Source organism: Rhipicephalus microplus, chromosome 3 (genome assembly GCF_043290135.1).
Source record: "Rhipicephalus microplus isolate Deutch F79 chromosome 3, USDA_Rmic, whole genome shotgun sequence".
Classification (NCBI taxonomy): Eukaryota; Metazoa; Arthropoda; class Arachnida; order Ixodida; family Ixodidae; genus Rhipicephalus; species Rhipicephalus microplus.
Window position 1 is genome coordinate 182,787,885 of NC_134702.1, and position 72,089 is coordinate 182,859,973.

The 72,089-nt window shown below is 45.4% G+C and overlaps 1 protein-coding gene across 1 annotated transcript; it reads right to left on the bottom strand.

Annotated features, from left to right (window-relative positions):
* Positions 1–4,125: 4,125 nt before the first annotated feature.
* Positions 4,126–51,054, bottom strand: LOC142804072 (uncharacterized). Its single transcript, XM_075890621.1, has 3 exons — positions 50,816–51,054; positions 10,451–10,606; positions 4,126–4,935 (listed from the first exon to the last, which is right to left on the bottom strand). The coding sequence occupies exons 1-3, from the start codon at positions 50,840–50,842 to the stop codon at positions 4,651–4,653; spliced, it is 468 nt and encodes a 155-aa protein (XP_075746736.1). The 5' UTR covers positions 50,843–51,054; the 3' UTR covers positions 4,126–4,650.
* Positions 51,055–72,089: the final 21,035 nt, after the last annotated feature.

The window sequence follows — 72,089 nt, forward strand, 5'->3', positions numbered from 1 at the left end:
AATTTATGAGACACTTCTTGTCACTTTCCAACGTAGTGCGTGACAGCACTTTTAGAACATACATGGCTCTGATGCACTTGTTTTTAGATACTTAATGTGTGGTACGATGGTTAGCTTGGTGTCCGGAATTAAGCCTAAGAATTTGTATTCGGCATTAACAGACAGGCGTTGACCATGCAATTTAATGTCAGGGTCGGGGTGAGTGCCTCTCTTTCTAGAGAACAAGACACACGTGCTTTTTTGGAGGGTTTAATCGGAATCCGTTTTCCTCCGCCCATTGGGAGACCTTGTTCAAGTCAAGCTAAACCTGCCATCGCAAACTGCTAGGTTACAAGACTTAAATTAAAGCTGGGCGTCATTGACATATGTACAGTAAAACATATTTTGTGGGATGGAATGACGCAAAGAATTCACTTTTACAATAGAGTACAGCTAAGTACACCACCTTGCGGCACTCCTGTTTCTTGGACAAATGTTCGGGAAAGAACGCTGCCGACTCTGACACAGAATATACGATTGTACAAGTAGCTGTCGATAATAGTAAACATCCTGCCACGCACACCAAGATTGGACAAGTCTCTTAATATTCTGAATCTCCATGTCGTATTGTAGGCTTTTGCAATGTCGAGGAACACAGAAAAAATACGTGCGAGGTGGTCGGTGGTGGATCTACCCTCTCAAAACCCGCATTGGAATGGGTCGAGCAGATTGTTCGTTTCAAAGTAATGTACAAGTCTAAGTCTGCGGTTTATCATTTTTTCAAAAAGTTTACACATGCAACTTGTAGGTGCTATTGGCCTGTAACTACTAACGGAAGATGAATGTTTGCTTTGCTTTAAAATCGGAACAATAATGGCTTCTTTCCAGGCAGAGGGGATTTCATCAGAAAACCAGATAGAGCGGTACTGGGAAAGCAGGCTTTTTTTGTGTTTCAGAAGGCAGTTCTTTTAATATTTCGTGTACTATACGGTCCGAACCTGGAGCTGATTTATTGCAAACATGTAGTGACGCTTGTAACTCGACCAAACTGAAAGGGTTGTTGTACGACTCATGTTTAGAAAATTTTCGCTGTAGTTTCTCTTTTTCCATGTTTCTTTTGTGTCTCTGAAAGCTGCAGTGTAATGCGACGAACTGGACACCTCTTCGAAGTGGGCACCAAGGAAGTTCGCCTGGTCTTCCAAGGTGTCCTCTTGTGTGTCTACGAGAGGTAGTGAAGGTGCGTGTCGTCCTTCTACTTTGCGAACCATGTTTCAGACTTTAGTTTCTTGTGTATATGAAGTGATGCCTGATAGAAACTTATGCCAGCTTTCTCCTCTGGCCTGCCGGCGCGTTCTCCTGCCTTGGACCTCGATTTTCTTAAAACTTTCGATTCTCTGCTGTCGGCGAGTCCCGTAGCAATCTCCACGCTTCGTTTTGTTGTTTGCGTGCATTGCGACACTCAGTGTTCCACCATAGGACACGTCGCCTGCCAGGCAGTCCTGAAGTTTGTGGGAAGCATTTCATCGCAGCGTCGGTCAGAAAAGCAGTAAAGTATTGTACAGCTGCATCTATGTTTAAACCAGATAGGTCAGTCCAACCCAAGTGAGTAATCTGCGAGAACTGTTCCCAATCAGCTTTGTGAGTGATCCATTTGGGGACCTGTGGGTGATATTCATTTGATACGGGTGTGCTTAGCGTTACGGGAAAGTGGTCACTTCCATAAGAATGATTGATGACATTTCATATCAGTAAAGGAAGGAGGGATGGTGAGACAATAATGAGTTCTATTGACGAGTAGGTATTGCTGGCGAGGCAGTATTATGTGGGCTCTTTCCGACTTAAAGGCACGCTACAGAAGTGCAACGAAACTGTTCAATCAGGCGACCTCCAGCATCGCCACGAGAGTCACCCCATAGATTACTATGTGCATTGAAATCTCAAAGGAGGATATAAGGTTCTGAAAGTTTATCTATTAGGGACTGGAATTCACGTTCTTCGAAATAGTATGGTGGAGGTATGTAGACAGAGCAGATGGTGACGAGTTTGTTCAGGAGAACTACACGAATAACCACTGCTTCAAGAGATGTTTCGAGTGGTAGATGAGTACACGCAATCCCTTGATTGACTATAATGGCCACACCACCAGATGACGTGACGGCTTCATTCCTGTCCTTTCGAAAAATGATATACTGGTGTAGAAAATTAGTGATCTTGGGCTTTAGGTGCGTTTCTTGTACACACAGCACTTTTGATGACTGTTTATGTAAAAGTTCTTGAACATCGTCAAGGTTTCTCAGGAGTCCTCTGACATTCCACTGTAAAATTTGTGTCTTCATTTTTAATGTAGTTAAGTGCTGTGTGTAAAAAAACGTTGCCTTAAATTACAGGGCCTGTTGTGGGCTCTGTAATACGGGGTTTCTCTTTCTTGCTTCGCTCCAAAGAGCTGCGCGTTTCTTTCAGCGTGTGGGGCGCCGGAAGTGTATGGCTTGTGTCCATCACCTCTTCTGAGGTGACGGATGGTGCCTGCTTGGCAGGCACGTTTATGGCAGTTTCAGACCTGACTGCACTTGCAGTAGTCCGTGGTCCAGCAGACTCTGAAGTCTGCTGGCCCTTTTGAACAGGGGCGGAGCAGTACAGGATGCTTCAGCTGGAGGCACGTCTGGCACAACCGCAGTCACATTTGGTGTGAATCTCGCGGATGCCGAAAGACGTGGCACGGCGCCTCGACGCGCCACGTCAGCGAAGGAAGGTTCAGAATGATTGTGTGTAGAAAAACGTTGACGTGCCTCTTGAAATGACAGATTAAACTTGACCTTAAGTTCTAATACTTGTTTCTCTTTTTTCCATGCGAGGCATGATCGGGAGTACGCAGCATGATCTTCACAGTTAGAGCAACAGGCTTCTGAAGTGCAGTTTTCGGATACATGTTCACAAGATGCACACTTCGCGCACCTTGCGCACCCTCTGCACGTTTGGGATCCGTGTCCGAAGCGCTGACACAAATATCGGCGAGGATTCGGTATACAAGATTTGACACGAAGCTTGCAGTAACCAGTTTCAATGGAGTCGGGAAGGTTGCTTGTACCGAAGGCAACTATGATGTGCTTTGTTTGGGTCTGTTTATCATCTTGCCTGACTGTTATTCTTTGTACTTTCACTGCATTTTCTTCTTGCCAGCCTTTGAGCAATTCGCTTTCAGACAGCTTGAGGAGGTCATCATCAGATATGACGCCACGCACTGTGTTCATCGACCTATGTGGGCCTACTGATACTGGGATGTTATCAAATGCTAAGAGTTTTGTGAGCTTGTCGTACTGAGCCTTGTCGCGAACTTCTAGAAAGAGATCGCCATTCCCCATCTTTGTTACTTTATAGCCAGGGCCAATTGCATCTGTGAGCGTTTTCGAGACAATAACTGGTGAAATAAATCGAACTGTTTTATTTTCATTTTGGCTGTGGATTACATGGTACATGGGGAAGGTCTGTTTAGGCTGTGCAGTAAAGAAGCTGTCATCGGTGCACCAGCTTTTCAGGCGGCGATCAGGGAGTGCGGGAAAAGTGTTTTCCATATGAAGCATTTTCAATTCGGCGGCGATGGTGGCCACCCATCACCAAGCCCGACAAGGGGACGCTACAAGGTTGAATAGTGAACACTTGGAGACGCCAGCCATGCGTCACCGCTATAACCGAATATAACTACCCAAGGTTGGGTAACTACACAGGGTTAATCCTCGCCGCCAGAAAATTTGGAAGTAAACGGAAAAGAGAAGACGACAGGACAGATAAAAAGTGAGCGATAAAGACGAAGATGTAGGTAGAGAGAGATAGGAAAAGGCGACTGCCGATTACCGCTGGGGTGGGTCAGCCCAGCGGTGCCGTCTACGTGAAGCTGGGACCAAATGGGTGTGTTGCCTCCGCCGGGGGGCCTTAAAGGTCCAATCATCCGGCGTCGGCTCAACCCCCGAGGATCCCCTTTTCTCCGGACACGGCAAAGCCACGCACGGCTAGGCGTGGGAAGGAGTCAAAACTCCCCCGTTAGCTCGGGTCCGTGGTGTCGCTACACACCAAACGCCTATTTGCGCAGGCACCCCTGTGGGGGCGTTCACATGAGTAGTAGCGCCATATTTGTGCAGTGTACTGAATGGGTTTGAAGAAAAAAAATAGACAGGCAGATATATCATGGTCATGTCAAAATAGCCTGACAGAAATCATCACTGACCGCAGTACTAGATGTGACATGCGTCTCAAGACCCAGTACCCACTTTCAAATTTATTACGTCTTCCATGGAGTTGTACGCAGCTGCTTCGTAAATTTTATTATTCGCTTCTCTGGGTACGCCGCAGGCAATGTAGAGTACTGGTACAGGGTTCAAACACACGAGCCTTCTGGAATACTTGCGCAGTCCACGGAGAAACCCGCACCAGTGTGTTGCCGAGATGAATGCAGCTTCTGAGAATAAAACAGCACCGAGAGGAAGATCGTCACACTCCACTGCACAATACAGCAACTGGCATTCAAGCTTCCATGTCTCTGCTGACCAGTTTTTGGAGTCACTCGAACACGGATTGCAATGACAAGAAAATTGGCAAAACTGCCCTAGAAAAATAATTTAGCACCCTAAATTTCAAAACAATGTTTTGGCAGAGAACCAATGCTAAGTAGTGTTCCGTCTAATCCCGTCTGTTCTGGCGGGCACCGCCACTGAAGATGAGCGCACCGAGCAGACCGGCGCCCAATGCCACGGCACCGACTATGGTTGCAGGCTGTATGTAGTTGGTCACAACAGTACGGGCGTCGACCTCATCAGAGGGCATTTCAATGTCCAGTTCATGCAGGAGGTCTCGGGCCCATTTCTGGCAGTTGTTCTGTGTGTAATGGTACTGGCCGGAGTCACACATCTTCCTCAGTAGCTGGTCAATGCGTTCTTTCGGAATGTTCCGCTTCGCGAGATATCTCTGCAAAAACAAAGAAGCCAGTGAGGGTGTGCTGGGCTCGAGCACTCAATATAGGTGACAAAGTAACTGGAGTACAAGTACATGCAAATGTGGTGCAACAGAACGGCAGCAAATAGTACGTATTAAGTTTAGCTATAGGATTCGACAGCGGGCGCCACTGCACAGTTAATTGCACACAATTGTTAAATATAAAAAAGTATTCACAAAAGAGATAAAACACCATCGTTACAGTACACACTCACTTCAACACTTTGATACCAACACTTCAATACTACAGGCACGAATTCACAACTCTATTATGGTCTGCATTGTAGCTTTTAAGTTTACCGCACAAGTAGCACAATAGATGAGTCTGAGTCCAAAGTTTTGCGTAAGGATGCGCATGTTTTACAGTGCGTTAGGAATTAATTGCATTTTCAGACTGTATGCATAGAAAGGCATGCACATGATTGAACAGTTTCAGCTTACAGTGATAGGATACAATAATTAAAATATATTTGTGGGACTCCAAAAATTACACTGCGCAGTGCATAATAGCAACGACACAACATAGACTGCTGTGCGTTTTATTTTCCTCTTTTCTATAGCCTCTTCAATGACAAGCGCGTACAAAACTGTCGTGTTATGTACACAAAGTTGCCTAATAAGTGATATTATGCATGTGTCATCATTCAGGTCTGTCCGAACGATGAAGGTAGTTCGATGGCTTTGCAGCAAAAGAAAAATTTAATGGCGCAGATTGACTAGCGTTTTATTACCATTTGGAATGAACATACAAGAGCGACGCCCATTGATGACAACGTCAGCGTTGTGGGGAAAATGCCATGTATCTGTACAAATTTGTCAGAACACGCTTGCTCCGAAGTCCACAATCTTCACAGTCTATGCAAAAAAGACTGGATACAGCAGACACTCATGTAATATATACTTGGCGACAACTTTATTCGGCAGCCGGGTAAAAGCTAAGCAACAAGAGGGCATGCCTGGTAGCGCGCAATTTTTTTCATTCACCTTGCTGTAGTAAGTGCTGCCTTATCTATAGTATAACTCAAAATCCAGCTGCACGAAGTCGTAGGTAAAATACAATATTGTCCAGTTTGTAAAAATACCCTCTCTTCTTCTCTGTTCTTAAACAACAACACCTTTTCAGCTAGCTGGTTTCACAAAGTAAACCAGATTTACGTGGTGAGTAAGTGTGCAGCCGCATACGCGCTTTTAGATCTCCAAGCAAAATGTACTCGCAATGTGACCCTAAGATGTACACTGAACAATCTTGAGACATTTTCCTGTGCACATTTTTTTTCTGTATGCAATTTCCGAAAGGTGTTAATGATGACAGTAAGCCAATCTGATATCATCCATAAACAACCGTAATACTTGCGGAGCAATGCGTATATGCGGAAGCCTTCGCTCCAATGTCAATATAGTTGGCACCGAGTATATACGACTATATGGCTCCTGAGCCTTTATAGTGTTTGGCGTAGAGGAATGTCATTATGTCGTGGTGATGTGAATGGCTGCCGTGTTAAAGCAAACAGTAAAGAAATAAGTTCAAAATGGCTGCCTATAATGGATAATTGTGTTACATATACACTCTTTGAGGCCGTCGAGTACAAGAAGCTAAGCTGTCCGAGATTCAATTTGGAATGTAGATTTTGAATAAGTGCGCGGAAAATTCGTCAGGGCTCAAGGATTCCTTCCTACAGGTTCTAAGTTTGCACCCTGCTATTTGAACGTCTTCAACATTTTAACTTACGTTCCAGTTTACCTGACACAGATTTACTGAGCTGACGTCATAAAGCACTTGTGTGGATGACTCACACATGCAGCACGGTAGTACTCCCTTCGAGAGCCATCTGTGCTACCCTAACATTGAGCTTGGAATGTGCAAGAACACGCCAGCATTGTAAATTATTTTGTGCATGACGAGAACCGGAAACTATAGAGCTGTTTAGTGTTTGCGGAACCTTTTCAGAGGCAACTACGTTTGCTCTAATAATTTGTTAAACACTTATCGACAGGTAACCGCACATAACAGACAGTTAACAACAGATAATAGTTCAAGAGTGTAGGAGTTCGAGCTTGTTGGTAAGGCTTTGTTGATACGAAACAACGCGAAAAACGAGGACACGAAAAGAAGCAAATGTGAACGAGCGCCGACTAATAAATAATACGTTTATTTTTGGCAAGCACAAATAAACAGGCTTCTACACATGACAGGAGAGGGCAAGGGGATGGAAAAAGGGCGTGTGCCTCACTTATACATGGCATACACTTGACGGTGCAGATATCTTACAGCTTGTTTCTGTTTGTTTGTTTCGGTGCGCTTGTTTTTCACACTGTTTCGCAATAATGAAGATAATAGTTGATTCCTTGCGAGTAAAGCAACAGGAAACCTGAAAAACGTACACCTCATTTCACAAACTCATACTAGAGTTGAATATCTGGCGAAGTGTTGAAATATGGGATGTTTCTTTAGAGTGTATAAAGCCCCGCCGCCGTGTTCTAGTGGCTATGGTACTCGACTGCTGACCCGCAGGTTGCGAGATCGAATCCCAGCTGTGGCGGCTGCATTTTCAATTGAGGCGGAAATGCTGTAGGCTCGTGTGCTCAGATTTGGGTGCACGTTAAAGAACCCCAGGTGGTAGAAACTTCCAAAGGCCTCCACTACGGCATCTTTCATAGTTACATGGTGGTTTTGGGATGTTAAACCCCAAGTATCAATCAGTTAGATAGTATAATAAAATCCCACTGTATAGAACATGAAGCACTGACAGGTTTTTGACCGAATCCAGAGAATAACACATTAAGCACGCAATGCCTCCTTAAAGAACGTGACTGAAAAAAAAAGTACCATGTCATGCGTAGCGCAATTGCACGAACCCTATAGCTTCGAAAACTGCACGAACAAGGCATTCGAAAACTGTGTACGGTTGAAAACTTCCTTTTGGAGAGAGACCTGTAAAAACATATTTTTAAGTATGTTACATATCAGCGCCTTGTTTTTTTTTTCAGTCTTTGAAGACCGAAGAATGAGGGTACTGTCATATTTGAGGGCCATTTCTAATTCCAGATATTCCTTAAATTTACTTTTAGTAACTAATTGAACATAGAAAAAAAGCTTCATCTGTAATCATTCTACTGAAATGTACGATTGAAAAAATAATATTGACGCTGAACACAAAGCCGACCTGAATATGGATGTGCTCGTAATCAGAAAGAAAGCTGGGCTAATTGGTAGATATATACAGTAAACAGACAGGGCGTGTTTGTAAGCATGGACTTACCAAAGAACTTCATAGACACCTCACACGTCGATGAACAACAGGAAAGGCACACGACGGTATAAAAGAAAGAGGCGCGAAGCCCTATCTGCGCATGCTCATACCATAGGTGAACCACTCAATTCGACCCGCGTAGGGGTCTATGTGAAAGATAACTATTAAGACAGTTTGTTTCGATTTTTAAGCAGGGTAATCAATAGTGAGCTCACGCATGCGCTATCACAGCTATCGGTACGCCTGGCTTCGAACAATAAACGCGTTTCTTCGTTCTCATGCTGGTGAAAATCACGCGTTCATCGAATTTTGGCGTGCAATAATACTCTCGACTATTCGCAAATGGATTAGATAGTGAGCCTCCGGTTAGCGATATCTTATATTTCTTTACACTCACTCTCACTTGCGTCTCTGTTTTCAGCACGATCTGCCTTTATTATACCATCAATATGGGCACATCATTGCACAGCGCCGCCTCTATTCTGGGCGAATATTTTGGCAAAATTCACAAAGAGGCGTCGGCGTTTGCTTTGACTGCTACATGTTTAGTACTTTTGTATTCCTAGAAATAATCTGACAACTATAAGCGCGCACGTCTTAAAAAGGCACGCATCTCTACAAAGTGCATGATGACAAGTGCGCGAAGCTATAGGATTTATAAGGTCCATAACGTCTACGTCAGAGTCGTGTACTAGTATAAAGGACGGACACATGGACGGGTGCACGAATGCATGGACGGATGGACAAACGGACGGCGCAGGTAATCATGTATTGTAGTGTCATATATTCATTGATTTACAGATCAAGTAGGCTTTTTTTTCTTTACATAGATGTTTTCTCCGATGGAGGCGGCAATGTTGTAGGCCCGTGTACTCAGATTTGGGCGCACGTCAAAGAACCCCCGGTTGTCGCAATTTCCAGAGCCCTCCACTTGGCGTCTCTCATATTCATATGGTGGTTTTGGGACTATAAACTCCCCAAATTATTCAATATTCAATTATTTACATAGATGTTTTCGTTCTTCATTGTGCAGGTGTTCAGTTTTGGTTTTGTGGAGCGCGACGCACGCCAACAAGACTCAGCCCTCATGAGCTCCACCTTTAAAAACATGGAGGGCGCTTGAAGAATATACGACGCGATAGCGTAACTGTACCAATTTCACATCGGTGTCGGCGTCGTTGTTTTTCAGCGAACACTCAGTAATAACCTTGAGGTAAAAATTAAAAACTGACGCAAATGTTATAGTTATGAAGCCGAGCCGTAATGGAACCCCCGCCTGCATTGTAAGTAGGCGTTCTACCACGAAACCAGAACCGTGCCCCAAGCTACCTCAGATATATATTCCGCACGTGTGTTATTTAATGCGTCCACTCACAATAAGGGATATTCACTGCTTGGGCGAGCCTAAAATCTCACCAGTCGTCTCAACATGTGAGTTGCACAAACAATATATGGTTTAAACCTTCCATACCCAATACAAAACGCTCTGCCATAACCCATCGTGATCAGTCACATCAAGAAAAACGGCATACTGTCTTAGGGCACGCCTAGTGGTTACCTCGCTTGTAGTATCCACTTCGCAAAGGCACTTTTAATATGCACTCTAGGGTAGTTTCAAAATGCGCTAAGTTCCTTTCCTCGCGGCGTGGCTGACTCGACAGGAACATGACACCTGGCTAGCAATTTAAAGCACAATGCCAAAGTTGCGATTAGACTATCACGTTGAATTCTTGCAGGCGAAGCTCAAGCATCGTCAAAGTTTTTTATTTGATTGATTGATTGATTGATATGTGGGGTTTGACGTCCCACAACCACCATATGATTAAGAGAGACGCCTTGATTGATTGATATGTGGGGTTTGACGTCCCACAACCGCCATATGATTATGAGAGACGCCATAGTGGAGGGCTCCGGAAATTTAGACCACCTGGGGTTCTTCAACGTGCACCCAAAGCTGAGCACACGGGCCTACAGCATTTTCGCCTGTTCTTTTCTTTTAATCAATCTCGAATTTTCACTCACGGACCACGCAGATATTTCATTCACAGCCAACAAGGCACATGCTCGATTTACTCTGAAAGGAGCTCCTGAACGCCAATGCATTAAAAAAAGCCGGTTTAATACAGACTTCGGTCCGCAAGGCCCTTGGCCAATCGTCACCTGCTTTCGGTGCGCGCCACAAATTCAAGAGTCGACTCTACTCTTCTGCCATATACAGCAATGTCGTTTATACTTACCTTCTTTCCGTAGTTCTCAAGAGCGGCCCTCTTTTTCCAGTACGTGCGCCCCGTCAGGTCTCCCTCGTGATTGTCGGCGTCGCAGATGAGCACCTCGTCCTCGCCGTAGTCGAACACGAGGAGCCAATGCATCGCCCACGAGTTGCCGCTTGCCGACTGCGACGAAGACGTTAGCAGAGAAAAGGCGTTGACGGCGCCATTGATGGAGCTGCCCTGCTGAAGCGGCCTACTGCAGAGGTACACCTCACACCAGTCAGAATACAAGCAACTTGCTTGCTTGCTTGTTCCTTTCTTTTGTGGCTCTCACCCACTAAGGGGGATTGGCCAAGAAGCCGGTGGTTAATGCAAGTAAATACCTATAGATTTTCTAGATTAGGGGAATATGATTACTGTGTTTTGACTGTGAAATTAATTTGGCGCAATGTAAAAAAAAGAAAGAAAAAAGGGGGAGAAATAATGGAATTTGTTGAATATCTGTAATGGAATCGTTATATGAAATTTTCCTGAAAGTTGAATCATTGCATTGTATCAGCTAAATAATAAGTGGTAGTGTGACTAGTAAAATTCGGGAGCTGATGGCTGACTCAGCAAGGTAATCTTCTTGTGTTATATATGAATTCGCAGAGAGCCCTGCAGATGTTCCTGTCGCTATGTCCCAATGAAATGGCCCCAAAAGACAAAATATTGGGAGTATTAAGTGATATTCCTAATTTTTTGAATAAAATTTCGAAGCAGTTTTTTCTTTGATTTTTGAATCGGTGACATGTGATAAGAAAATGGTCGATATGTTCAGGTTCGTTACAGCTTGAGCACAGAGGGGATGGCACCAGACCAGACCTGTTTAAGTAGAAATTAAGAGGTGGTACACGGCAACGTAATTTTGTTACCAATACTTCCAATTTACGCGTGGGACACCATTTATTATTCCATGTGAATTGCAGGTGCGAGAAATCTGGATTCGGTATAATGGTTTTTGATGAGTCTTCAAGAAGGGAAAGTTTTCTAAACCTCGCTGCTGTTACATAATACAAGCAACCCGACATGCTTGTTGTATTCCTCGACCTCTTCGTCGTCCAAGCAGTCTCTCAGCAACCACTCTGTAGCACGGCAGGCAGCTATCTGCGGAGGCAAGGTGGGACCGAACGGTCCCTGTTCGTTCTGTGTCAGATAAAGAAACACGCCCATTGCACGTATTCGCGCAAAGCAGGTTGAACAGACAAGACATAACTGAGATATCACTGTAACGGAGCTGCCATCTGCATCATACACGTTATCTTGTCCTGAGAGGGGCGATATTCCAACAGGGGAATCCCCTTTTCTCGGTGGCTTGCTTTTCTGCTACCTACTATAAGTCACAAAAGAAAAAAAATGCCAAGCCTCCATGAAACGCGTAGCACGAAGAGCGGCCTTTCAAAGCCTTTTCTTAACACTCTTTGAGTAACTGGTACAAACACACTTGCTGGGTACCCATGGCACCGTAAAGAATCATATTTTTGTGTACTAGGCTATCGTTCATCATTCTTCGGAGAAGCGTGGTATCCGTTGCAAACTTGCAAGAAGTTATGTGCACTATTTTATGCAGTGGCTGATGACGATGAAGATTTATGCCTGAAATGGGTATGCGCCCCTCACCCCTAAAAAAATAAGTAAAAAAAGGTGGCAAATGCAAGCAAATACGTAGTAATTGCAACGCTTACAACCTCTATTTGACTGTTACTAACATTTTGCTACATTTTTACTACCTACGTTAGTAAACAGTAATTAGCTGCAACATTTACTAAGTTCTCGCTACCTGTTCAGTACGTAGGTTAGTAAACAGTTATTAACTAGAATGAAAGAGGTAGTAACTGCAGCAATTACTAACTTTCTCGCCCTGTTGCTACCTTTTTACTATCCAGCTGTTGGCTGTCTAATCGAAAACGGTAGGTGATCCTTATTGTGACAGTTTATGAAAGGAGTCGTCTCCACGTATCATCTTTAAATTTGAAAAAAAAGACGCAGGAGATATCCACGGATAAAAAAAAGATTTTGTTTTAAAGTACGCAAACGAGATATGTAAACGTCATTCTAACATTGCCGTAATAGAGAAGTAGAAGTTAACTAACCATAATCAAGTTTTACACGCGCTGTAATAGACAATTAGAAGAAACTCAATAAATTATAGCAAAGTTAATAAGACAAGCAGATCGCAATTAACCAGGTAGTGGAATTCATCTGGAGTCCCTCAATACGGCGCATGGTTGGTAATGGTTAGGGCAGTAACAGTTACTAAATGCTGGTTGTGACAGCAAATGTAGTAACTGTTAACAGCCTGGCGGCCAGTAACTGCGCTTACCACAAGGGTTGTGACATATGTGACAAACCATTACTACCTCAAAGTTAGCAAATACTATGCCATTTTTATGAAGGCAGTTAATAGGTGAAGCAGAACAAGCTTTTGTAATGGGTTGGGTCATTTAACGACCAACTCTTTACGCAATTCTCATTGTGTGACACCTGGTTGTTCCTTTGATCTTTTAACCGCTTTATTACTCATTTAGCGCAATTCTTTTCCCGACATCAAGCCTGCAGCCGCAGGCCAGTTTTGAAAGTTTCAAGGGCCGGCGTGGCTCACTGGTAGAATACAAGGTTGGCACGCAGCGGGCTCATGTTCGCATCCGTCTGTGTCCTTCGTATTTTTCTTAAAGACGATAGTCTTTCTTGGGGACCTTTGACGGAAAAATTTTGGTCTGTCTGTCTGTCTGCATGTACATTTGTCAGTTTGTATGCCCTAACGATACCTCAAACGGCACCAAACTGCCAACCCCACCCGCAGCGCCCAACAATATTGCTCAAGGTATAGCGTTCATAGTTGTGCCATTGTCAATAAAAAGCAATTATTCCGCATATCAGAGGCGCCACAACAATGCTTCGATGTTTTGTATGTGTGCCTTTATACTAGAAAAAGCACACTCAAGTAACTCTAAGGAATGTAGCGTTTAATCGCGCTGCGCCTACAGTGCAACGCGATGCTCAGAAAGGTGTTTCCAAAGCTTTGCTACGACGTCACGGTGGTGGCATCTGTCCGTCGCTTTGCGTTCTAGTTCTCATCGCCTCCGAGAAAGGCGCGCATCTTTCTCCGTGGGCACTCACGCCTTCCTTTATTTTCGAAGATAACTGCCAGATGGCACTTGTGCCTAACGTGCCTCGATGCGCTCGTTCGCCTCCGCTCCACGCTCGATGCACTTCTAACGCAGCGCCTGCTGAATACCATTCACCGATATTCTTGCGCAGAACATCAAATAAACGTTTTGTTCACTCTCTCCAGACGCAATTGATTTACTGAGTTGTTTTTTTTATTTCTTGTTATATTGGTTACGGACACTGACGGCTGTGGCAGCGGACAGCTTCGGCGCCACACGCGACCCGTGTTCTGATCTCATAGCAGCTTTCGCTGTGAGACACGCACTGCTTCCAAACGCGCACAAGAAAGAACACACGAGGGCATGCGCAAGATGTGTTCCTTCTTGCCCGTGTTTTCCAGGCTGTGCCTGTTTTCCTTTTTGATATATATTTATGCGAATGAGCCCACGTTCAAATCTTTTAAGGCCAGTAGCTAACCTGTATCGTTCACCGACATTTGCCTGGCTCTGGCTTATAGCTTGGTACTAAAAATGGCACTCTTTGGGATACTCAATAAAAGGATACAATAAATGGCACTCTTTGGTATCACTCAATAAAAAGCTTTAAGTAAATGTACATCCTTCTTTTTCATCCTTTGTGGCGTACCTAAATCTATTGTGGGTGTCAAGTCTGAATTTATATGTACCCAGAAAGTGAAAAAGAAGAGGTACCTAAAAACAATGAAAGCCTAGGTAAATAAGCAAGTATTATTTTTGGAACGAAGCGCCAACAAAAGTATAGCGTTAAAAACATGGCAGCATATCCACGGCGTCAATGATGGATAGTGGGGCGGAGCATCCCTCCGTCCAATCGTTCTTGCTTCCGTCCATCCATGCGTGCGTCTGTCTGGCCGCCCATGCGTCCATCCGCCCGTCCGTGCGTGCATCTGTTCGTGCGTCCACACGTCCATGCAGCCATCCATGAGTCCGTCCATGCATCTGTCTGTGTGTCCGTTCGTCCATCTATTGAACACTCCAAGCACCACCCTCTGGCATCTTTTCATTATATATCCCTCTTATAGAAGCACCGCCATCCAGCGGACATTCTAAGGACTGAACGAGAGGAGGCACACGCACACTTTCGTACGGCTTGCGCTTCGTGTCTACTTGCCACCTTTAACCACCTCGAGTTCGTGGTATATACTAGTTCACTGTATTCATAGCACTGCGGCCCAATGCTCGCTAAACCTTTCTAAAATCTAGGAGGTTACGCACAGCGAGTACAACGTAGCAACCATTTCTTGTCTTCGGTGCGTTGTTGAACAATAAAAATTCACAGAGTGCGCGTTCACTATAAGCCGAATTTTCCTGTCTCTCATTCCCCCTTAGCAGCCATTGGCATGTACATTGAGCGCTATCTTTTGTTTTTCAACAACTCACACAAGAAGTCTCTCACCGGCACCACTTTGGACGTCAAAGTCTTATACTTGTTACACACTACTACAACGGCTACAAGGGACGAACGGCTGCCGCTATAAGGAGCTCCGCCCCTAAAAGATGGTGAACACTGAGTGACGTATGACATGTTTCTGGGTGCAATGCTCCACTGGTCTTTCGTCCTCTGATAGATGTACATGTGGGCGATTATTATTTATGAATAATGACTACACACTCTATTACGAGCCGTGGGATAGTTTTGCACGTAAATGACATGAGGCATGGCTATAACCTATTAAAAATGGATTCGTTGGTTCGTTTCACCAGACAGCAGTGGCTCAACCCACCACGGGTGATCGGCCATAAATCGCGCGGTAGGGAGATTTTGAAAAAATATAGGTTGGGGGATGCCGAAAAAGATGTTTTTAGGTACACGAAAGAACTAATTGTGCTAACACTATATTACGAATTGTTATAGACGAAATAATAATAATAATAATAATAATAATAATAGTAATAATAATAATGTATGGTGCAAAAGTACATGAAACAAACTGATGACCGGAATAAGTAATGAGTATGTACTTTGGACATTAGCATGGTAGACGTTTTGATTCATTTATATGGTTATATTCCGCTCCATATATGTCCCTGTTGCAATGACCCAGAGCCGAAGCCTCTAGGGAGAACGGTACCGTTCCAGATAGCTGAAACCTATGTTTAGGAAAGCTGGGGCCAAAAAATTTTGCCCTGAATTTCGGTAATTGTAGAATTTTGTGAGAAAGTCTTATATGGTTTCCGCTTGTGTACAAGAGTAAGAGTGGGGGGAAGAAACAAAGCAAAGTCTGTATAAATAAAATTTCACAGGGGGCAATCCTGCGTCGCAATTTAGTAAATGTCACTTTCAGTTGTCCTGTTGCACACCATGAGCTTAAACCTACGGTGCTTAGAATCTGCGCCATTTAAAAAGAGAAAAGTTGGTGTGTTCCTGCCGTATGGAGAAATTTCGAAATCGCGCGATTGTATATTGACAGCAGGGTCTTAGAATATTCAGGCCGGGCCCTGAATTGATACTGCCGCCACTGTGTCCGCTGTTTCATTTAGTGTTAGTGCGTTGAGACCTGGCAACCACACTAAATGTAAATCACGAACAGAATTGGGCATAGCTGTATAAAATTCTGATAAACAAGGCGATGTCTTCGGTACTGTCAGAACGCTGCAAACGAATAAAGAATCAGTCAGTATAACCATCAAAATTGGGAGCTTGCGTATGGCCAGAATGACTGCCACTAATTCTCCTGGAATATCGGCGTAAAATCGAGCAGTCTGAGTGAAAAACAACAGTTTGGTGCTCTTGTATGGATGTCCACTCGCGCTTTCTCGGCATTGCCGCAAGCTTCTGTGGCTATAACTGAACTTATCTATAGGGTATGGAGGTGGTCTTCCATCAACCAACTCAAATATCTAATCGGCAAAATTTTAGCAATTTTTCGAAATGTGTCATCAAACTTTGTCCTTACCGTAGGAATTCCTACCTGTGAGAAACCCACGTCCCAGTTTTTACCCCTAATGGCTTTCAGAGCTTTCGCACATAGACTATTTGAGATCGATGTAGCCGAGACCACTCACAATAAAAAATATATGGATGGCTCGCTTACAAATACGTATTGGGAGTGTGTCTGTTGGGAGCGATAGAGGTTTAGAAATGTTTGAACAGTTAATAAGCGAAGCCTGGTTTTTTAGAGGAAGCAGATATGCTCCGTGATGAACAAAATTGTTAGCAACAAACTTAGGGATACCTAAACATATGTGCAATGCCTCACGTTCTAGATCGAGAAGAGGCCGTAATTTATAAGTGGATACCCCACAGAACAGCACACATCCAAACTGTATTTTTGGGCAGACACACATGCAATATATCATCCAAAAACTTCTACGCATTCGAAATCGACCATTTTTGATACGCAAGAACAACCCAATCGCACGTAATCGCTTAGACGCAATATATTCAATATGTGAACTATATTTCACATTTGCAGTGTATATTATACCCAAGTACTTTAATAAGTCTACTTGTAAAATAAAGTCCTGGCCATGCATCGACGCGATCCGCACTGGAGGGCTAAATGTAAATGCAAGAGGAGCACTTTTGTTAATAATAAATGACATGCACAGGTTGCTAAGCCATAATTTTTTGGTATCCAAATATTACGGCAAAAGTTTGTACAACGAGTGTGTCTTGGCAAGCTGGAAAGAAAGCTATATTGTCTGCGTGTACATACACTTGCACATTATCGTGAGTAGGAATAGAGCATGATATTATATTGAATAAAAATGATAAAATAACGGATCCCGAAGAAACCTTTTTCTCTGTTTATATTGTTTAGAAAATAGCCCATTTTGCAAACAATAATATATACGTCGACATAAAAATTTTGAGTCCATGCGATTAGATATACGGGAACGTTGACACTTCAAAGTTTACTAATCAAGATGGCGTAATCCACGTTGCCATACGCCTTAAAAATATCTAAGATCACCAGAGTGGCGTATAGAGTTCTGTGCCGAGCAAGTTTATTTATAGCTTCTTGGTCAACATGGGCACATCATATGGGGCACCCAGCTGTAAATCCGATTTGAGATTCACTCAATATATGTTTTCACTCTACCTATCTCGCTTCATGTTTTCGCTCTACCTATTTCGCTCTTTGTTTTCGCTCTACCAGAAAAGTTTATAAAGTTAACAAGATCACTGGGAGACAATTGAAAGAATTTTTAACATTGCTGTAGTTGTGTTATCTGGACCTGAAGATGAAGCTGGGAGTGACTGTACTTCCTCTTCTATCTCTTCTAGTGTTGTTCTCTCTCTTCAATCTTTTCTAGTGTTGTTGCCTTGCATTCATCAGATTTTGCTGTGACTAGTAAGGTGGGGTAGCACTGACATAAAGCGATTTTTCAATCCTTTCTCAATTGCTTCCAATGACCGCAACAATTCTGCTGGTGATACAAAAATTAATTCTATATTTATTAATGAAGGAACAATCTCTTTATACCGCAGGAACCTAAACAGGATTTTCTTATTTTGGGCGGCGAAACTCCTTAAGCTGTGGGTCGTGCGTCCGCGACGTATGTAGTAGTAAGTAGTTGTAGTAGTAGTAGTAGTAGTAGTAGTAGTAGTAGTAGTAGTAGTAGTAGTAGTAGTAGTCGGCAGCCACCTCCGCGACCGGAATAGAGGAGCAGCACGCGCGCACTCCTTTGAATTGGGGAGGAAACCCGCACACGTTGATCATAAATAAAATGGTAGTTGTTTGTGATGAAATAATCTACAGAGACGAGAATCGGGGACTTCATATCCAATAAAATTTGCCTTGAATTTTATGCTTACTAGAAAAAACTAGTAACAGAACGACGCGCTTTTAGCACTATGTCACCAGAAAAGGTTGCCAAGTTAAACTCGCTAGGCACAACCTTCTTGGTTTTAGCAAGATTTAGCGAGGGTTAGGCCGCAGTGCTATGAACTAGCGGTGGCGAAAGGTGGGAAATACACACGAAGCGCGGGGCGTAAGAGAGAGCACTCGTGCCCCTCCTCTAGTACAGCCGTGTCACCTTTCGCTTAGTCCATGGAATGCCCGCTGGATGGCGGTAGTTCTATACGATGAATATATATGATGAAAAGATGCGATATGGCGGTACTTGGAGTGTTCGCTAGATGAACGGATGGATGGACAGAGAAACATATGCACGGACAGACAGACGGACGCACTGACGGACATACGGTCGCACGGACGGAATCATGCACGAACAGTTGGACTAACACGCAGACGGACGAACGCACGGACGAACGGAGAGACGGATGGATGCACAGACGCACGCATGAACAGACGCAAGGATGGACGGACAAAAAGAACGAACGGACGAACGGAAGCGCCGAGAGAGTGACGAATGCTATGCCTCACTCATCACCATACGCTCCGTGGATATGCTGTGATTTTTATTTTTTTTTGTCTGCGACAGGTAGGTAGGTAATCAACTTTATTGATTCACGAAGGAATAATTTGAGGGGGGCGTGTGGTAGGGAAAGTGGAATCAAGATGACGATGAGCCCTCGGGCCACTCTAGGTGGCCGGACACTGCTGTGCTTCGGCGACCCTTCTGGCCCAGCTCACTGTCCGGAGTTGTAAACCTGGTTGCGACCTGCGCAGAGCAGCCTCCCATCGCTCCTGGTGTTCTGACCCTTGCCACTGAGGCTTGAGTTTGTTTGGACAATTCAGAAATATGTGCTGGACGTCGGCTCTGGTGCTAGGACATAAGTTGCAATGAAGCGAGGTTTCGCCATGTGTAAAAAGGGAGAGAAGAAAAGGAGTCGTTACTGTGGCCGCTTGAAGTCTGCGCCACAAAGCCTGGTCACTTCTGGAGAGAGATTTTGGTGACGAGGAATACGTTAGTCGGGAATTTTGGTAAAATAGCGTGATATCCTGATAGCTGAGGAGTCGATCCCTGGCACCTCGAAGCGAAGGATGGTCGCTGTGAGTCTGGTTGGCGAGTGCTCGGGCTTGGGTGTGAGCAGCCGTGTTGCCTGGGTGTCCACAGTGCGCAGGGACCCAGAGGAAGGTGATGAGGTGATCAGGTGGAAGAGCTGATTCAAGAATTTTAGCAGCCGGAAAATGAATTCGGAAACTGTTGAAATTACGAATTGCAGTTTGTGAATTGAAAAAAATATACTCAGTGGAGGAGTGAACAATGGCTAAAGCAATTGCCGCCTCCTCTGCTTCCAGGAATTCTGTCGAATTTGGAAGGGACGCACTAGCGACCAGTTTTTTATATCCATCTACGACGGCTACCGTGAAAGCTCGATGATCTACATATTCGGCCGCGTCTACATAGACTGCGGGAGAATTAGGAGGGAAGCGCTTCTGAAGGGACTTGGCTCGAGCTTCCCGTCGCACCCGATTATGTTCTGGGTGAGTATTTTTGGGGAGAGCCGGGATTGGTAGGTTGCTGCTAACAGTGACGTGAACTGCGTGCGTGTCCATGGTGTGACCAGGAACGTTGATGCCCAGTTGGCGCAGGAGTACCTGTCCTGTTTCTGTGAGTGATAGCCTTTGATATTGGCTGTAAAAATGCGCCTCTACAAGCTCTCCAAGAGTGTTGTGCACACCAAATTGAAGTAGTTTATCCGTAGCTGTTGATTTAGGGAGATGGAGCGCAGTTTTAAAGGCATTACGAATGAGTCTCTCAAGTTGCGCGATCTGCGTGAGTGAGAGATAGAGGTAGGGGATAAAATAGGTAATTCTGCATAAGCAAAAGGCCTGTATGAGGCGGCGTGTGTCTGCTTCCCTCATGCTGCGATGATGATTGGATATGTGCCTAATGAGAGAAGCTGTATTATGAACTAAGGTTCGGATTAACTTTATGGTATCAGCGTTCAAACCAATGTCGGAAATAATAAGGCCTAAAATATTGATTTTATTGACCCTGCGAATAAGGGTGTCATCAAGCATGACTTGAATGTGACATGTATCTTGCTTTTTAAAGTTAATTACTAGGAGTTCCAATTTAGCCGCCGAGCAGGTGAGCCCAATATTGTTGGCGTGTTTAACAACAATGTCAGCGGCCAACTGGAGCTTCGATTCAATTTCGCCATTGTTGCCAGTATTGACCCAGATGGTGATGTCATCCGCGTACAAGGAGTGATTGATGGAAAAAAGTTTGGCGATTTCCCGCGCTAGCGGTACGAGAGTAACGTTAAAAAGGAACGGGGACAAAACCGATCCCTGGGGCGTTCCCTTGCTACCTAGCGTGAAGGGATCGGTTTTGAAAGTGCCCAACTGTAGGCAGACGGACCTATTGCTGAGAAAGGCAGAGACATACCTGTGCGTGCAAGAGCCTACGTTTAGTTCATTAAGAGATTGTAAAATCGAGGAGTGAAGGCATTATCAAAAGCCTTAGTCAGGTCCAATGCAAGGATGGCTCTGGTGATGTGTGGAAAAGTAGGATTTAGCACGTCCTCCTTAAGCTGCAGCATGACATCCTGAGTGGAAAGTCCCGCTTGGAAGCCGTACATGGTAAAGAAAAACAGTTTTTCTTGTTCTATGTATCGATTAAGACGATGTAAAATTACATGCTCCATCAGTTTTCCTGTACATGAGGTAAGAGAGATTGGTCTCAAATTAATAAGGTCTAACGGCTTATTATGTTTGAGTATGAAAGTCACCTTAGCTGAGTTCCATTCCTGGGGCAGCGTGCCCTGCTTCCATGGTTGATTCATGTAATCGGTAACAGCTGCCACTGACTTGGAGTCTAAATTTCAGAATGTCTTGTTAGTAATTCCATCTAGTCCTGAAGCAGATGTGGTGCGAAGTTTGCTTAGGGCAGCTCAAACTTCCGCCTCTGCAATTGGTGCATCCAAGTCTGCATTGCGAGCTCCATATTAGGTGGGTAACGATTCTCGCCTTGAGCCAGGGAAATACGTAGTTTTAAGAGCAGTTTTAACGCCTTGCCCTTGTTTTTCTACTTCAAACAAGAGTTTCGTAATTCGCTTATTACTTTCACATCGCGAGGAGCATGGGTCTAACATATGGCGAAGCAGGGTCCGAGAGTTTTTCATATGTAGAGTACCGTCGAGTCGGTAACATATCTGGTTCCATTGCTGCGATGAAAGTTCGGCGGCGTGTTCAGTTACAAGCTGGAATGTTTGTGACATTTCGCGTTTTAGTTTGCGATTATATTTTTGCTTGAGCCATCGTTTCTCCAAGCTCTGATAGTCCTCCCATAGGTGGGGTAGCCTGCTGTCTACTAGATCACGGATATGTGCTTCTGGGGCTACTTTTTCGCTAAGAGCTACACCCTCTTTAAGCTGAGACGCCCAGTCTTTGTAGTCTTGAATTTCTTTTCTCAGGCTTCGGTCTCAGATTTCGCGAAATTTGTCCCAGTCAACAATAGGTTATAAATGAAACTGTGGACGAAAATTGGCATAGGACAGTGTAATTGTTATGATTTAATGATCACTGCCGAGGTTGACCTCACTTTGTGTCCAGTTAGCTTGTCGCACATTTTTAGTGAAAGTAAGGTAAGGGATGGTATCTCTGCTCACACTGTTGCCAATTCGTGTTGGTAGCATGCAGTCAGTGACTATAGTGCACCTGTTTTGCTGAATGTATTAAAAAAGGCTGGTGCCCTTCCGAGTGTTTCTCCTTTAACCCCAATCTACGTGCGGGGCATTAAAGTCACCCGTTACAACAATGCGAGCAGAGTTTGCTATTTGGATGGCCCTATCGATTGCTTCAAAAACGGCCGTGAGGCCATCTCTAGGATGAGAATAAATATTCAAAATAAAATATGTGCCTTGTCTTGTACGACGTGGACGAAGTTCAAGAAGAAAGCAGTTACTGTAAAGATCGGAAAGATCATGCGCTATAAACAAGATATTCCTCTGTACATAAGTGGTAGCCCATAGGGAGCTAAGTTGCGAATGTACAGCCTGATAGCCGAGGAGTTTGAAAGCTTTTAAAGGCTCCTGTAGGAAGGTAACATCAGGGGCCCGTGTAGACCACTGTATATAAAGTGAGAGGTTGTCTCTATTGTTTCTTATTCCACGGCAATTCCATTGCCATATGCAGAGTGAAGAAGGTGAAGATGAGGCAAGGGTGCCGGAGGGGGTTATGGCTGCGGAGGCGCTGGAGAGGGTTGAGATTGTGGGAGAGATTCGAGCCGAGCAACTAACACGTGTAGAATACTCTCTATCTTATTGAAGCGTTCAGCAATTTGCGGAAAGCCTAAATTAACCTTTTGTTTGAGTTCCCGGTGTTCGTTCCGAATTTTTTGACTGGTGTTTTAAAAATCCTCCTCCGATGACTCGGGTTGCTCTGTTCTTTTATTTTTTGCTGGCTGTGGAGAGGAATCTATAATATCGGTCCCTGACTCGGCTCTATGACAGAGGGGGAGATGGATAGGGGTGGAGAAGACGTGGGTGGGGCAGCTGTAAGTGTACTTAAACGTTCCAGCACCAGAGCCAACTGTTGCTTTAACTCTTGATTCTCTCGCATTACACGTTCGAAAGTCTCCTGAGTTTTAGAATTTTCTTTAGCGTCAGAGAGCATACAACAGGAGCAGGAGGCTTGCTTCGCCCAGCTCACCTTTTTAGGTTTGGTGCTGAAGTCGCGGCTTTGTGATGCACTTTGTCCAGGGCTTTTGCCTTTGCTGCCACGATTTCGTCCAGGACTCCCGCTTCTGCTGCTATGGTTTAGTCCAGGACTCTTGCTTCTGCTGCTACGATTTTTATCGTCGATGCTTGAAAAAAACTCCTTTTCGAGCTTGAACTCGGGCTGCTCCTGCTGGTGCTCTTGTTGCGGCCTTTGTCGTGGCCGAGAGAGACGGCTGAAGCCACGCTGAAAGCATTGCTTGCATGCCCTGTCACCCGTCTTGTGAGCATCCCCAGAGATGACGCACTGTAGGGTGCAGGGATATTCCTCCGGGTGTTTCTGTCCGCAGCTTGAGCAAGTGAGGCGATTTGGCAGAGAACATTCATCTCGTCGGTGGCCGACTTGTCTGCAGTTTAGACACGCTTCACCTTCGGTCGAAAGTTGAAAACGGCGTAGAGGATGCCAAGCATTTTGACTGACGGAGGAAGCTCCTCAGCCATGAAGTGAATGAGCACTGAGCGTGAGGTACGCCCAATGTCCCTTGCTTGGACTATTGGTAGAAGGGGATTCGCCTGACGTAATTCTTGAAGCAAGTCCTGAGGTGATTCACCATTCCAAGCGCGGTAGATGATCCCTGCCCGTGCCCCGTCCGGGGGAGCTATGTACGCGTGAAATACCAGTTTTTTACCACGTAGCATGAGTTCTTGAATTTTGGCATAGTTGGCAACTCGGTCAACGCAAGCAGTGGATACGGTGAAAATATTCTTGGCCAGATTAATGCACACAAGATCTTAGTCGGCAACCACAGAGTGCAGTCCGCTGTTGGCAACTACAGCCGCTCGTAACTCTCCATCGTTGTATTGGGCCAGATCTACGCCTGCACTCGGACGAAAGACAATCTTAAAGTCATCGACTGGCAACCGTGGCAGTCGCTTTAAGCGAGGACGCGCCACAGCTGTGTCGTCGAGCTTTGAGGAAACGCTGGGCGGTGATTCCGTTTTGCGTGCTGGCGTTTTGGCAGCTGACCCCGCTTTACTTGACTACGTTCCTTTAGTTTCTTTTGACTGCTGTCAAGGTGAGCGTTGTCGGGCATTCAGGACTACACTCCATTCTTCTGGGTTGAATTCTGTGGCAGGTAAATCTGTGCCACTCACCTTGTATTTCATTGCGTTGCCGAATGAACTTGTGCACGCGCGTCGAAGCACGAGCCCGACGCCGGTGCCGGCGGCGTTAGGGCTGACGAGGGATCGTTCCCCAGCTCAGCAAGAGTTGAAGTTTGCAAAGCTCCTCAAGAACAAAGAGGTTTGAAGCCCTCACCAGCACTCTTGGCAACTTACTGAAGTTCAAGAGAGACCACTGTTGGCACCAAAAAAGCAGTCTTGGTTCAAGAAAAACTTCGTAGAATGCGGAGCCCATGCGAGGCACACCAGCCTTGCTTGGCCCCCTAGCGGACTCCTCTCCGACATATAACTGTTGTCTGGAGTTGTAATCTTCTTTGGTTTTGTCAAACGTTTGTATGATTGTAGCAGCAACATATCTACAGTCGTTCCAATTACGTGGACACTAGTGGTACAATAATTTACTCCATGCCACCTTTCATCACCTATAAGCACAATCACAGTCAGTTTTCAACCATGGTGAATGAATACTACTTCTAGTTGACTGCTTACTAAAGTTGGCTTTATTCATAGCGTCACCTAATAGTTTACATAAATTAAGGGCCTCTACCTGCTCACTTTGTCCTTCCTGTTGATTCAGGTCAGATAGTAATGTATTTTTAAGTTTGGTGTAATTAACATAAACCTGGACATATTTGTCTGTCGAAGGAAGCGGGCATGTTACTTCTAAAAATTTTGTTCGTGTCTGTTTGTGGCTGTTGTGATGATGGACAGGACGAAATAATACAATCTGGGTTATAAAAACTCAGGTCAACCACAAACTAGAAAAATTGCGAGAGTTTTACTACTCTTCGTTTTTTTATGAGATCGAGCCAACCCAAGAAATCGAAACTGCGCTAAATTTGGTGTTCCTCTTAATAACACCTGGTATAGTTTCATATTAAAACAGCATTTTACAACAAAGTTGGTTAAATTCTAAAGCAAACCTTCGTTCAAAAACTCAGTTTGAATGAGAATTCGGCCACTTGCTGAACCTGCCTGAATCGCAATGCGCCAAACTGATTTAATGAACAGACGCGTTTCCTTCGCGACCAACTGGAGAGCGCGATATCTAACCCGGTACTCTCAAAATATTGTGATCGTGGCTACGAATGGAAGTTTACGGAAACGTTAAAGTCGTGAAAGAAATAATGACCAAGAAAGTTACTTCACAAAGCATAAGTGGGGAGTTTGCCTATTCCTGAAGGCAGCGGTGCGCACGACCTGCTCTTCCACATCATATATATATTGAAATACAACGGTTGAGCTGACACTTTATTCAAGCAACAGCAAGATGGCGCCGATGATGAAGAGGAACGGGGCGAAGACTGATGATGGTTATTGACAGATGAGGAAGATCACGTCCAATGAATTCTTACACTAATTTCCGCCGTCGACGGAAGCGGCCAGCCTGCCCGCGAATTACGCTGGGGAACGCATACGAAAGGTCTGGAGACACGAAAAGTGCACAATCTTCGTCCCGCAGCAGCGTTGTTCAGAGGGGACATGAACAGGTGTGACAAGGTAGTTCACCAGTGAGGTCTGTTCGACAACTTTGTAGGGGCCAAGATAGCATGACTCAAGCGTCTCGCATAAGCCAGGCGTTTGCGCAGGAGTCCACAGAAGTACATCGTCACCAGGGCGGTAGAGAACGACGCGGTGAGTGGCATCGTAACGATGTTTGCGATATTCTTGGCTAGTTTCGGTGTTTACACGGGCAAGACGACGGCATCGGGCAACACGGGACGGAAACTGGTCGCAAACGAACGGTAAAGAGTTGACGGGGCCAGAAATGAATCAAACGTCGAGTGGTGATGTCGGTTGGCGTTCGTATACTAGAAAAAATGAAGAATAGCCTGTGGTTCGTTGAACTGACGTATTATATGCATACATGACAAAGGGAAGTATGACAACCCAGTTGCGATGGTCCGGTCGGGTATACATGGACAGCATATCACACAGCGTGCGATGAAATCTTTCCGTTAAGCCATTGGTTTGCGGGTGATAGCTAGATGATTTATGAACTGTTTTTGATGCTTGAAGAACTTCACAGAGCGTGCTTGAAAGAAATGCCTTGCCCCGGTCGCTCAAAAGAACACAGGGGGCTCCGTGACGTAAGTAAATAGCATTCAAGAAGAAAGTTGCTACTTCCGAAGCAGTTCCTGAAGTGATCGAGGCCGTCTCAGCGTACCGGGTAAAGTGATCAACGGCGGTGACCATCCATCTCTTGCCGTCTGATGTAGTTGGGAGGGGCCCAACGGCTCTGATGGACAAGGAAGTGGTTGTAGGGTCCCGACTGGAGCAGTCGTGGGCCGCTTGCGGTGTTAGCAAAGTGCGCACGAGGCAATATCTTTACCAACTGTCGTTGAAAGACCTGGCCAGAAGAATCGACTGCGGATGCGCTCGTAGTTTTGTAGTAACTCAACTGTCCTGACGTCAGGTCATCGTTGGAAGCGCGCAGAACTTTAGTGCGTAGTGTGCGTGGTACGACGGAAACTCATCGCTGGCCTTACGGGTGGAAAATGTATCGATATAGCACATCGTCCTCCAACTTTAATAGTCGGAGTTGTTTCCGGAGCCGGGAATTAGGGGAATCTCAAGCGCTGGTAAGCTGACCGATGATGTCAGTGCAGTAAGAATCGGCTCGCTGGTGAGTAGTAAGTACTGACGGACGGGTGGATGAAGGTAGGGAAGAAATGGCTGATATCGACGAGGCGTCCTCCGTATAGCCAATTTGACAAGAGGATGTGACGTGCGCCGAAAACTGCGGCCAATGTCATCGTGACAAAGCGTCGGCATCTTGATGTTGTCTTCCAGTCTTGTAGATGACGTCAAAGTCATAAGATTGTAATCGGAGAATCCAGCGGCCAAGTCGTCCCGACAAGTTTTTGATTGTGGACAACCAGCAAAGAGCATGGTGGTCTGTCACAACAGTAAAATGTCGACCATGTAGGTACGGACGACATTTTTGCATGGACCAGACAACAGCCAAGCACTCTTGTTCGGTTGTCAAGTACCTCTTCTCTGCAGAGGTCAGAGTGCGGCTTGCATACACAACTTTCTCGCGAAAGGCATGGTCGCGCTGGAGGAGTATGGCGCCGATTCCTTGTCCACTAGCCTCAGTGTGTAATATCGTAGGTGCCTTGTCATCGAAATAACCAAGCACAGGTGGGGATGTCAGTGCCTGCTTGAGTTTTTGAAATGAGGCTTCGCATTGATCATTCCAATCGATGGAACCTGTACTGGCAAGGAGCTTGTGGACAGGAGCGGCAATAGTGGCAAAATTGCGAATGAAGCGGCGAAAGTACGATGCAAGTCCAAAGAAACTGCGTAGTTCTTGGAGCGAAAAGGTCACGGAAAGTTGAGGACTGCGGAAATTTTGTCAGGATCAAGCTGGATGCCATCTTTCCTAAAGAGATGTCCTAGAACTTTTATAGCTGTGCTGCCAAAATGGCACTTCTTTGTGTTTAGTTGAAGTCCAGCATTAAAGAGACATGTGAGCACTTGATCTAGGCGTTGCAGATGATCAGCAAAAGTGGAAGAAAACACGACGATATCATCGAGGTAGCATAGACAAGTTTTCCACTTGAGGCCACGAAGAACAGTGTCGATCATCTTTTCAAATGTGGGGGGAGCATTACATAGGCTGGATGGCATTATGTTAAACTCATAAAGACCGTCCGGAGTAGAAAAGGCGGTCTTTTCTTTGTCTACTCGTCCATCGGTATTTGCCAACACCCGTTCCGAAGGTCAAGGGTGGAGAAGTACTGGGCGCCTTGCAATGAGTCAAGTGCATAATCTATACGGGGCATCTGATATACAACCTTTCGGGTAATCTTGTTGAGCGTGTGGTAATCAACACGAAATCGCACCGATCCATTCTTCTTTTGCACCAACACAACGGGTGATGACCAAGAACTGGTAGAGGGTCGTATGATGTTTCTTTTTAGCATATCGGTCACGTTCTCCTCGATAATTTTGCGCTCGGCCAAGGAAACTCGGTAGGGACGACGGCGTACAACAGTCTGACCGTCAGTGTCGATGCGATGATGCGCAACTCGGGTCTGTCCTAGTGCCGAAGCATTGGCGTCGAAGGAGGCCTAGTGTTTCGTTAGCAAATTTAGCAACACCTCACGTTGAGAAGCAGAAAGGTCAGGATTTATCCCGGGAGCAAAAGAGGAGGAAGTAACAGACTGGGTCTGTTGTGGCTGATCTGTCAAGGCGTCAAGAGAGACCAAAGATACCGGTTGGGTATCCACATAACATGATACTGCGGAACCTTGGGGTAGGAGGACAGGCTCTGGGGTCGGGTTCAGGGCAAGGATTATCGTAGCACTGTCTTTGAACCGCACCAGGTTGGAGGGGACTACAACGTTGCGAGCTAGACAGCTGCTGGAAGGGGTGAGAAGGACGTCACCATTGGCAATATTCGGAGAAGTGATGGTGATGAGTTGCTCCTGACCCGGGAGAAGTATGGATTCGGAAGCTGTAAAGAAACGCAATGGTTTTTCGTCGACGCGTTCACTGCAGAGATCGGTCTCGGTCATTTCGACTACACGTTGATGGCAAGAAATGAATGCAGATGCTGATGAGAGAAAGTCCTAACCTAAATTTAGTTTATGAGCACATGAAATTAAGACAGCGAAGGTGATGTGATGACGAATACCATCGATGAAGACGCGCGCTGTACATTGGGGCGATGGTTTAATTATTGCTCCAATAGCCCCAATCAAAGATGATCCAAGGTAGGGTGTCTTCACTTTCCGCAATCGAGAACACAAGTCGGCACGCATAACTGAAATTGTTGCTCGCGTGTCCACCAAAGCCAACACCCGCACACCTTGCACAGTTACCAATAACATGTTTGACGGTCGTTTAGGAGGACTTCGGTCATTTCGCCGCGATGCAATTTTCCCTCCAAAAAACTGCACTGTTTAGTTTTCCGATCGCTGGGCAGCCAGTTGAGAGACAGGCCGAGGTGGTGAAACAGAGCGTCGAAGTGGCGAAGGGGAGCGTGGTCGGGATGCACGTGTATTGTTGGTCGTGTTGGAAATGCGCACAGGAAACGGTGAGCGGTGGTTGGAACGACTATCGGCATAACGGTAGTAACCTCGAGCACATGTGTCGTCTCGTTCGAAAGCGGCAGAAACACGACGTTCATCTTGCTGCTGACGTCGACAGACCCGGGAAATGTGCCCTCGAATTCCACAGTAGTAGCCAATAGGCCGTGGGGCCCGCCAGGAAGAATGGTACGTTGGGTTCGGTGGACGGGGGACTAGAGGTGCAAGATTTTCAGGATCAGGCACAGGTGGTGGTACTTGAGAGCGCGAGGGTTGCATTGAAGCGATCTGTGCATACGAAGCGAGTTGGGGACATGGAGGAGCACGGTGGGTGCTTTAAAACGCTGAAATTTCTTCCCTAATAATGCCACGCAGATCGCTAGAGGCGGGTTGAGCGGGAACGTTGTTAGAAGGAGGTAAACTGTAGGCTTGCAATTCCTCACGAATTATGGCTCGAACGATGGATCGGAGCTCCATACTGTTTGCCAGGGGGTTCTCAGAGAAGTCGGGTCGCAGGCGGATTTACTGCAAGGTATCAAGACGCTGGCATACAGAGACGACGTCGGAAACCATCGAAGGGTTGTGCGCGACGAGGGCGTTGAAAGCGGTAGGTCCGATACCCTTCAGAAGGTGCCTAACACGATCCCCTTCTGGCATAGTGTCGTCGATGCGGTGGCAAAGTGCAAGCACATCCTCAATATAGGAAGTGTAGGACTCACCACAATGATGAACGCGTTCTGCCAGTTTCTTGCGAGCAACTTCTGAACAGATGGTCGGTGTGCCGAAAATGCGTCGGAGCTGGTCTTTGAAAGAAGAGGAATCGGCGAAGTCGCTCTCATGATTCAGGAACAACGTCTTGGCAACCTGAGAGACGTAAAACTGGACGCGTGCTAATTTCGATGCATCGTTCCAGTTGTTGTAGACACCTACACGGTCATAGTTGTCGAACCAGTCTTCGACATCTTCACCAGGCAGACCGGAGAAGATTGGAGGCTCCCGAGGGGTGTTGTTGACCGCGCTATGGTTGGCGGCTGGTGGTTGCGCCGGTGGGTGGTTCGCTTGGGCTTGCTCTTGTGCCATGGTGCTCTGCTGGCGTAAGCGACGTGCCGAACGGAGCTCCAGGAGCTGGCTTTGGATGAAGAGAGGTCGAAGAGATCGGGAAGCACCTTCCACCACTTGAAATACAACGGTTCAGCTGACGCTTTATTCAAGCAACAGCAATATGGCGCCGATGATGAAGAGGAAAGGGCGAAGACTGATGATGGTTATTGAGAGATGAGGAAGATGACGTCCAATGAATTTGAACAGTATATATATATATATATATATATATATATATATATATATATATATATATATATATATATATATATATATATATATATATATGAGGGAAACAAGTGTATACCTAAGGGCTCGTTTTTCAGTGTTTTGACACAATAATAATGAGATCTAACGGACAGCAATGCCAAGGAATGTATAGGAGAAGTTATTAGAACCAAAGAAATGTAAATAAGAAGAAAGAAAAGTGAATGAAAAAAGAAACAGCCTTGAGCAGGAAATGAACCAACGACCTTCGAACAACGTGTTCGGTGCACGTGTTCCCTCCATCTACTTTTTTTGGTTTTTATGTGAATTTAGAAGTAGGAGTGTCAGTCAGCGCCATCTATAAGCCAAGCGACGAGTGTGAAAACGCTTTTTTATGCGCATGTCTGGCGTCACGTAGCACGTGAACTTATTACGAGCGGGCAGCTGACTAATAGTCCCTCGTATACAACCTAATGACACCAAGTCTGCCAGTACGGGATCCTCGTTAATGAATAAGGGAAAGAAGTGTGTACCTAAGGGCTCGTTTTTCAGTGTTTTGACACAATACTAAAGAGATCTAACAGACAGTAATGTCAAGGAATGTATAGGGTAAGTTATTGGAACCAATGGAATGTAAATAGGAAGAAAAAAAGTAGATGAAAAAATAACCAGCCGTGAGCAGGAATTTCTCTCTCTCTCTCTCTCTATATATATATATATATATATATATATATATAATTATGAATAAAAGAGCACACATACGAAAATTTGTTAATTGTTTACTCTACGTTTCGGCCGTGGCACGGCCTTCGTCAGGATTGCATATAATATATATTAAGGATTGCATATATAATATATATATATATATATATATTGTAAGACAGTAGCAGCGTTGGAATCTCGACAGCGTTTATTAGGCCGAATCGCCTGATTAACCCTTCGAACAAAGACGACGTTCTTCGTGATGATGATTATATGCAGATGAAGAAGATGAAGGTCAAACGTTGTCAATATTGTGCTTACCCTGATTTCCCCTCGCGCGGAAGCGGTCAATTGGGCCGTTGTTTATGACAGTGGTGTACGGCGCACGAATGGTTTTAAGAGCGACACGTGAACAACCTCCGTACCACGAAAACGGCCGTTGGAAGGCATGAAAACAGGGGTTACTCGATAGTTAACAGGATACGTCTGCTCGACTATAGCGTAGGGGCCGATGAAACGTGAGTGAAACTGATCACACAGGCCGGGAACCCGCGTTGGGGTCCACAACAGTACTTCGTCTTCAGTATTGAAGTTAACTACGTGGTGGACGCCATCGTAGCGAGTCTTCCGCTCTTGTTGGCCTGCCTGTGTATTGAGGTTGGCGCGTCGGCGACAATCGGCCAGGCGAGAGATTAAGTGCTCCCTCGATGACGATGATGAGATCACAGGCACATCAAAAAAGGAGATGTCGAGCGGAGATGTTGGTTGACGGTCATAGACGAGAAAGAATGGGGAATAGTCCGTGGTGCGCTGCGTAGCGGTATTGTACGCAAAAGTCACGAATGGCAGGATGGTATCCCAGTTGGTGTGGTTGGCGTTGATATACATAGATATTATGTCGGTCAAAGTTCGATGGAAGCGCTCTGTTAGGCCGTTAGTCTGGGGATGGTAGCTGGATGTCGTCTTATGAATCGTGTTACATACGTGGAGGGTTTGTTCGGGTAGTTTTGAGAGAAACACTTTGCCGCGATCGCTCAATAAGATGCGTGGTGCACCATGTCTTAGAAAGATTGCCTCCAGAAAAAAATGTGGCAATGTCCTCTGCTGATCCTGAAGGAAGTGCAGCTGTTTCGGCGTACCTTGTTAAGTGGTCAACTGCTGTGACAATCCAGCGCTTGCCGCTAGGTAATATTCGTATGTAGAGGTCAATGCCAATGACATCGAATGGAGTGTCAAGACACAGAAGAGGTTGTAGAAGACCGGCCGGGGAGGACGTGGGTCGCTTGCGGCGTTGGCATAGCGAGCATGACGCAACATTGATTGATATGTGGGGTTTAACGTCCCAAAACCACTACATGATTATGAGAGACACCGTAGTGGAGGGCTCCGGAAATTTAGACCACCTGGGGTTCTTTAACGTGCACCCAAATCTGAGCACACGGGCCTACAACATTTTCGCCTCCATCGGAAATGTAGCCGCCGCAGCCGGGATTTGAACCCGTGCCCTGCGGGTCAGCAGCCGAGTACCTTAGCCACTAGACCACCGCGGCGGGGCGAGCATAACGCAACATATCGCACTACGCAGTTGGAAAGGTCAGGCCAGGCAAAACGACTGCGGATGCGTTCATAGGTTTTTTGAAAACCGGAATGACCAGCCTCGGGGTCATCGTGAAACGCCTCCAAAATCTGCGCCCTTAGGGAACGAGGAGCAACAGGAACCCAGCGCTGTCCTTCGGGGTGGAAGACAAAGCGGTAAAGGATTGAGTTTTCAGTCTTGAATTCCGTAGCTGTCGATAAGCACGGGCGTTGGAAGGACGAGACGACCCTTTAAGGCACTGCATTATAGAGCGACAGTAAATGTCGCTGCATTGGTGGGATGCAAACTTCTCGTTGCCGAAGATAGAAAATAAATCCACAGTGGCGAGTGAATGAACTGACGGAGGCACTTTGATGGGGTCACTCACAATCGGCGACAGGCCAGGAGTGCCTGATGAGCATTGTAAAGGACAGCGGCTAAGGTCATCGGCATCGTTGTGTTTCTTATTGGATTTATAGATAACGTCAAACTCGTATTTTGGAGACGAAGTATCTAGCGACCGAGACGCCCAGAGAAATTCTTCAACGTCGACAACCAGCACAAAGCGTGGTGCTCAGTGACAACGGTAAAGTGGCGGCCGTGAAGATATGGTCGAAACTTCTGGATAGCCCAGACAACGGCGAGACACTCCTGCTCGGTGATGGTGTAGTTTTTCTCTGCTGCTGTGAGGGTGCGACTAGCGTATGCGATCACATGTTCAACATAACGCTCTGTTTGTTGCGAAAGTACAGCGCCGAGTACGTGTCCGCTGGCATCAGTATGGAGGAGAGTGGGTGCGGCGTTATCGAAATGACAAAGCACTGGCTCAGACGTGAGGGCACGTTTGAAGTTGTCAAAAGGCATTTGGCATTCGTCCAGCCATACGTATGACGCTCCCGAAGAAAGGAGTTGGTGAAGTGGTGCAGCAATAGTGGCGAAGTCTCGTATAAAACGCCGGAAGTACGACGCAAGGCCAAGAAAGCTTGGGAGCTCTTTGACGCGTTGAGGCACCCGGAAGTGAAGAACGGTGGTAGTCTTGTCGGGATCAGGCCGGATTCCGTCTTTGCTGACAAGATGTCCGAGTTCTTTACTACATTTGCTAGCAAAGTGGCACTTCTTCGTGTTGAGCTGAGGCCAGCAGCTGCGAGACACGTCAGTACTTCATCTAGGCGCTGCAAGTGCTGTTCAAATGTTGAAGAAAATATGATGATGTCGTCAAGGTAACATAAGCATGTTTTGCACTTAAGGCCCCGCAATACACTGTCTATAAGTAGTTCAAACGTTGCTGGCGCATTGCAGAGGCCGAAAGGCACGACGTTAAATTCGTGAAGTCCGTCGGGTGTGGCAAAGGCAGCTTTGTCCTTGTCATCCTCATGCATTGGAATTTGCCAATAACTGGAGTGCAGGTGAAGGCTCAAAAAATATTCCACTCCTTGTAAGAAATCTAAGGCATCATCAATGCGAGGCAAGAGATGTACGTCTTTTCTGGTTACTTTGTTTATTGCGCGGTAGTCAACGCAGAATTGCACCGAACCGCCTTTTTTTCGTACGAGAACGACAGGTGACGACCAAGGGCTTGAGGAGGAGCGGATGATGTTTTGCTTGAGCATATCAGCAACGTGCTTGTCGATGATCTCGCGTTCGCTGGAAGAAGCACGGTATGGTCGACGATGGACAATAGAAGTTCCGTCGGTGTGTATGCGATGAGCCACCGCAGAAGTCTAGCTTAGAGCAGTGGAATGTACGTCAAAAAAGAATGTATGCTTAGACAACAACGCCAGTAGTTCGTCTGCTTGCGGGGGAGTCAGATCCGTGCTGATGGCATTGACGAGAGCCGTAGTAGGTGGAGCATCTGTTGGTATTGAACGTGATTCCACCAGACTGGTATCCGAAGCCACTACAGAGATAGGTTGTGTGTCCACGCTGGAAACTACAACAGTCTCTTGGTCAGCAGAATCGGCTCATTGGTTATATTCAGTACTGCGAGAAATGTGGTGCCGTTGGAGAAGCGGACAAGACTCGATGAAAGTGCAATCCCTCTGGATATACAACGGGCTAATGGACTGACTAGAACGTCAACGTGGTCAATGGAGTCAGACATAACCATGGTAACGTGCTCGTGGTTAGGTGGCACAAGGAAGTCATTGGCTGTTCGTAGCCGGTCACGTGATAATTTCGGGGAAATATCCTCCGTCTCTCACATATGTATGAGTCGTTGTCGACAAGAGATGGAAGCAGCAGCGTCAGGAAGAAAGTCCCATCCTAAAATAAGCATAAAAGCACAAGAAGCCAGCACGGCAAACTGAATTTGATGCTGGATCCCATCAATGAAAACACTAATGGTTCACTGTGCTGATGGCCGTATCTGCGAGTCATTTGCGCTACGTAAGAGAGTGACAGTATAAGGTGTGGTAACTTTACGTAGACGAGTACACAAATTCGCATGAATAACAGAAATAGCAGCCCCCGTGTCCACCAATGCCTGAACTGGTACCCCTTCCAATGCACTAATAACAAGTTGGCTTGGCCCTCTCGCGGTCTTCGTGTCAGTCCGAGCGATGCAGCTTTTCCTCCAAAAGCTGCACCAGCTAGTTTTCCGAGTGGTAGTCAGAAGTAGGTACAGCCGGTCTCAGAGGAGATGTTGAGCGTCGCAGAGGTGAAGGGGACTGGCGGCATCCGCGATAGCAGGGGCGAGGTGCGGCGAGTGGAGAAGTCGGAGAGAAGGAACGCGTCGTAAGGCGTCGCTGGCACTGGTTCGGGGATGTCTCCGAATCCCTTTCGTAAACATCGTAGCCACAGCGTTCGTCCTGTTGGCGCTTGCGGCAAAATGGTGAAATATGGCCCCAAAAGCCACAATAGTAGCATATTGGGTGAGGCGAGCGCCAGGGGGCGTAGTGTGTTGGAGCTGTTACAGACGCTGGTACTGGCGCTGGGACAGGCGAGTGTGGTGCAAATGCTGCTACGTTGGACTGCGCAGGAACAGGATGCGCGTACTAAACCAAGGCAGGTGTCATGGCAGCGACTTGCGCATACGTCATGGGTGGTGTGTTGGCACCGTAGTGTTCGATGGGAGAGCGGCAGTCATGGATGAGAGCTCCTCTTTGATGATGTCACGCAGACGAGCAAATTGAGAGTGAAGCCGAGGAGCGGGTGCACATGACAACCCTTGCGCTTGAACTTCCTCGCGAATCAGAGTGCGAATCAGCGCGCGCAAATCTACATCCGAGGAAGGCCGGCTGTCACTGGCGTCTGCGTAGTCTAGGTGCAATCGAATGGCTCGGTGTTCATCTAGATGCTGACATGTCGTGATGACGTCCTCAACGGTGGTGGGGTTTTTAACAGCCAGAGCGTTAAACGCGACATGGCCTATTCCTTTGATGATGTGGCGAACACGATCAGCTTCTGTCATTTCCGAGTTCAGGTGGTGGCAAAGGGCATGGACGTCTTCAATGTACGAAGTGTACGTCTCCCTGGGATGTTGGGCACGCCCATCGAGCTTTCGTTTCGACACTTCGAAATAGATGTTCGGTTTCCCAAAAATTCTACGGACTTATTGAGCAAAAGTAGGTCAATCCGGCAAGCTGCTCTCGTGGTTAAAAAACCACACTCTCGCGACATCGGACAGAAAGAAGGCGACGTGACGAAGTTTTTTAGGCTCAACCCATTGGTTATAAACACTGGCTATGTCGTATTCTTTTAGCCATACCTCGACGTCGTCGCGTGGAAGACCACAGAAGATGGGTGGGTCGCGCTGCCGGGCGGTGACGATCCACGCAGAAATGGTTTGTTGGACAGGGATGCTGGATGTTGCGGGCAGCGGTTCTTCAGCCATGACAGCAGCGGACGGGGGAAGCAAGCGGCGACCCGAACGAAGCTCCAGGGGAACGTGACGTCGGAGAGGACTTGGGGATCAAAGTAGCCTCCACCACTCTGTAAGACAGTAGCAGCTGGAGTCATGACGGCGTTTATTAGGCCGAATCGCCTGATTAACCCTTCGAACAAATACAACGTTCTTCGTGATGATGATTATATACAGATGAAGAAGATGAACGTCAAACGTTGTCAATATTGTGCCTACAATATATATATATATATATATATATATATATATATATATATATATATATATATATATATATATATATATATATATATACTCGAAGGTCGCAGGTCTGGTTCCTGCCCACGGCAAGTTATCTTATCGCCCACTTTTCTTTCTTGACCGTTACCTTACTATTCGGTCCAACAACCTCTCCCCTATATATTCCTTGGCATTATTCTCTGTTGGAGTTCATTAATATTGTGTCGAAACACAAAAAACCGAGCCCTTCTTTAGCATACACTTCTTTTTCTTATATATATATATATATATATATATATATATATATATATATATATATATATATATATATATATATATATATGCGTGTGTGTGTGTGTGTGTGTGTGTGTGTGTGTGTGTGTGCAAATGAAGAAATTAAGTGCACACTTAAGAGCTCGTTTTTACCTGTTAGACACAATAGTAAGGAGATCTATAGACATTATTGCAAGGAAAGTATAAGGAAAATAGATTAACTTTGTATGACCTAATTTTAATGTAGATGTGAAGAGCATCGAGCGAGTTATTCAAAGTCACAGGCTCGGTTCCTGCCCACGGAAAGTTATTTTTTCATCCACTTTTCTTTCATCACAATTACATTAAAACGTTTCTTATACTTTTTTGTATTATTGTGTGTTATATCTCATCAATATATTGTCCAACAAGAAAAAAAGGAGCCCTTATGTATACACTTGCTTCCTGTATTCATTAACGAGCCTCTCATACTGGAAGACTTGGTGCCTTTAGATAGTGCGCGTGGGGTTATTGGTCAGCTGCCAGCTCACAATAAGACGTGCTACGTTTCGCCATACAGGCTGATAAATATTCTTCCACACTGGCCACCATGGCTGCTGGTGGCGCTGTCTGAACCCAATAAAGTGTACGGTGGGATAGCCGCCGTAGTAGTATGGTCCTTAGGATATACTCGCTAGTCTGCCGTCTCCGCTCTCCGCCACGGCTGCTCGACGATGCATGTGGTGGTGGCGCTTGGGTCAATCGGAGTTCCTTGAGCAGACGCCCCTCCCGCGGCTTTCGCTTACGGGCGGGTTGGCAAAGAGGTTTGCAACAGCGCTTTCGTGTTTGCTTTCCTCGTCACTTCCAGTGTGTTCGGTAATTTCTTTTACTACGGAAGGTGAAAATTTTAAACACGTGAGCAAAGAATACCTTAACGCTAGTTGTACAATAGCACGAAGAGTCACGCAAGTTTCCCAGTGGGGACCATCATCCCTCAATGCATTCATGCTGATTATCACTTCACGAGACATAATTGAAACATCAAAATATTTATTGGTTCATTTGCAAGTGTTTCGTCCGCATTACTTATTTGCATCTTCTCAACTTTAGCACCTTCATTCCTGGCCGCTGTACATCTGTTTCGCTTTTCAGTGATTTTGTCAAGCAGAATCTAAGTAAAATGTTGAACTTCATAAGCCTCTTTGTGATAAAATTTGAGTGTTGTTCCCATCCCCATTGAGGCAATTATGTTTTTTCAAGAAAGCGCTGTAACCAAAGACATGTATAGGCTTTTCATGCAGCTATTTTTGAGCTTCGCAATAGCTGCTTTGAAGGTTCTGGAGGAGTATGCGTGAGGCCTCTGTTATCAAATTGCGCTGTGAAAAGTGAAGCCGGATCAGTCCCTGTTGCCATGCTTCTGTCTGATGTGAGACATATGTGGCGCAAGCCTCAAACTACGTCCTTTTCACTGTCTTACGCGCTACATGACCAGCAATATAGAAAGTGAGCATATCGTGTCTTTTTTTTACATATACACTGTGGTCTGTACGTAATGCTAGTGCAGTCTCCACGCCCCTCAAATCTCCTCCATTGATGGGACTGTGAACGACGTCAAATGTGGCAGGTGTGGGTGGCCATTCCCAGAAAAAAGACAGCTGATTACTTGTGGCGAACAGTACTCCGACTTGGGTGGCCTTGCAAGGTTATAAATTGCAAGGGCATTTATTGCCACCAGAAACTGAGCTGCAGTGGTGTGATAATTTGTGCCAGAAGACTGCCGAGCAATTCCAAATATATTTCCCAGCTTGTCCTGGTTTAAATATGAAGTGATCAAATATCTCAGACCAGCAGACGTCTGGGATATTTCGAGCAGGTGCACCGTGCTCTCAAATATCACACGGAGCCCTTCTACTGTGCTCGATGAAAAAACCCGCCAATTCTGTTTGTGGCGTATGCATATAACATTCTTTTCAATAGTCTGAAAATCCCTTCAGTAACGCACACTTCGGCAAATTTAGTTAGAGAGCTTTTTTTTGGCGTAGTAGCTCAGTTGGTAGAGCACCGAACGCGTTTTCGAAGGTCCAGGTACGGTTCATGCCTCCGGCAAGTTATCTTTTCATTTACTCTTTTTTTCACACTTACATTACAGTTAGGTTTAATAACTTCCCATTTTGTGATATATATATATATATATATATATATATATATATATATATATATATATATATATATATTGTTACGGAAAAGAAGAGACGCCGTAACGACGAGGCTCGGGATTAAATATATTCCAAACCAGCGTTAATGGCGTGCCCGGTTCACCAGCGATCGAGCCGAGACAACCCTTCGCCTTCCTCGTCAGGCACACATGTGCGTCGCCCCCTAGAATATCAATATACATGCATGTAGCAATATATATATATATATATATATATATATATATATATATATATATTTAAAGAAAAAAATGTCTGTTGCAGAAAATAACTTTTTATTCTATTCTCGCGTTGCGTACGCGTACAGCTCATGTACTCATTACTCATTTTGTACAAGAGCCGTGCAAATTCGCAATTTTCGTCATCCCGTGACCACCGCCTTCATTTTCATTGGAACCACGGCGTCAGGCTCTCTTTCCCTGTGTTATGATTTTTTCCAGCATGATTTTTCAAGCAACAGGTGCATGGCAGGCTGGCCAACAGGCCAATATGAGAGCATAAGGTCAGCTCTAAGCTTCAAGCTTGATTTTTCAAGTAATAGGTGCATGGCAGGATGGCCAACAGGCCAACATGAGAGCATAAGGTCCGCTCTAAAGAAAAAAATTGAATGACAAGATAAGCGGTACTATTTGTTCTAGAACTGCACAAGGAGCGTGGCAGAGCAAAGGTGCATCATGCACGTAAAGAAATTAAAAGAGGCAATCACCGTGCTGCTTGCAGAATGACGCCTAGGTGAGGTTGATTGTGTCACTCTGCAAAACATAGTGCAATAGCCTGTGACTTGAATCTCTTTCAGGTGATAAAGTGCCGTTAGTAGATGAATGACAGAACGTTGCAGTGCAAGAAGGAAATGTATAGATTTAGCAGTTTTTATGAGCCGGGACATGACTGAACAATCCATAGCCCCACTTATGCTACGAACATCACGGAACCGCATTCATGCCGCGTAGACAATGAGAAAAAAAACGTGATAGGCAAGTTTCCGATTAACGTAGTCAGGTATATTGAGTTTTAGAGGGCAACGTAATTTTCGCCTGAAGGGCACCTATAGGTGCCCCATTTGGACTGTAAATAACAGTGACTATTGCATAAGTCTAGGAAGCAATCAAATGACTGTACACGTCTGTTGTCTCGGCGCAGGAAAGAAGATGTATTGGGTCCTCTTTTATATTTGTATTCGACTTGGTTAAAGCATCCAGTCAGCTCATTTTCAGTCATGACAAGACGCTGTGCAGCTTGCCTGTTGGTCTCATTCCGTACGCTGCTTGATTCTCGCTTCACATTTGTTCTTGAGACACTTGTCAGCACTGAGCTATAAGAAGAGAAAAGCTGGTCGCAACTTTGTGTTTAGGCGCATTGTATATATAGCCATATGGCTTGTGATGTCATGGAAGCGACTATTAACACTGTTAGCGCCAACATGCCAGCTACGATGGCGTCAGTCGACTACATCATGGCCATACGCACACTACTCTACTCCTGACAGTGGCCACATGTACGTTGTTTACATGACTGTTATTGTATGAACTCTCGGCTCAAGACTCGTCTGTGCAGCTTCTGGTAAGTGAGCAGCTAACAGTGATTTTTGCGATGATTTGTTTATATAGAATACCATCATACTAGTTCGGGGTTGTACGGCTAAAGATCTAATTTTCACAAAACGGGCATAAAGACAAACCTTAGCAAATGCGCTCTGTCAAAATACAACAAACTAATATTAAACGAACGACTACAAAATACTGAAACCCACTGAAACAGAAATCTGCAGCACATAAGCAATAAGTATAAAACACTAGAATATAAATTAAATACTCAATTGCATTTTAAGAGAAACTAAAATATGGGAGTGGATACAATCAAGCAAAGAATGAAAGAAAAGGATCTACTGTACACTAGAAAAATAGTTAGTTTGAACGAACGTGATTAAAAAATTGAATTAGGTTTGGTTCAAAAAATTGAAAAACATAAATGCACGAAAGCCCCTTTTCACACTATCGATAGCCTTTTGCAGTACTTCAAAAAATCAGAATGTGAAACGGTGGTAATCTTGGGTGCATATAGGCTAATGCAATCATGGATAATATGCCGAAAAAGAAAAAAAATCCCGAAAGTGTCATTCTTTCGAAAGAAGAACCCCTTTAGTGCGTATTTCCGATAATGGTGGCAAATGCGTAATTACTTAAAGGTAACATATTGGGAAGCATCCAATTTAAGGGATGTTTCTTTTATGTCAACACACATCATCAACGGCACAGCAGTGTATTAGGACGAGACCAGAAATATTGCGGTAAACACGTGCAACAAGGCAGAATTGACAAGCGGACTGTCACGTAACAGTGCACTGTGAGGTGAAGCGGCCCAAGGATGAAGTTTAGGGCCGGCCAGTTTTGTCGAAACCTGTGCATGAGCTTTTCTCAAGAAGTTCAAGGCAAAGTGCACTGCGGTCGCAGTCGTTCGTTTGTGTTCTCTACGATAACACGTGGTAGCGCTCCCCTTATCCTATCCGTTTGCGAAATCAGATAAGTGCTGATCTGATCTATCGTTTCCTTTGCACATTAGGAGCATGGGTTGGGAGTCGCCAACGTTCACCGGCACTTGCTTGACATTGGCTAACATCGGCTAGTGATTCTCAATGGTGCCGAATGCTGTGATGAATAAGTGCTCACGTTCGCTATTGACGGCCTTTTATTGGTAACTCTCACCCAGCGCTGCTATGTTTTGGCTAAACTGTAGCTAGTGTTGGGTAAATGAAGATCGGCAGTATTGTTAGCCTTTGTAGGCTATCAGTCGTTATAGGAGAAATGTTGTTGCTATTAAGTCTAAACAGGGTGCCGTTGCGCTTGAACATAGAACTAGGGTTGATCCTTCCCAACCTTGCTTTCTCGTATGCCGATACCTGCCCTGGTGACATTTCCGGAAGTGCTTAAGGGTTTCAGCGCACACAAGACGAATAACAACTTCCTATATGCTCATCTGTTATATGAACGATTGATTGATTTGATTTGTGGAGTTTAACGTCCTAAAACCACCATATGAATATGAAAGACGCCGTAGTGGAGGGCTCCAGAAATTTCGACCACCTGGGGTTCTTTAACGTGCAGCTAAATCTGAGCACACGGGCCTACAACATTTCCGCCTCTATCGGTCATATTAACGAGCTCCCTTCCTTGTTATCTGACAGTCAGTAACGACACTCGCTATAGAAAAAAAACACTAACGATCGTATCTAACAGTAAAATAATGGCTGACGAATGATTTATCTTTCCATCTAGAACTATTGCAATTTTTTTAGGGCACATTCGATCTAATCTAATTCCCGTATGTTAATCGTGGAAGCATCTGTTCAAGGAATTTGACGCTGACGAATCATAATAAAACTGCAATTGTATCGGCAAAAAATTCCATCTAGCAAGTCACCACTGTGTCATCAAATAGCAGGCTAAGTAATTTTCATAATCTAACTCTCACTGAGTGTTTTTAGCGAAGTAGGTTTTCAAGCAGTACACGCATTGACCCTAATGAAACCCCGTTATCGGAAATTCATCTAAAAACTATATGAAAGATTCCTTTCCATGCTTCAATCCTAAGTCATTCATTTAACAAAAGTGACTCCTTGCAGAAACCCTACGCATTCACGATAACCTCAAGTTTCGAGCATATTTAGCAAACATAAAGCAATGTTTTTTCCCCTTTGTTAGACTTCACATAATTTTCACGGACGCCGTTTAACCATTCCCCACTGTTGTGTATGCGCACGTAACCGACACACGGCCAGTCCATGTGCTGTGCCTCGCTTGCGGGTGCGGCCCGACGCGCCCGCGTGCCTGGCGCCTTCCTTAGACTCTCGTCCCCAGCTCCTGCATATCGTGTTACACGTGTACACTCACTGGAGTGACTACGCTGGCCATAACCTCCTCTCGTCCATTTCAAAAGGAAAGCAATAAATAGTCTCCTGCCAGCCGCTGCCTCGTGTGGTTCCTGCGCCGCGGGGCTCCAGACACTAACGTAACACTGGCGACGAGAAGTGGAATTTATAAGTGCGCAGCTCTCTTGGTTACGCCCATGGCTACTGGAGGAATGCAGGCCGCCATCGAGCCTTTGAGCGGTAAGAACTGGTCATCGTGGATCCAACGCCTGACCTTCTACTTCGTGGCGAACGACGTCTGCGACGAACAAAAAAAGCGCGCGCTCCTCCTGACGCTGTGTGGAGCTGACACCTTTGAAACTGCCTGCGCCTTGGTCGCGCCGAAGACTCCTGGAGAGGTGGGCTATGCCGACATAGTTGCCCTTCAGCAGAAACACTTCGATCCACGACCATCTGAGTTGTACAGCCAGTACGAGTTCCAGCGACGCGACCAGCCGCTGGAAGAGTCTATCAGCAACTACGTTGCAGCCCTCAGAAGCTTGTCAGCTGACTGTAACTTCGGAGTGCCAGTGGCAACGTCTGCTACATCAACGCCGCCGGCAAGAGGTCACGCAGGCGTTCTGGCTAACTCCACCATGCTGCTCAAGATGTGATGCTTCACGACAGGTTCGTGTGCGGCATCCGCGACGAGCATCTTCAGCAGTGACTGTTTGCGGAGAGAGACTTTACTTTTCAACGTGCGTTGAACTTGGCACTGTAGTCCGAAAGTGCGTCGAAGCAGCAACGAGGCCTTAAGGGAGTGACGAGCTCCACGGAAGTGCACAAGACTTCACAGTCTACAAAGGAAACCAAACATTCAGCTCAGCAACGGCGCTGCTACCGATGTGACGGTTGACACGAGGTTGACACCTGCTTATTCAGGACAGCGCAATGCCGTTTTTGTGCCAAAAACGGTCACATCGAGAACGCCTGCATCTCCAAAAAAAAAGAAAATTAAAAGAGGAAACCTCATTGCCCGGCAAGGAACTCACCTGGTTTAACGCCCAACCTGCGAGCTACGACCCCGCGGACACCGATAGGTGCTACGACCTACATGCTGTGAAGGGGTGACAACCCTGCCCTGAATTTCTAGTTGACGTAAGAGTCGAGGGAACGCCCTTGAAATTCGAAGTGGACACGGGCGCCGCATGTTATCTCATCAGTGATGCTACCTACCACCAGACGTGGCCATCGATCGAATGCCCCTAGGCTTTCGAGAGAATTCCTAGATTTACGCACCTGGTCAGGGTAAGAACTTGGCACCCTCAGTTCGGCACAAGTTCGTGTGCGTTTCAAATCAAAGGACTACATGCTGCCCCTGCTGGTAATGAAAGAGACTGGGTGCAACCTGCTCGGACGTTACTGGTTTTCCACACTGAACATCCGTGTTCACGGAGTAAACCAGGTCGCCGAACCAAGTCAAGAGATCCAGGATGTTCTCGCACGCCATCCGGATGTATTTAAGGAACGTATCAATGGCTACGTGGGTCCATTGGATCACTTGGACATGAAAAAAGGTGCTACAGCCAAGCTTTGCAAAGCACGGCGGGGGCCCCTAGCTTACCAAGAGCCTATGGAGGAACAGCTCAACCGCCTGCAAAAACGAGATCTCCTGGAGCTGACGCAACGTGCCGAAATGGCCACACTGTTGGTGTGGGTGCGCAAAATGGATGGAACATTTCGCGTTTGTAGATATTACAGGAGCACAGTTAACGCGGTGGTCAAGAAGACCGCCTACCCGCTACCGAAAACTGTGGAGGTCTTCGCAAAGTTGTGTGGTGGGACGACGTTTTCGACGCTAGACATTTACCAGGCCTATCAGCAGTTAAGAGTGGACGACGAAACAGCCGCACTGCTCACCGTCAACACCAACAAAGGACTGTTCAAGGTGAAGCGTCCCCCTTTTGGAGTATCCGCTGCGCCAGCCATCTTCCAGCGGATGATGGAAACTACACTGACCGGAATGCAGGGGATGAGTGTCTACCTTGACGACATTATTATCAGCGGGAAGGACGTTAAATAGCATGCGCAACATCTAGAGCAAGTCCTGTCGAGGCTAAGCGACAAAGGTCTACGGCTCAAACAAGAGAAGTGCCGCTTCGGTATCAGATCAGTCCAGTTTCTCGGTCATAAAATCGACGCTCAGGGTGTACATACGACAGAAGAGAAAGTAAAGGCCATCCTCGAGGCGCCAATACCGACGGACAAGACTTCTCTGCAGGCTTTCTTGGGGCTTCTCGCCTTTTACAATGGTTTTTTGGAGAACAGAGTGACGGTAGCTGCGGAGCTGCATGAGCTTTTCGAGAAGAACACGCCCTGGAAGTGGGAGAAAAAACACCAGGCTGCTTTCGAGATGCTTAAAAGATGAATAGGTCTTCGACAGTCTTTGCACAATATGATGAAAAGAGGCCTCTCATTCTGTCTGTGACTGCGTCACCATACGGCATCGGCGCGATTCTCGCTCAAAAGGACGCGTTCGGCCGAGAGGCTCTCATTGCATTTGCGTCACGAAATTTGGGAACCGCTGAGAAAAACTACTCGCAGCTCGATAAAGGTCTTGCGGTATTTTACGGCGTCAGCCACTTTCACCAACATGTCGCTGTTGTCGATGTTGTCTCAAATTGGCCACATATGACTACGACTTGGTGTACAGGCCTGGACGTCTGCACCAAAATGCTGACGCGCTCAGCAGGCTGCCACTGCCAGCGCAAGTAGATGAGTCGTGCTCTCCGGGAGATGTGCTTGTGCTTGCGTCCACGCCACGTTTCGAGCTTTCACCGCGTCAACTGGCTGAGCTCATCCGGAGTGACCCACTGTTATCCCGCGTGATGACAGCCATTTCAAACGGAGAACTACACCGGTTGCCAAGCAGGAATTTTCGGCATTCGCATAGCTTGGACACGATCTCTCGTTATAGGAGGGTTGCGTCATCTGGGGTGCAAGACTGGTCGTTTCAGAGAAAGCAAGGAAAGACGTGCTAGACTTGACACTTGCGGGTCACACGGGCGTGGTGGCTATGAGGGCATGTGCTCGAGGCTATTTTTGGTGGCCCGGTGTCGACAACGACATAGAGCGGGTGGTCAAAAGTTGTGCAACTTGCTTTCAGCACCAGAAAATGCCAACTCAAGCACCTGCCTCTGAGTGTAAACGTGCGACAACACCATGGCACACAATCCACGCTGACTTCGCTGGGCCTGTGGAGGGAAGCATGCTGCCAATTGTAGTCGACGCATACAGCAAGTGGCTCAAAGTGCACATCATGTGGAATATACGGTCGCCGACACTGATCGAGGAACTGTGAAACCTGTTCGCAACTTTTGGCATTCCCGAAAGGGTGGTCACGGATAACGGCCCGTCCTTTGTTTCTGTGGAAATAGAATAATTTCTGAAAACAAAACAGGTGACGCACATTACAAGTGCACCCTATCATCGAGCCACGAGTGGGCAAGCCAAAAAAATGGTGTATGAAACCAACAGGCACTTGCAAAGGATCAGTCAGGAACATTTGCGTGCAGGCTGGCTCGTTTTCAGCTGAAACAGCACACCACCGTTTCAGTAACGACCGGCAAAATGCTAGCTACTCTCATGTTCGGCCACGAACTCTCAACGGCACTGACACGCATTCAGCCGCGACCAGCTGAGACAGTGACCACTGACCACAGCGCTACGAAATCACCAAGAACGGTAGCCATCGGGCAATCGGTCTTTTTCCGCAACTTTGGAGGAAGTCCTGCTTGGGTTGGCGGAACCGTGTTAAAGAGACTCGGACATCGATCTTAGCTAATCAAGTCAAGAAGTGGAACGATTTGTCGGCACCTTGACCACATAAAGCCAGGTGCAAAGGCCTACTCGACAGAAGATTCGCCGTGGAACGATCTAACTAACGGACCAGCAGCAGGTGATCTACAAGACGCAGTGCCGGCTCCGTACGTGATCTCGCTCCCACCGGAAGCACCGCCACGGCATGATCTGCCCACAACGCCCGACTCCAAACATCGGGAAGCTGAGGCCAGGCTGGACACTTGTGTGACAAAAGCTTGCGATGACCAACGCAGCGGGTCCGCGCAGCACCACACTGCGCCGAGGCCCCAACGTGATCGGCGTCCACCTGACCGATACCGTGACCCCATCTAAGGGGTAAGGGATGTTGTGTACGTGCACGTAACTGACACACAGCCACTCCATGTGTTGTGCCTCGCTTGCGGGAGCGGCCGACGCGCCCGCGCGCCTGGCGCCTTCCTTGGACTCTCGTCCTCAGCTCCTGCATATCGTGTTACACGTGTACACTCGCTGGAGTGTCTCTACTCTCGCCATAACCTCCTCTCGTCCACTTCTAAAGGAAAGCAATAAACAGTCTCCTGCCAACCGCTGTCTCGTGTGGTTCCTGCGCCGCAGAGCTCCGGACACCAACATAACACCCACTGTGTCATCTCCTTTTTATCAATTTTCACTGTTAGGCTTGTATTCACAAAAGAGCATCATCCTTATCAAGCGTTTTTCTAATCGGTTGCGTCATCAGCGGTATGCAAATACGCTTCGAGCACTCTAATCTCTTCGTGAACTGCAAAAAGACTGCAGGGATTTTACTCGATGGGATAAATTCTCCTATTTTTCTACCAAATAGACTTCGCGGTTCACTTAGAAAAAGACGTGCAGATGTGAGCGAGAACTGAACTTGAGGCTAATAAGACGCACTTGCGTAAACTGGCTTATATCACCCTAATTCCTCCTAAAATAGAATATGCGTGAGCCATTTGGGATCCCGATCAAGACTACATTATTAAAGACATCGAAGCCCTGCAGAATTGTGCTGTACGTTTTATTTTTTTCTGATTATTCACGTCACACCAGCGTCACTTCATTGAAACTTTGTGCTGAACTAGAACTCTTATCAAGTCGCCGTAATATTGCTCCCTTATCACTACTTCATATGCTCTACCATCACATATCACTTCACGAGGAATTCTTTGGGCCACCTACTGCCATCATTCCGCGCCGCGACCATCCCTTTAAAATCGAACGCTTCCCTTGTCGCACATTTCATTATGCTAGAACCTTCATACTGCGCACAATAACCGAGTGGAATGACTTACCATCAAACATTGCAACCGTCACCGCTATCACTGTATTTCAGAACCTGCTAAACATGAGTGCAAACATGTGAACCTTTTGCGGTATACCCCCTCTTTGTTCTGCAAACCATGTTTTCTGTATGAGCTTCGTATGTTCATGTTTCGTGTTATTTATTGCTGTGCTTGCCTAGTTCAGCATTTCACGTGTGCTATTGGTGTTGTTCTCACTCCTTTATGTTTTAATGGCACGTGTGCTTGTAGTAAGCTAGATTGCGTTTTATTATACTCTAGTGACTGTATTTCCTTGCTTGTTTAGATCAATTTTAAAATGTTTTTAGATTCATTATTGTTTGACTCATATTATTTATTCTGATTATTTAGGATTATGCGGTAAGAATATTGATCGATTTGTGGGGTTTCATGTCCCGAAACCACTATTTGATTATGAGAGACGCCGTACTGAAGGTCTTCGGAAATTTTGACCACCTGGAGTTCTTTGACGTGCACCCAAATCTGAGTACAGGGGCCTACAACATTTCCGCCTCCATTGGAAATGCAGCCGCCACAGCCGGGATTTGATGCCGCGACCTGCGGGTCAGCAGCCGAGTACCTTAGCCACTACACCACCGTGGCGGAGCTGCTGTAATAATATGAACCTTATATTTACTCTAATCTCTTTGGTAGCTGTATAGTGTTTAGTTTGCGTGTTTTCTGGCCCTAATAATCATTCCATTTACCTGTATGTGTTATAGGCCGCCCTCCTATGTAATACCCTCCTGTGAGAGGGCCCTTAGGGGTATTCTGAATAAATAAATGAATAAATAAATGAATACATATGGCATATTCGAGCCATTACGCCTCGTTTTGCTACGTTGTGCACATAGACGCTTTCCAGAATAATAAACAAATGCCGGAGCAATACATATATGCACCAATAAACAGTAGCGATGATAACTCTTTTCTAGTCATTCTTTTTCAAAGCAGGAACTAACTGGCAGTGCCAATCGACACCATCACTGCACATTTTTTCTAGCAACGCTGAAACAAATCCAAGACTGCACATTTTGGGGGGAGTATTTTTTTAATGGTCCTCACTGTGACAACTGTGGCAATTTTGCGGTTCTGGAAGCTAAAAAAAAAACACGTCTGACCGAAGTAATCGGTGACTTCAAGGCGAATAAGCGCCGTTTTTGAGACGGAATCCCGAAGTTTGTTCAAGGACTTTCACACTGCCGAATAAGACGGCTGTAGAGATTCTGTGTACTCTAGTGGGTAGAAGTAGCAGGAATAAAAAAGCGAGTTTTCTCATTGTCCAACTGCTCAGCTCTGAAGACTTAATTTCGCACAATGTTTGTAAACTCATTATTAGTTTCACCACTTTCTCACATAATCTTCCGTGGAATTCTCTGGTCCCTACCCTTTGGAAAACACACACGAAAATATCCTGCAGATAAAATAAAAATCAACGCGGAAAGGTTACAAGAAGAGAAATACTATTCTAGAAATCGGGATAATTTGGCATTGAAGGTTTGCTTTCAAAACGCATTTTGAGTTTTAACTTGCGGCAACCACACCACAATCATTAGGTGCTTTGAAGTGGGGAGAGCGGGGAGGCACTCAGCGGGGGAAATTTTGATGTCTCTAAGTTTTCAACACAACCACTATCAATGTCTTTAAAGACTGTGTCCATATGCTTATTCACTCCGTGTTTAGATATAATAGCAGCATAGCATCCTGAAAGGCAGAACTCCACATGCGAACCCTTTCCAACCGTCGTCTCACTGAAAGCTTATTGTTAACGAGCACCAAATTCAAGCGAACAGGTGCTATCACCGTTATGTGCTATAAAAATGTGAACTCCGACGTTTGAAACCAAACCTTGGGCCCCGCAGTGGAGCAGTGGGACACCATAGCCAGCATGCTGTGACGGCGAGTGCCAAGAAGAGAGAGCTGCTTGAATGCCAAACTATAGATAATACGTTTGTCATGAGCCTGACACCGAAAGTATCGTTATCGTGAGTACAAAGAACAGGAGCGCCTCCCCGTCGCGCTAACAGCTGTGGTTCTAATATATTGTCAGGAACGATCAGAATCACGAACACATAACGAACGGGCAGCTAAAGCGGCGCCTGTGCACGAACCTCAGAATAACACTTACTGTTATCTAGGTATCGTTTTCCACGAACGCGCCCCGCACAAATGAATGGAACCATATGTCGGCATGAAAAGCGCAGCTGGCTACAAAAAAATCTTTACATTCAACAGCTTGGCGACAGTACACATTCAAGACATTTGAAAACGACAAAGCATGCTGCAGTATCAGACTGACTGAAAAGATCTACGAGGGTGCGAAATGCTCACCTTATTCCGAACCGGAGTTTCGGTCATTCAGGGACTGGCACTCACTCGCTGTCGTCGCACATTCCTTGCGTGCGTGGTGAACAAAGAGTGCGTCGTCAATTCTATAGACAGGGCAGCCTTCTATGATCTATCGGCGGACGCTCCTTCAACACGACTAGCGTACGCGCCTGAAACGCGCGATGGCGTGGCAAGAGTATCACCTTCAAGGTCGCACGTGGCGCCCGATATTTTGTGAGAGCGCAAGACGTTACGCGACTGCTGTCTTTGAGACAGTAGCTGCCCGCAGCGCTTAATTTTCACGGAGCTGCTTCCGCCGCGTCTTGCAGTGCGTGCGCGTGCGCGTGCCCTCCCGCAGCCGTCGCTTCGACGTCGGTGACGTGTTCAAACGAGATTCTGTTGTCGTTACGCGGCGCCGGAGCCAGCTGGCACGCAGACCACACATGCCGGCGGCTCGGCGGACGACACTCGCTAGAGGCGGTGAGGGACGCGCACGCCTCCTAGGCTTCGACTTCATTTGTTTACATCAGGAGTGTGATTATTGAAGTACCATAATCGGTGCAAAACGAGGGAAAATAATCAGAGGGAGTTAACGTGCCTCAGGAATTCCGTTTCGCCTCCGGAGTGTTTAGTCAATAACAGAATGTGTAATTGAATAAGAATTGATAAATATTGATTATTTATGATCATCAAGAAACGATTGCGAAAATCCCCATCAATTATTTTATGCACCACCAGCCCCCAGAACATAACCGAAAAGACTAAAGACATCATCGATCGCAGAAATCATCATAATTACAAACTTTTTTATTAAAAGAGACACGCGATAGATTAGATAACAGTACTGAAGTTACTCCTGCGAAAGACAAGTTTGCCTCATTGAGAATAAGAAAAGCGGCTTCCGGTAGTTTTTAATAGTGATGAAACTCGACGGATTCATCCGCCAAAACTGATGCCTTAATGCCAGTGAACACAACTAGGAGATGAAGAGAGTGTGTGAGCCAGTTATGGAGCATATCATCATAATCACAATCTCTCGACAGCACCTATAGAAGTGAAACCTTTTTGTTGCTCGTACTCCTTCCACCTAAATACTTTATATATATATATATATATATATATATATATATATATATATATATATATATATATATATAATATATATATATATATATATATATATATATATATATTTATATAATATATATATATATATATATATATATATATATATATATATATATATATATATATGTGTGTGTGTGTGTGTGTGTGTGTGTGTTTGCGCCATGCGGCTATACCAATAGCAACCACTTAAGGCTGCAAGGGCCATCCTGTAGGAGATAACTTTGAGGCTGCCGCGGATATTGACAAACTCGTCGTCACACAAAGCCAGGATTGAAGCCTTAAACCAAAACAACCCCATGGCGAAGACCACGTTAATAGGCGCACAATTGTTCAACTGAAGTTTGGATGGACAAAATCATGTGGCTTGTGATTCTGGAGTTAACAAAAGCCCTTTTCTCCCACAGTTGGGCGCGCACCAAAGGAACAGCAAATAAAACGAAACAGTACATGGAGGTCTAAAAAAAGAGAGCGAATAGAAGTAAACAGCATCGCTGCAAAACAACTTGGTGGACCATGACGTTGTTCGCTAGCTCCTCAGCAAGCCTGCGTACTCGGGCACGCTGTATGTGTATCAGTGAGAGCATTCTTGCAGTAATGCCAGACAAACACTTTGTGCATGCGCCGGGATGCCAAAGCGACGGAAATCCGTAGCGAGTCTAGCTTTACGGATAACGTCTGAAAGTTCGTTTAACGTGGGAGTGTACACATTCTATAACTAGTGTGACTTTTTACCCCCCCCCCTTTTTTTGGTTGCCATCAGTGATTAGGCTAATGCGCATAGTAAAATAAAGAATGGCAGCCCTTGGCACGAAGGGTAGATTATTATTATTGTGCTAAAATGGGGGGGGTGACTTTTAAGGAGTATTTACGGCAAGATGGCCGTCACCAGCTTGTCATATAATGTAGCCTGCTTATAGATCCCGATTTTTGTACTGTCATCTAGTTTAGTCGACCGCGACAAAGCCTAATTTAACTTCACTTCAAAACCGCACACTAAGAGCAATAAGAATGTTTCGACGAATGGTCAACACAAAATGTTATCATTGCAAATATAAAACATTTACAATGTTAAACTTCAAGCGTGTACACTTTTCCTTGAAATCCTGGGCAATTTCAAACTGACTAACCCTTTTACAAAAAAATACAGTCTGAACCGATGCCCTGCAATATAAGAAATAGTTCCGTACCACACTGCTGAAATGAATAAGGTGAACATTAACTAGGCCCTCGAAATTCCTAACCTCCTACACTACTAGGTGGTAATTACCAACATTTTTAAGGGTGAAATTTTAAAGCAAGAGTTTAACAAAACAATAATTCATGATGACAAATGGTAAAGTTAAACTACCGGTGATATTGTGCTGTATAATGTTTCTTCTCTTCAAGTGGCTCGCGCACCTTATAAGGTTCCGGAGGTTGCGGAATGGAATCCCGGCTGCGGTGGCTGCATTTCCCATGAAGGCCGAAATTCTGTAGACCCATGTGCTGAGTTGTGGCTGCACCTTAAGGAACCCCAGGCGGTCGAAATTTTCGGAACCCTCTTCACTAGGCATCTCTCATACTCGTATGGTTCTTTTGGAAGTGTAAATCCCACATATCACTTTATAAGGTTGTTCCTCCTTGCTTTTCTTTCCTTCAAGAGCTACATGTGTAATATTTTCTATCAACTTCTGCTGCTACTTTTGTAGTGCTTAGCAAGTGCTGAGCAATCTCCATAACGTTAACACTGTTTTATTTATCGTTGCATTTCATTTTTATGAAACGTACATGTCGATTGTCTAAAACATGTGTACCTATTCATTTTCATGCGTACCTTATATGTTGTGTAATTGTCTTTCTGCTGCTGCTGCTGCAGCTGCTGGGTAGCACGACCACGTCGAAAAATGTTGCTTTCTGTCGTGTTCCCTAGGACCTTGCATGTTTTTGTTTTAAATAAATCATAAAAATGCCCCTACCTCCTCGAAGGGAATCGTGAGAAAATAGTGGTCGAGAGTAAGGAGCGAGTGGACGGAAGAGTGGGGAGCAGGGGGAGAGAGAGTGAATGGCAGGGGAATGAGTGGCGAAGAACCACACCTACCCTCTCCTTCACTTTCCTGCACCACATGCTCCGTTTGCTAGTGGCGAGGATAAGCGTGCGCGCCCGCAGCTGTTGCTGACTGCTGCCGACCGATGCCGAACCATGGCATGGAGGGAACCCCGGTTGCTAGGAGTGCGCACGCCCTCAGCTGTTTCTATGGGAGAGGGTGGTGGATGGATTCCGACAGACCCTTGACAAAGCCCGACTAAGAAATGCATGCGCCAAAAAATTCGGAATTTCTCACGCACCTTAGAAATCAATGTTATGCGAAGCATGCGGAGGGAAGGTGACTGTGTTGTAACTTTTTTCTTGAGCGAAACTTTACAAAATGACGCTAAATATCTGATGTTTTACGCACAGACACATGTCAAAATGTCACATGTTTACTGCTGCGTAACGATGCCAACAGCAGCATGGGTATTAGAAACACCACAAGGGCGACATTATTGAGCTCCAATGGATGATGCATCACTTCCAATGTCGCTAACATGACGTGGCAGATCTATCATGTAAATACGTATGTACTGTTGTTAAGATTGGATACCCCCTCCCTAGTACTGCAACCACAATTGACGTTTCCAAACATTACAAGTTATGGCGTTCATCACACTCTACAAATTAAACTTGAAACTGGCACTCTGCACAAGATAAACTAAAACGTTTGTAAACAACTGACTTTTTGTGGGATCAACAGAGGGACAGCCCTATACATGATCACTCGCGCCATCCGTCTGGCCATTCGTCAACCCGTCCGCGCATCCATCCACCCATCCATTCATCTGCTCGTCCGTCCGTGCATACGTCCGCCCATCCGTCTTTTATACTAGTCGGCAACTTCTAGGTAGACGTTATGAACCTTGGAGCCTATAGCTTCACCCACTCGTCGTCATTTACTTCGTAGAGATGCACAGATTTTTTTAATTCTCTCAAATCAAATTTCCTAATATCTTTTCGCGCCATTCCTTCGTTGATTGATATAAACTGTATCGTAGGATGTAAACTGTACTGTAGGTTGATATAAACTGACGGCTGTTTCGTAGTAGTAGGTATGAAAAGTTCATAAATGGGATAACCATCACAAGTTCCCCAATTTCCACTTCACGAACATTACAGTCTACTTGAAAAGCGGTCGAGAGACCTGGAGTGTCTGTGTGGTAGAATGCATCATTGCCACGCAGAATGCTGGCGTTCGATTCCTGCTGAACCCTGACACTTTTTTTTTCTCTACACTCGTCGGGTCAACAGAGCCGATGTCACCTTTTCCTGAACGCTCACGTGTTAAAATTGCCCATGCGTGTTCTCGGCGTTCATTGGTAGACAGTAAGTGTCAATCTCCTGTGGCACATACCCACGTACCAGTGGCACATACCCACCCGCGGATGTGCTGCTGTCTGGCGGGAAATATTTGACGATGCACGTGACGGCATTGACTAGCGAGTCGTATTCGTCAAACCATCTTACCCTTCCATGCTAATTAAGGTTTACCTCAAGTTTAAGGGCATAATCACGAGAGCACCCAGGCGTAAGAGACTAGACAGATACGCAGATAGACGCCAAATGTGATTGCCGTAAGCAAAGAAAGGCATCCTAATTTAAGAAGGTCTTCTGGATGGCGATATTATGGTGAAAGTAGGCTTGGGCAGAACTGCGAGCAAATTTCAACCGATAACATTCCTTCTAAGGACGCGATGCGGAAGAAAATTGATGTTATTCCGTATATCTACTGGTTTTTCCTGCCTTCATAAGGGACTGCCAGGAAACACACAGGCATGAAGTTCCGATGGCACGCATGAATTTGTTGCTGAGTATAGTATAATTTACAAGCCATGCGGCGCTTGAAACAGCTTGTTTCCGCAGGTTTTGACGTCGCCAATGAATCGCCACCGATTGACCTTGAAGTCAGGAGCTTATCTAGTGAATGCGTTTTGCCGTTTAGCCAACGTGTGCGGCAAAAACTGCGTGGGCACCATGCGTGACGTCGAAGCTTCACCGGTAAGCGCGTGCGAGTGCTCTTTCCCCTCCTGAATAATGGATGCGACTGCTCTTGTCACCCCAAGATCAGGCTGCACACGTTTTGATGTACCGATGGTGGAACTGATGGTGATAGATGCCGTCAAATCCGATGTTCTGTCTGGCGCAGTTCGACGAAATTAAAAATGCTGATAGTAAAATCACCTGCAGAGTTTTTGTTGCCCCGTGTGGACCTGGTTTGCAATTTACAATTTTCACTTTTCATAGTGAAACCCAATTACTCCTTACCTCTATCGCCATCACAGCGTTGTTTCAACGCATAAGTGGAGCTTGCCCGAAGTGCCCTGTAGAGCGGTTGCCTACTCTTATTTGCCGCATCGTCAATAATAATTGTTGAAATTTAACGTCCCAAAACCACCATGTGATTCTGATAGTCAAGCCCTCCGGAAACTTAGATCATCTTGGTTTCTTTAATGTGCGCCTAAATCTAATAAGTCCCCCACGGGCCTGAAGCGTTTAAAAATGTAACAGCCAACGCTGGGATTTGATCCCGTGAACTGCGGGTCAGCAGCCAAGGGGCTTAGGCACTAGACCACCCGGATATGTAGTTGCCGAGGCATTGAATGTTAAAATAAAAGTTCTTTGCGCTTAAGCCACGTTTGTTGTGGATGCCTGTGTACATTATCAGAGTTAGCTGATATGCAAACTTATAAGCCCCACTACCAGCATCGTAATCAGCCTCTTTGGGCACTTCCTCACACAAGAACAAAGTGTGGCCTGCAAAGAGTGCCTTATCAGTTACCATTACAATTAAATGAACTATTTTGCAGGCCTTCAAACTACAAACATTACCCTAGCACAGCTCCACGAATTTTCGATTATGTCTAACTGTTAAAGCACCTCATTAGTCTTAACACCCTTATGTGTATCATGCAATGTCGTATCATGTTCTGTGTCTCTTTTCTATTCTGCTCTTAATTTTTTTCTTTTGCATTATTTCCACAAAGCTTTTGCAACTATGTTCATCTATGGCTTTTGTTATGTCAAGTGATTAAGTCAAGTCAACCTGTACTGCCTCCTTTTAAAATGTCTCCATTACATGTTAATCAATTTATTTGTGTAATGAAAGTGAGTTACTAGGACCATTTCATGTATGCTGTCGCCACCACTATCTCTGCCTGATGTAATTGGGGGGGGGAACTTAGTGAAGTGGCCTGTCTTTTTTTTTCGAACTACCTCCATGAACACTCTATTGGGGGATATTATTAATATTATTATTATTATTATTATTATTATTACGTTTAACAACATATGACCTGCAGCACGTAATGAATGACGCGGCAGCTACGTGTGGCTGAGACGGCCGCATTTGACCAAACATAACTTGTCAACAAATAAGATAATGTTCTTTCTACGCCGAATTGTAAACTTTACTTTGACTTCAACGTGAATTGGTAAGGCTCATATGACCGCTATTCTTTTAATATATTCAGTACAACTTATTTTCTTTAATACCTTCAGGAAGTAAACGTTTAGTGCTCTCGCGATAATTGTTACTTCTTGCTTGAAAAGTCCTTAAAGAGCAAAAAAGGAATAGGATACTCATAAACTGAGTTTCACTAGCTCTTTGACGACACTATATTGGTGCATTAATAGTGACAACGCTGGAACAGCACCACCACCACCACCACCACCATCATTATCATCATCATCATCATCATCTTTCTGACTACGCCTACTGCAAGGCAAATGCCTCTTCCATGTTCCACCAATCGACCCACTTTTGTGCTTTCTGCTTTCTGCTTTTTTTGTATACCTGCAAACTTCTTAATCTCATTGGCCAACCTAACTTTCTGTCTCTTCTTGAGTCAATTATGCCTGCCTAATGACCAGCGCTTAAACTGCGTACGTGATACGTGTCCAGCCCTCTTAATTTAAGCTATGATATCCTTGACCCCGGTTTGTTCTCCAACCCACTCTGCTCTCTCGCTCTCTTGTTTTCTGTTACAGTACAGTCACGTAGCTCTCGCATCATTTAGCGGAAAATGAAGACAGTTAGGACGTTAAATTTGTGAGTGCACGAAGCAGGTTGTATATGTACAAGTCGCGTCAAATGATCGCTGGGATTTGCGATGGGGCCACGGAGAAAGAATGTGTTTCTATCTATGTAACGACACTTCGCACAGACCTTTTGTTTTAATTGTTTGCGAGAACTTTAAAAAACGTTTCTCTGCTTTGAAGCTCTGTAATCGCTCTTCTGGTACCATTATAAATTTATTTCATTACACCTATTATTGCGAGTATAAAAACATTATGGCTAAAAATAGCAAAGCAGTGTATATTGCAAATAATAGTGAGATGTAAAATATGTAATCGCCTAGTCTAATAAAAGTACCCCTTATGCAAGAAGGAGTTCACTACATTTCTGGCATAAAACGTTTCCAAATAGCTTGCGCAACGGAACGAAAAAGCGTTTCTTTGAGATAGCCTACATATGTGCACATTGTATGTGGAGCAGTTTAGGAACACGCCTATGTGATGCAACGAATCATTTATTTTTCACCATCTCTCGCTATCCGCCTCTAAAACCACCAACCGTATGATACTGCTTCTCTTAAAGATCATGACATTTTCCGCCTTCAGTTGATCGAAAATTTTTGGGCACACTGCCCTTACTTGCCGTTATTTTTTTTGCATTAAAATCTTGCACATGGGTGGCTTTCAATCCAATTACGTTTTTTTACAGCACTGTCACACGCTTGTGTCTTGGTTTTACAGTGGATAATCACGTAATGCGTTATACTGCGGCTCCGTTGCAAATTTTTTAACGCAATACTTACCGTTCTACAACGAAACATTTTCTGTGTTTATATAGAGCTATCAGTTAATTCCTCTTTCATTTTTTTTATTGTATCGTTGAGAACTTTGTAACTTTTATTGATTGCGTCAAAGTTTATATTACACGTATGCATACAAATATGTATTGAATTCTTCTGCATGGCCCTTCACCCTATACTATCCTAAATAAAAAACTAAAAAAATCAAAGTTAGGAAAGCCCGGCACGACCCGAGCTAGCCACCTCATATCTGTGCAGCGATCTCAGCGTGGAGCTTTAGGCCCTATCCTGTTTCGGAACCGCCATAAAAACTAATTTCCCAGGCCGGGGTTTCCGGGTAGGCCAGGCCACCTGCTATTCTTCACTTTGTGCGTGTTCCCTCAGAAAAAGGTAAAATATTCCCGGTGTAAACAGCCAAATCCACATAGAGAGCAGCCCGACAACACAGCGACAAGGGCGTTGAATAGCCCCCATGCTTGCCTTTTAACGACGATAGTCTTTCTTGGGGACCTTCGACGGAAAAGTTTTGGTCTGTCTTTCTGTTTGTACACTTGTCTGTTTGTCGGCTCTAACGATATCTCAAACGGCACCAAACGGCCAACCCCATCCGCAGCGCCCACCATTATTGCTCAAGGTTTAGCGTTCATAGTTTTGCGATTATCAATTAAAAAGCAATCACTGCGCATATCTGAGGCGCCACAACAACGCTTCGATGTTTTGTATGTCTGCCTTTATACTACAAGAGGCACGCAAGTAACTCTGAGGAATGTTGCGTTTAATCGCGGTCCAATGACAGTGCAACACGATGCTCAAAAAGGTGTTTCCAACGCTTTGCTACGACGTCACGGTAGTGGCACCTGCCCGTCGGTTTGCGTCCTACACCTTATCACCTCCGAGACCTCCGTGCATCTTTCTCCGCGGGCGCTCACGCCTTCCTTTGTTTTCGAAGATAACTGCCAGATGGCACTTGTGTCTAACGTACCTCGATGCGCTCGTTCGCCTCCTCTACACGCTCGAAGCACTCTAACGCAGTGCCTGCAGAATACCATTCACCGATTTTCTTGTGCAGAACATCAAAAAAAAAACGTTTTGTTCACTCTCTCCAGACGCAAGACTATCGTCTTTCGACAATATTTGCGGTGTAAAATGCAGATTTGGAACAAATTTTTTGAGTGGCAGTCGTGATTTTATGCGCACCGCGCGTATCAAAACTGCGACATCGACAATACTAATCGTCGTTGTGGAACGTCACAAATCTTAAAAATCATTCTGACGATGTCCTGAGGTGCCGAAAACTGAGATGAGCACTCCCGCTTACGTTAATATAAAACTGTTTTACTTTAATGGCAATATTCGCTAGCAATAATAGGTTAGTCGTGCCCTCCACAATCAAACTACGCAAGCGTCTCCATGTTTTTGTTTTGGTTTCAAGGGCCCTTGCTTTTTTTTGTGCTCAAATCCAAGAAGTATGACAGACTATAAATTGCCTATTCCAGGAACACAACTCTTGTATTTTATTATTTCTTTTTTTCGTGTATTTATTTTTATTCAGTACAAACTTATGTAATGAATTTTTGCCTTGAGGGTCAATAAATAAATAGAAACATAAACAAATCAGTCCGTACCGCTACCTTTGTTAAGAAGGCTCCTTCGATTACAACAGATTCATATACTGCTTTTAATTTCCGAAGCAGTTTTAAGCGATAGTGTACGTTTGTGGAAGAACACCCACTTCCTCACGGATGTAGCCTGGATTACATTATCACTTTGGAAGATTTTTATTACTTATTAATTTTGAATATTTCTCAATTTTTAGGCAACGGACAAGATAATTTTTCGCTGAGGTCCAATAAGCCTGCCCGCCGCGGTGATCTAGTGGCTAAGGTACTCAGCTGCTGACCCGCAGGTCGCGGGATCAAATCCCGGCTGTGGCGGCTGCATTTCCGATGAACGTGGAAATGTTGTAGGCCCGTGTGTTCAGATTATGGTGCACGTTAAAGAACCCCAGGTGGTCAAAATTTTCCGGAGCCCTCCACTACGGCGTCTATCATTATCACATCGTGGTTTTGGGACGTTAAACCCCACAAATTAATCAATTATTCAACAAGGCTGACGTTCCTTCCGACAGCGGAATTTCGATGAAACGTGGCCTTTAACGCCGTGGCATTAAAAGGAAACTCAGAAGCAAAACTGATAAAAAGTTGGCGATCTCACGTACAGCGCCACTCGATGATATGGGAACCACGAATGATGAAGGTGAATATGTCCCTTTAAAGTCAGCACAGCGTTACAAGGCCATCGTAAATTATGCCGTAAATGACCTCTATGCCATGAATATCTTGTTTGGGCGTATTATGTACCTTGTTCTTCTATTCAAAACTGTAGAGATACCAAAGTTGATCAGTGTGGAGTTTGCGAAACGGCCATAAGCACATCATGAGCGTGGTATGTTGTCAAGTTCTTACATGACACGCGTCTCTTGATTAGCATGTTTGCACCACTCCTATACCTTCGTTAATCATTGAAGTAACGTAACACCAAAATTGGTATATGTGAAGCTAGCGAAACGACCGCGAGCGCACCATGAGCGTAGCACTTGCTTGCCATAAAAAGCTCATTGGATATGAGCAGAAAAAAACAAGGAAAAGAGGGAAAAAAACTACACACTTACTGGCGCCACTGACAATTTGAATCGCCAAGCCGACTTATATATGCTCATTTTTATACACTACAACCACGTAACACTTGCAGAAAACATCCCAAAACTATTATAAGAGAATCAACTTTATAAAAACATGACAAGGCTGGAAACTTACAAAGAAAGAGTTGAACGCCTATGGATAAGGGGCAACAAGACAGATCTTGGCACATGCGCACGTAGTCGATTTCCTTCTTACTCAATGACAGCGACATTTTACTAACACCATTTTTACCGAAATCGGCTATCTCTTCAGCTATTATTATTAATCTATAGTGATTTAACACGTCCTCTTGCCCACCACATCAGTCTTATAACAACTGGGTTAGCGTGTGGATTTATGGCAGTGTAGCTCCGACACCTCGTCAGAGCGTATTTTGCCCTTTGTGTTGCTGTGCTCTGTGATGCTAGAGTAAGCGTAAAATCAACAAATTGATAATTGAAACTTGGTCCTAATAGCTCGTGGGATAAATGTGCAATCTCGCCAGCCGTCCAAACGTATTAATTACGACGAATGGGTGTTTCAAATGTGCTTCGATCAAAAGCGCTCCACACATAGTGATTAGGGTGGCAATTTGGGCGTGTTGGTATGATAGCATGATAATATATGGCAGTGCAGACAATAGACACGGACAAGAGAGTTGTCTTGAATGTGCCTTATCTTGTCCGTGTCCTTTGTCTGCGCTACCATATATTATCGTGCCACACATACTGAATTATCATCATCTGGAAAAGCATCAACCAAGTAAGTGAGGGAGCAGCTGCGCTTGTTGAATTACAGATGCGTAGTGGGCCCTTCGATGTTTCGCAAAAGAGATTGATTATAGCAAAGTGGGCCCTTAACAGCTATGCTTGCAGTAGCCACTCCAGGATAAGTTGAAACGGCGAGTGTCACCCGCACAGTTGTTCTTTTCTTCAAGGTACAGTTGAGGTATGCACCGAGAGCCGAAACTAGGCTAGCAATTCAGCGGGCGATGAGTAGAATATCCGATTGCGCTATCGCGTTCTGCTCTTGAAGGCAAAACACAACGCCCTACAAGTTCTTTTTTCGGCAGCAGGGGGACGTTTAAAGGACCCTCACAGCGGGAAGCCGATTGCTCCTGTTTTCAGTTGTGGTATCGACGTAGCTCGACGGTGCTCAACAAAAAAGTGGAATTCGACGTATTCTGATTAATCTTGGTTATGGTAGCAGCACTGAAACGGAATTCAGTCACATGCTTTCTATTTAACAAGAAAGTGTTTTGTTGCGGTGTCCACGCGGCAGGGCAGACTTATCTCCGCCACGAATATGACGTGGTCACACGAACTCTAATAGATTATAAAGAAAAAAAGAAGCCGTGAGGCCTGTGCGGAACGCGAAGCACAGTCACAGCAAAAGCTGGAAGAGCGGCCTCTCAGAGCGTTTTCTAAACACTCTTTGAGTAACTGCTACAAGCGGACTTGTTTTGCAACCACTACGCCTTGAATCATCATAATGTTTGTGCAGTAAGTCGCCATTCACAATTCTATCCTTCATAATTTTTCGGAGAAGCGTGCTATTCGGTAGACACTTGCTAGGATGTATGTCCAATATTTGTTAGGTATTGGTTGATGACAATGAAAATTTATGGGTGCTGTGGGTATGCGCCACATTTAATAGGTGGTCAAGAGCAAGTTTTCGTAGTCGGTTGAACCATCGGACGACTAACTCATTACGCAATTCGCATTGTGTGACTTCTGTGGAATCTCGAATTTGCGTGCGACACGCTCCTGGAGCGAACAGACAGAGCAGACGTTGTGGGAACAAACCCAACAACACATACATTTATATAACTGCTTTGGAACGACCATATCGTCAGCCGAATTACCCTAACATCAATCGTGATCAACCCGCTAAGACATCCTTTTAATGAACAAAACGACAAACAAGGCGGTGTCGCCAACGCCTGACGCAACACGTGGGCCCACCGCAGACGGCCCGCGGTGCCGCCCACGGCAGACCCTCCGCCGAAAGCAACGCCCACGCTTCCGCCCCAAGCCAGAAGAGACCAGCTTATTTCTTGCGCGCTGCCATCAAAGCTTGCTGCCAAGCGTCCCCAACGTTGTTTAACCAAGATGATGATGATGATGATGATGATGGTCTTGGTGGCGATAAATGAATGGATGGATGGATGAATATGGCTGCACCCTTTAGATCAAGCGGTGGCCAGCGCCACCAAGCCGTAATACTTAATGAACCAAAAACTAGACTTATTTTTTTTTCTTTCAATAGTGAGGTTGATGATTCTTACATTCCAGTGAAGGGTTTAATCTTCTCTCGTGCTTTGACTTTGTGCCACCAATCAGGCAACCTCCTTCTAGTTATTTCTACCAGCTTAAATTCTATTTTGCCCTCCCTGTCCATAAACACCAGTGCTTTGAAAAACTCTGCGCCATTATCCTGAACTATATGGTGAATCCCTTTACAGAACATTATCAAGTGTTCAGCAGTTTCTTCTTCCTCTCCAAACGCACTGCATACCGTGTCTACCCCTTCGTATTTGGCCCAATATGTTTTGGTTCGCAATACTCCCGTCCTGGCCTCAAACAGTAAAGAACTACCCCGAGGATTATCATAGATCCTTTCCTTGGCAATTTCCTGCTTAAAAGTTCGATGGATCTCTAGCGCAGACTTCTCAATCATGCCAATTCTCCACATATTGGTTCCCGCTTCCTTCTTCTTCTTCTTCCTAACCAATAATTCTTCTTGGTGCAGCCTTTGTGTTTTTTAAGTATTTACCAGTGAATTTTCAGGTTCGCTTCCTCCATTTTGTATCGACATTCCTCATGTACAAGTAGCTGAATACATTCCAAGCCTAACGCTCCTCCCCCATTTCTCTCAATCGCTTCTCAAATTTTATCTTACTGCTAGCTTCCCTGCCCTCAAACGATCTCCATCCCATATAACCTTGTACTCCCTGATTTGCCGTTTTCCCGTGAGCTCCTGAGGCAAGCCTACCTATTCCATGTTGCTTAATTTATGATCTTGCTTGAACTTCTGATCTCGTGCACAAGACCGCATTGCCGAACGTCAGACCAGGAACCATGACCCCTTTTTATATTCCTCTCACAACATCATACCTATTGTAATTCCACAGTTTTTATTACCGCTGCATTTCTGTTACCTTTAGTCGTCACGTATATTTCGTGTTCCCTTGGGTACTCGGCCCCATCGCTTATCCATACGCCCAGATATTTCTATTATTCTGTTATCTCTAGCGTGACCTCCTGTTTTCTAACCTCACTACCTTCATTGTCATTAAAAATCATGACTGTTGATTTTCCCTTACTGAATCTGAAATCTAACCTATCTCCCTCATTACCGCAGATGTTCACCAATCTCTGCAAATCTTCCTTCCTGTCGGCCATTAGCACTATATCATCTGCGTACATCATTGCTGGTAGTGCCTCTTCAATGAGTTTTCCTTGTTTGACGAAAGAGAGGTTGAAGCCCAGTCCACTTCCCTCTAATTTGGCTCTAATCCTTGTAGGTACATCATGAATAATAAAGGTGACAGGGTACATTCCTGCCTAAGCTCCCGTTTTACCTCTGCAGGCTTAGATACCTGTTTTTCCCACTTTATAACAACCTTTTTACCTATATAGATATCCTTTAAAATATTAGTGACTACATTTTCCACGCGTAGTGTGTCCAGTATTCTCGACAATTTTTCTTAAACCACGCCATCGTACGCTCCTCTGATATCCAAAACCGCTAGCCACAGGGGTCTATGTTCCTTGTCTGATATTTCGATGCACTGCGTTAGCGAGAACAGATTGTCTTCCAGCCTCCTGTGTTTCCGAAACCCATTCCGCAGTTCCCCCAGCACCCCCTCATCCCCTATTCATGCTCGCAGTCTTTCCTTTATAATCTGAATCGCCAGCCTGTAGACCACTGATGTCACTGTTATAGGACGGTAGTTGTTTATGTCAGCTTTGTCCCCCTATTCTTTATAAATCACGCTCATCCTGCTAAGTTGCCATCCATCGGGAACTTCGCCATCGATTATTATTTTGCTCAGCGCCTCTCTCAAAGCCTGCTTAGACTTCGAACCTAATGTTTTTATCAGCATAATTGCAATGCCATCAGGGCCTGTTGATGTACTACTAGGAACCCTTTTCTTAGCTCTTTCCCACCCTCGTTGTGAAAATGGAGCCATTGCGCCACTTGATTCATCCTTGTCTATTGCGGTGCATAAACCACTTCGTTGTTTAAATTTTTCTGTCACCCTCGTTGTTATATATTCAAAAGCTTCGTCCCCTTCTAGCGTAGCACCTTCATCTGTAGATATAAACCTCTGCTCTAGGCACGTCTCATTTCTTAGGGAGTTTAGATGGTTCCAAAATTTCACAGCTGCCTTTTTATCTTCTTTATGTACTTCTGCCAGCCACTGAGCTCCCTTTCTTTCAATCTCTTCATTGATCAGAATAGATGCTCCCCTTCTACAGCTTAGAAAGATTTCCCATTTTCTTTCAACATCATCTGTCGGTTCACCCCACTGCTTAGCATGTCTGAGTTCCCTAGGGGCTTCCTGACGTTTTGCTATAGCTCTCTTAACTTCCTCATCCCACCAACTTTTTGAGTTTGTGTCTTCTTTTCCGGGGTGACTTGCCACGTGCCTCAGCAAGCTCTAGCTCAAACAATCTAATTTGATTCGTGTGTGTCCACACTGTTTCATTATCTTCAGTGATTACTTTCTCCTTTGTTTAGTGGCTATTTCAATTGGCCCTTCTGAATAAAACTGTTCCTGTAGTTGCTCATCTTGTCTCCTTCCCACTTTCACTGCTGTTCCAAAACTTACCTTGGCACGTTTGTGATCACTACCCAGACTTCTGGAGCCACCTTCATCTATGTGCATTCCCCTGAGCTTATTATACTTCCTTTGTGACATCAGTGCGTAATCTATCGCCGAGTGCAGCCTTCCTACTTCCCATGTTATTTGCCCTTCACACTTCTCGTTATTGTTGCAAATGATCAAATCAAGCCTTTCACACATATCCATGATCATTTTGCCTGTCGGGTTGGTATAGCCATCTATATCTTCCTTATGCGCATTTATATCTCCTAGTAAAATTATCTCGCACTCTCCTCCCAACTCCTGAATGTCCTTTGACATACACTCCACCATTGCCTGGTTTTCTTCTCTGGCCTTTGCTCCCGTCCACAAGTACACGAAACCAAGAAGTGTCATTTGACCTGCCACTTTTCCTTTTAGCCGTAAATGTTCCTTGCACTCCTGCTTGACCCTTTGCCAGTCTGTACTTTTATGAATGAATGCCCCAATACCACCTCCCGTTCTGCTGCCTTCTGTTCTATTACAATATTCCCACGCGTAGTCTGGATTGTTCGGAGGTTGTTCCATGTCCCTGAGATGTGTTTCTACAAAACCGTATACCATCGGCCTCTCCTCCCTTAGCTGTTCTATCTCTTCCCACTTCAGTCTGTTCCTGCCACCCTGCATGTTATTATACCCTATGTCTGAAATGGCTCGGCGCTCGTGGCTATGCCTATTTCTGCCCCGGACTCTACCTATCTTAGATACTGGCGCCACTTTGGAATCGTATCTGTCCGTACCACCTGTCAAAGAGCCTCCCTGATTGTTACTCGTTGCTAGCTATCCTGCACCCCGAAGGGCCCGCTTGCCCCCTGAAAAAGCTACTGCACATCCTGCAAGTCGCCAACCTACCTCATGACCTAGCCGCCCAGCGAAGTGAATTCTGTTTCGTTGAAAACTACTTACCTACGCACCTCCCTGGTCATTTCCACCACCTCAAAGCCTTTCTCTCGACTCATCCGCCATATCTCTTAGTTTGCGTTGACAACCGCTCTCTGCAGGTTGCTATCACGCACTGGTACCTCCGGTATGGTGCATATCACTACCTGTACCAGAGGAAAAGTGGTGCGCACGTGATTGATGCCTTTCGCCAGTGTGGTTGTTAGTCCTGCTGTATCTTCATTTAAGACATCGTTTAAACCACCTGAAATTATTACGAGGTTTGGTCTATCAGCTGTTGTTTTGAGTTTTGCGCTCGCTTGCCTCAAGACTGCTTCCAGCTTGCGTCCTGGGAATGCCCCTACTGCAATCCTCTTGTCACCTCTCACCCTCTCTTTGATGGCTTCTGTGCATTGATTTACATTCGAGTCCCCGGCGATTATGACATGCTGTGACTTTTCAGCTGGAGCGTCCTGCACCTGGGGGTTACTTGCACCTGTGACACCGGCTGCTTTGTCCTCTCCCAGCCCCACCACTACTTCGCTGAAGCAGCGCCTTGCGACAATTGAACCGGCTGAACCTGTTTTTTTCCAAACTTGCTTGCTCTTTCTTCTCCGCTGTTCTGGTTGCCGGTTCCCTACTGTTCTCTCCGTAGGCCGCTCCTCTGTTCCGCTTGGCTAGTGCTTCCTCGGCGGACTTCAGCCTTTCTGCTATTGTCCTCGTTTCCTCTTGCTCTGTCGCCAACGCAGTCTCGAGCTCGGTGATTCTCATCAGCAGTTTACTCTGGGCAACCATGATTTTCTCCATTTTTTCCTCGACCTCATATTGCCTACACTTCACGTCAGCCTCTTCTCCATGCGATTCTACACTTGGGTCCACTTTCAAACCCACCCCACATACTGAACACTTTACAGTCATTTTAACCATGTCTTTCTGACACCATTTGTCCCTATGATTTCTCTCACTCGATAATAACAAAGCTCGAGCCTTGCCCTGCAAAAAAGAGAAAGTCTAAGCTCTACTACAAAAATTTACGTGTTCAATGTACGTGCACTTCCCCATGAGGTGGAAAAAGAAAAACAACAAAAAAAACAAAAAATCAAACACACAAACTAATTAATACCTGGTGACTGATCCTCAAAAAAGCCGTACCATAAAATAAGTTCTACAAAGATTTTAACTGCTGCCTTATAATTATAAAGACAAGCTCAAAGTATGCAAAACCACTTATCTGCGCAGTCGATTGGGAGCACTCAAAAACACGTCCATCCACCGTGACAGTCCAAACCGAACCAATAAATGCTCACAAGCAGACGCCACCTACCGCTCAATACTTGTGACTTTTAAATGCGGCTTCTACGCAGCACATCTGCATCACGCAGCACAAACAACTGTACAGTAAGCGTTAGCACCCTCACACGTTTTGTTGTCCCTTTCAGGTTCTGTAAAATGCTTTATTACTCATACTAACGCGATTCTTTTCCTGATATCAAGCCTGTCTAAGGTGAGTTTAGAAACAAGTTGCAAGCATTGGTGGGGCGTGGTAATACAAGACTAAAAATCAACAAGACGTTGGACCCCCTCATTATATTTGAGCACTCAGGGCGTCAAGGTTGCCCTGTTACCCCACTGTTGTTTTGTATCTACGTTGAAACATTATGTCTGTCAATACCGCAGAACGGTATCATAATTGGGTGTAGATTACGATCCTGAGAGGTCAAACTACTCGAATACGCTGATGGTGTTGCGAATGGTAGTACTTCCTTGAAAATATTGAAGAATCACTAAGACTTTCTGAATCATTAGCCAAATTAACAGAGATTTGCATAAACTGAAGTAAATGCCTCTGCTTTAGGCATGGATCTTGGCCTCCAACTCCAGAATATTACGCAGCCATTAAATGGACAAAAACGCCGGTGAAATATCTCGCACTTCCGGCTAGAGTCATACAAAAGTACTGATGATTATTGGAAACAGCAAACAAAATAAATTTAAGAGGAAGCGAATAGGTGGAGTGCAACTTATCTGTCCATGTTTGCTAGGGCTACTGCATGCAACTGGTTTTTTGTGTCTAAGCTGTGGTATGTGATGCAAGTGCTGTACTGTTCCCGGGTCAATGTGCAAAAATTACATCGGGTGTTTGCAATATTTGTGTGGGGGTCTAACTGGGAAAGGTGCAGTCGCACGAATTTGTTTAGACGGGTGAAGTGTGGAGGCCTTGGGCTAGGACATCTGTTTATCAAAGAGTTAGTAAATAGGTTTTTTTTTTCGCGAGACAAGAGATACTTTCCTACTAACAGTGTGTCAAACAAGACTAAGTAGACTGTTGCCCGAGTTTGTTGTGAGCATTCATTTTCCCACAGGTGCTGTTCAAGGATACATGAAGGAACATGCGGCCAGCGTGCGATTTTCGTGTGTCAGTTTTTGGACTGAATATCTGTGATGTGTTGGAAAAAAACTGTTCAATGATTTGTGTGACACTGTGCTCGTCATCCCAATGTACAGAGCGCTATATACAGCACTAAGGGTCAGGATGTGCTTAAACGAGTTAAAGAAATGCAGGGAGCTCTCAGTACAAAAATTTTCTTTTTTAATTTAAACACCGGGACACTACTTGTAAGAACCTTGCTCGAGGAGCATGGTTGTTATATGCAATGGGGATCTCACTGTCTAATCTGTAACAAACAGGAAACAATTGACCGCGTTTTCCTACACTGTTGGGAAGGAGTATACTTTTGAGACGTAATACCAATGTCAAATAAAAAAGAATTTTTGTTAGAACCTCATGAAATCAGGTATTTAGCAATTGAGAGTGATGATCCATTAGCTTTTGATTTAATCATGATGACTGCCTTGCACAGTATATGACGCTCTAGAATGGCTGTATTTCACTGTGATCCTGACTGGAGACCAGCAAGACAGTATTTAAAAATATCTCAAGGTTTCCTGAGGTAGTAAGAATAAATCAATGTGTACCTTCACGGTATAAAAAGTGGGAGCCCTACTGATCTTGAAGGAATTTTAAGACACGATGTATTATAGTAGTGCTTGATGGTCGTTGTTATTTTTCTGTCATGTTTGTTGTGCATTCCAACATACCATAACATCTGATGCTTCCATGTATAAAGTTTAACCAGAAATAAAGAAAGAAACGGTGCGGCTCAGCGGTAGAATACTGGGCTGGCACGGAGCTGACCCGGCTTAGAATCCTATTGTGCCCTTGGTGTTTTATTTACTGAGTTTTTTTTCTATTTTTGCAATACTGGTTACGGAGATCAGCGGCGGCGGCAGGCAACTTCAGCGCCGCCCGTGACCCATGTTTTGATCTCATAATAGCTTTCACTGTTAAGAAACCAGACGAGAAGGCTCCGTAGTGACGCGTCGATCTGGCGACCTAAAGGTGTGATGCGCGACGCAAGCCACTGAGCCACGAAGCGTACGTTGAGAGGGTGGCTAACGGCAAGCCGTTTATATATACCATATACAATTCCGTCCGAGCTGCTGAACTTCATCGTATCAATAGGAAAATGGTGCAAAGGGCTCGCGTTAGGTGCCTCTCGCATTTCTGAGCATCTGCCTTCAAGGGCATAGCCTCTCAAGATGCAATCGCGCTGATCAGATCAGACTCGTGATTCAGGAGAGCACGAAGGAGCACGGTGCTCATACTCGATGAAAAATAGTGACAGTTTTTCGCACTCGTCCCTCGTCCAGAACTTATTATTTCGTCGTACGTCGCTCTTTGTGTTTGAGCAGCGTGCTTTAAGTGCTGAGGTGAGACAGTTGTTTGTCCGCCCTCATTCTGTGTATCGTTGCGTTCGACTAGCCCTCCGCCTTTACGCGGGCTCCGGGATCAAAGAAAACCGCTTCACTTTGTGAAGATAAAGAGGAGCACGAAGATGCCCGGCTGGTTTTTATCTACTGGAAGACAAGGCCACAACACCACGTTTCCGCCGAAGATGGAAGTTGGACCACCAGGATGCGCGTCTCTGACTGAAGGGCCGCCAACGTTCAAATCATCACTAGATGTCTAGGCATTGGCCCTCGGAAACGCCGAGCCCGTGACCGCCGTCCGACAAAGCATGGATGGTTGACCCGAGCATCCCGCTCGTTGGAAGCAAGCTTGGAAGAGGCAGCATCGCCAGGACCATATGCGTGTTTGTTTTGTGTATGTGTATGTTGAGGGCGGTGTCTGCATGACGGCACTAGGAACGACTGTAAGACGTGTTATTGGACAGCTCGGTCCACACCCATTCCCCGATTTAGGGATCTGGGGAGAAAGTACTCTATATAATGAGCCCCCCAGCGTCTTTAAGGACGCGCTGTCGAAATGTATACAATGTTAATAAACTTCCTTCAAGGCTGCCTTCCTCCTGCCTCGGCGTCCTCAACCCGAATCTCCGGTGCCGCAAGCGCCAGTCGCTACAACTGGAAGGCAGACGGTGGGATGAAACTCGGCGACGAAAAGCGACGTGGACCGGTGGTCAGCCGAAAGCCATAGACCCGGAATTCGGTGAGATCAACGCAACACAAGACTGCACGGTGTACAGTGAGCGCCTTGCTTTGCTCTGGGGTATATCGAGTCTGTTGGCCCAGACCTGTTAGAATTCGATAATTCATTACTGCCTAGCAATCGTGGTTATTTTCTCAATAGAAAGAACCTTTCATCATCGACCTGAATAGAATAAATAAATCAGACCTTATACTAATGTGCAAAGAGTTGGGTCTAGATGTAAGTGAATTTTGCAGAAAGCCTCAGCTCATTCAGGCTATAGAAGTTTTAGACGCTAACTAAGATGAGTTACGGGAGTGCTGGGAGTTAATTGAAGGAAATAAG

Coding starts and splice junctions, on each gene's coding strand:
- LOC142804072 (XM_075890621.1), bottom strand. CDS start 50,842: ATGACCGAAACTCCGGTTCGGAATAAG. Junction 10,607..50,815: donor AAACTCCGGTTCGGAATAAG/GTGAGCATTTCG, acceptor TCTTCGTCGCAG/TCGGCAAGCGGCAACTCGTG. Junction 4,936..10,450: donor TTGAGAACTACGGAAAGAAG/GTAAGTATAAAC, acceptor TTGTTTTTGCAG/AGATATCTCGCGAAGCGGAA.